This window comes from Colias eurytheme, chromosome 16, assembly GCF_061535395.1.
Source record: "Colias eurytheme isolate Ceu_HAF_F1 chromosome 16, ilColEury1 Martin Lab GWU primary, whole genome shotgun sequence".
Classification (NCBI taxonomy): Eukaryota; Metazoa; Arthropoda; class Insecta; order Lepidoptera; family Pieridae; genus Colias; species Colias eurytheme.
The window spans coordinates 1594895-1655842 of NC_142995.1; the positions used below are offsets into that span (position 1 = coordinate 1594895).

The 60948-nt window shown below is 33.2% G+C and overlaps 4 protein-coding genes across 4 annotated transcripts in view; 2 read left to right on the plus strand and 2 right to left on the minus strand.

Moving 5' to 3' along the window:
- LOC149901557 (uncharacterized) overlaps nucleotides 1–1738 on the minus strand; it is a 2439-nt gene extending 701 nt beyond the window's left edge. Inside the window, exons 1-3 of the mRNA XM_090111337.1 lie at nucleotides 1620–1738; nucleotides 1359–1512; nucleotides 28–112 (exon numbers count right to left, since the gene is read on the minus strand). Of these exons, the coding sequence (XP_089967463.1) occupies nucleotides 28–112; nucleotides 1359–1512; nucleotides 1620–1738 (358 nt within the window). The remainder of the gene's footprint in view (nucleotides 1–27; nucleotides 113–1358; nucleotides 1513–1619) is intronic.
- Nucleotides 1739–7098: 5360 nt separating this feature from the next.
- Nucleotides 7099–14848, minus strand: LOC149901558 (uncharacterized). The gene is made up of 10 exons (XM_090110834.1): nucleotides 14690–14848; nucleotides 14321–14434; nucleotides 13833–13952; nucleotides 12601–12728; nucleotides 11774–11906; nucleotides 11107–11184; nucleotides 10539–10727; nucleotides 9894–10160; nucleotides 7531–7720; nucleotides 7099–7233 (listed from the first exon to the last, which is right to left on the minus strand). The coding sequence occupies exons 1-10, from the start codon at nucleotides 14822–14824 to the stop codon at nucleotides 7145–7147; spliced, it is 1443 nt and encodes a 480-aa protein (XP_089966960.1). The 5' UTR covers nucleotides 14825–14848; the 3' UTR covers nucleotides 7099–7144.
- Nucleotides 14849–37468: 22620 nt separating this feature from the next.
- Nucleotides 37469–43556, plus strand: LOC149901559 (uncharacterized). The gene is made up of 3 exons (XM_090111081.1): nucleotides 37469–37514; nucleotides 37852–38542; nucleotides 40667–43556. Exons 1-3 carry the CDS (start codon nucleotides 37506–37508, stop codon nucleotides 43444–43446), a joined length of 3480 nt encoding a protein of 1159 aa, XP_089967207.1. The 5' UTR covers nucleotides 37469–37505; the 3' UTR covers nucleotides 43447–43556.
- An 11118-nt stretch (nucleotides 43557–54674) lies between these two features.
- LOC149901560 (uncharacterized) lies at nucleotides 54675–57522 on the plus strand. Its single transcript, XM_090111095.1, has 3 exons — nucleotides 54675–54707; nucleotides 54987–55863; nucleotides 56149–57522. Exons 1-3 carry the CDS (start codon nucleotides 54699–54701, stop codon nucleotides 57378–57380), a joined length of 2118 nt encoding a protein of 705 aa, XP_089967221.1. The 5' UTR covers nucleotides 54675–54698; the 3' UTR covers nucleotides 57381–57522.
- Nucleotides 57523–60948: the final 3426 nt, after the last annotated feature.

The following is a 60948-nucleotide window of genomic DNA, read 5'->3' on the forward strand; positions in this document are numbered from 1 at the left end:
ATGTAAATAGAGTTTAATAAAACTTACTATTATAATTAAAATTCTCTAAGCGTATAGGAATTTCAATTTCCACCTCTTCATCAATGGGTTCTTCCCTTGGTACTGGTGGTGCCTGAAAAATATTTATTTTTATCAATATATTATTTATAACTTTTATAATATACTCTTAACACTTACAAATGTTACAATAAGGAATTGTTAGCTAAGTATTTTGTATAATAATTGATATAGATTTGTAAAGAATAAAATATTATTAAAAGATATTTAATGGTCTCATCAACATTAGTTAATATCCATTAATTATATTGTGATGGGATTACATTTTCAAACACTAGCTGTGCTCCGTGGTTTTACCTGCAGTGCTCCGCTCCTGTGGGTCTTAGCGAGATGATATATAGCCTATAACCTTCCTCGATAAGTGGGCTATCTTATATCGAAAGAAATTTTCAAATCGGACCAGTATTTCCCGAGATTAGCGCGTTCAATCAAACAAACAAACTCTTCAGCTTTATAATATTAGTATAGATTTTCAAGCTGTTTATTTGTTTTATTTATTTAATACAATTCATTTTACACAAGTTGTAACAGGCTTATATGTAATCTCTTTCAAAATAAATATAAATACTATTATTGGCCATGCAAGTTACAGAGGAATTGGTGTGATAGGTAAAGTTGCTACAATATAGTACTAACATTAAAGCCATGCTCTTGTATGCCAGCTTGACCAAGAACAGCAGTCTCTCCCAGTATGGCACAGACTCGGTCTTCCAAAACTGTTAGAGACAGCTTACTGCTTGGACCACCACCAGTACCATTTGCGTGGTTGGAAATCAACATTTTCTTTTTTTTTGTTTTCGTCTTCCAATCTGCCCAGACCTTTAGGTTTACATGCCGTGAGTTAAAGTGGTGCATGAAAAGGGCAATAGCAAAATAAATGAATAAATTAAAATATACAGCTACGTTAACAAGATGCAAGTAAATAGCAAAACAATTGAGAGTTTGAAATATACAGCTAGGTGAACAAGATGCAAGTTAATAGCAAAACAATCGAGAGTTTGAAATATACAGCTAGGTGAACAAGATGCAAGTTAATAGCAAAACAATCGAGAGTTTGAAATATACAGCTAGGTTAACAAGATGCAAGTTAATAGCAAAACAATCGTGAGTTTGAAATATACAGCTAGGTTAACAAGATGCAAGTTAATAGCAAAACAATCGTGAGTTTGAAATATACAGCTAGGTTAACAAGATGCAAGTTAATAGCAAAACAATCGTGAGTTTGAAATATACAGCTAGGTTAACAAGATGCAAGTTAATAGCAAAACAATTGAGAGTTTGAAATATACAGCTAGGTTAACAAGATGCAAGTTCAAACTTCCTTTCTTCCACTTGTCTTGCGATTTATGTACCCCACCACCAACTGAATTAAGTAATACTGTGAGCCTTGCCCACATTTGGTCGGCTTTTATTCGACCCTGAAGTCCCCGCTGTGGTCGAGAGAGGTCACCATACCTATGGGTAACACACACCAATGAAGAACTTGGTATTAATGATTTCATTGTTTATTATAAGAATATTGAAGTTAGTTTGGAATCAAAACTGTATTTTTTTAATAGTACCTTTCCATAAATTCTATAAGAGACGAAAATTGCTCCGGGCTGGCGCGCAGTCTCTCCATTTCTAAACTAGAAAAATAAGTACACATATTTAATAAATTAAATTTAAACCTTGAAGACATAATATATTTTTATGCATCATTGCAAATGCAAAATGAACTTACCTCTATTTGTATTTTTATAATTTAAAGCACAACCTGTATTTTTTAGTTCACTTCAAAAAATTTTAGACTGTACTTTTTCCGTTCGGCAGTTTATTTTGAATATTTTTCAACATTACTAATGTCAAACTGAATGACAGTTCACAGTTTGACGTACCCTGACTGACGTTAGAATTCGAAGCCATAGACATTAGCGTACGATCCAATAGAATGAGCGTTCGCAAAGTTGTAATCCACTTGGCTACCTGTCGTATAGCGTATTCGTTAAGACGTCAACGTTTGTAGAAAGAGAAACGCTATGAAGCGTATGCCACTTGACTAGGCCCTTAGCTGTGTTGACTGAGTCTCGTACTTTAAAATCGATAGATGCTGGTTCAAATCATCGCTGTTCATGCACATTTTTTTTTCTTTTCCCGTATTTTAAGGGTCATATAAATAATACTGTTTACAAGAGAATACTTAAGAAGAAAAAAGATAAGACATTTTTTTTAACAGAAAATAAAGAATATATATAACTAATATATATTATATACACTACTCTGATCACTATGTTGAATGTTTGTAGTGGGTGTCGAAATCTTATTAAAGGTACTCACTTCCTTAAGATGCTCCACCACCGCGTTGCTATGAACTGTATTTATCAAAGAAATACTCGAACAATTAGAGCATAAATTTCAATGTAAGACGTATAAGTGCCTGTAGCTGTGTTGACTGAGTCTCGTACTGTAAAATCGATAGATGCTGGTTCAAATCATCGCTGTACATCCACATTTTTTTTTCTTTTCCCGTATTTTATGGTCATATAAATAATACTGTTTACAAGGGAATACTTAAGAAGAAAAAAGATATAGACATTTTTTTAACAGAAAATAAAGAATATACATATATAATATAATTATATTATATACACTACTCTGATCACTATGTCGAATGTTTGTAGTGGGTGTCGAAATCGTAATAGAGGTACTCACTTCCTTAGATGCTCCCTAAAAACTAAAATAATAATTCAAAAACACCGGAGTTTTTAAAACAACGCCCTCTAGATGTAATAATTGAAAATCGATAGTTTGCTGTTTCCTTAGTTCTAAAATTGGTCACTAGGTGGCGCTTTTAAAACTGCAAATTAAATAATAAGCTCAAATGAGAGCGCCATCTAGCAATAAGCTGAAATTACGGGGTACGATCTCTAGTATGACAATCATCAGTCCTCTTTAGATTCTATTAGTCCATGATAATACTTAGTACATTATTTTGATAAAACTCGTAGGGTTCAGCCTGCGTTTGCAATATAAGCGGAAACAATGTAATTTTTTACGACATCACATTAGAAACCTCAAAAATAACAGTACTTCTCTACTATTTAATGGATGTTATTATACATATCAACCTTCCTCTTGAATCACTCTATCTATTAAAAAAAACCGCATCAAAATCCGTTGCGTAGTTTCAAAGATTTAAGCGTACAAAGGGACATAGGGACATAGGGACAGGGAAAGCGACTTTGTTTTATACTATGTAGTGATTTCTTGTTTTATTATGATGACTGATTAACTATATTGATATAAATTTATTTGTTAGATAATGATATTATGTAGTTACAAAGAATGATTTAAAGGTCTTTCAGTCCGTAAACTTAGTATGTACGAAGAAATGGACATACCTATTATTTCTTTTATAACACACTAAAAAACTTACGAACAAAGTTAGCAAAGCCTATTCTTTCCGATAGACTTTAGCGTCTCCTATGTTTGGCTTATCTATTTAGTTTGTACACAAATGTAGTCTAAGAGCTAAATTGTATAATTTTTCTTTTGAACTAATGAGTAGTAATATGTACCTAATAGGTATAAATTAATCTAGGTAGTTAGGTTACCTCATGTTGCTTCAAAGAAGTTAAAAAAATATATAAAAACAAAATTGTGTTTGTTTCACGTCGCCATGTAGGAACCTAACGTTTTTATATGATTTTTGTGGTTATATCACTACATAATTATTATACATACAAAGAAAAATACCTACTCTATATAGTTATTTATGACACTTTATTGTCCAGTACCTAACTACCTGGAAAAAGATTTAAGGTAAAATAACGTGATGAAAAACATGAACATGGCAAGAGTACAACAAGCGGGCATATCTTCCAGGCAATCATAAAAATAAAGAACATGTAGTGTACGACGATGGTTAAACATAGATGTAGCTTATAGATTTGTTAATCAGCTCTTAGACTAACGCTTATACTGCTATTGACCCGCGCGATCTAATTGCCCTCCCCCTCTCCCCCCACAAATAATTTCCTCCCGCCAAATTGTATTGTGCCGGAATGTTATTATTTTTCTGTTTTTCGTCCCGCTGATATAATGTCAAATCTTGTTTTCCCTCGTAATTCGTCATTTGATTTGCGAGACAAAGAAATGTTTTTTGTTTATAGAGTAGTTGGAGAAATGTGAATGTTTTTTTACAATGAAAATATGAACACAATTGAAAAAAGTGTACTCGTTATAAGCATATAATTATTAAGCAACTCTTCGAGAAAAAGCAAATCACTTTTTGAAGAAATTTATATTATTACTTTAGGTAAATTGCTACCCATGCCCACAACCTCGACGATGTAATCATTTTTATAAGATTAGTGATTATGTATTTGACTGTAGATAATATAAGATTGGAAATTCGGTCTACACATGCAAGAAATACAAAAAAATCACAACGACGATGAATTAAAATATCTTTCTTAAGTTATATAAAATTAGAGGACAGGAGCTAGGGAACAATAAAACACTAGTTATTATTTAACATTTTATATTAAAAGAACTAAATTTCGCACCATAGAGAGGACATGATAATATATTACAACAGTTAAATTTACAACAATACACGTACAGTTGACAAAACAAAATATTTAATATTTTAAATTTAATACGCCTTCTTATCCATACTAATATTATAATAGCGAAAGTAACTCTGTCTGTCTGTCTGTTACTCAATCACGCCTAAACTACTGAACCAATTTGCATGAAATTTGGTATGGAGATATTTTGATACCCGAGAAAGGACATAGGCTACCTTTTATTGCGAAATATGTACCACGGGCGAAGCCGGGGCGGACCTCTAGTATTTATATAAAAATATATTTATTAATTATTTTACTTTGTAGTTTTTTACGATATTTATTTTTTACACATTTCCTAAATATTAAATACATATTACAAAATATTATTCTAGGCCGATTATACTAGCAAGCTATAGAGCGCGGGTGTATCTTTCTGGTGGTATGTTTCAGATGTGTAAGCAAATTAATATTGTAGAATTATCAAAGGTAAATAATTTTTTTAAAACTGATTCTGCCAACGACAAATTAAAATGTTATACACATCCACGGGGCATTAAAACAAAAAATAATTATTACTTATAGTTATAAGAGAACGTCACAAAATAACAAGAAGCGCAAATGAATTGATTTCTATAGCTAACAACATAAGATTCAAATTCGTATAACATAAAATATTTAAAAAATGAGTTTTGCCAACTGTACAATACAGAGTACCTAAACAAAAAGTACACATAGCTATGTATTAACAATGCTGAGTGGGAAAATAAGCCTTATGATGTATCAGGTAATATTAACTTGTCGATTTTTGCTCACAAAAAAAACGGTTTCAAATAATTTATACATTTTTAATACATGTAGGGTATTTATATAGTTTTCACGACTCACTGATAATGTCCTTGATATGCTATTTAACACTTTTTGACGTTTATTTAATATATTATATTTTAATTTTAACTAACAGACAATCTAAGTACTTTATATACGTATTTTAGAAGTTGTGAAGCCAGAATTGGGAAAAATATATTTTCCATATTTTGACAGTATTTCGTTACCCAAATAAGGACATTAAAGAGATGAGTTTAATAACAAAAATTGACAAGTTAAATAAATTATGGTATAATAAGCTAAGTATGCTAGCTTACAATTTAGGGTGTACAAAAACAATCAAAGGCCGGATAAATTAACTTTAAATTTGCCAAACAAAAATCGACTTTAACAGCTTTAGTATAAAAATAAAGTTCCTTTCATTAGATATCTTAAGTTTACTTGCAATCTACAAAAATTGCATACACTTAGTCAATATGTATCGTTCGATTGATAATATATTTTATCAAAATCGGTTTGGTAGTTTCAGAGAGCCACTATAAAAAAAACTTCGTAAGCTTTAATATTTACCTATTTATACAAAGATGGATATTTTTTTGCAATGGAAAAAAGGAGAACAACTAGAGATTGATTGACAATTTTTAAAACTTAAATAATATAATTTAAGGACCAAAACATTTTTATTTAAGATTCTAAATAAAATCAATTAGCAATGTTTTCTATAATAAAGCTGTTATCATTACATCAGAAGTACTTCAACTATAATAGTTGTATATTGTTACAGTAAATAGAAAAATATATAAAAGATAATTAATTTCAATACTGTAAAGAAATAAAATTCATATGACATTTCAATTTTTTCAAATAACATAAAACTTAAAAGAAAAAAAACATCTTTACCTTACAGTATTTCGTATGTCTTTAATAAAAAGCCAATGCTTTAAATATATTTGCTTTTACTCTACCATTAGAGAAAAGGATCTTTACAGGGAATAAAAAAATATTTTAAATACATACATAATAACTTAAAAAGAAATCTCCATTTACTGTAACAATATTGTAATAAAATAAAACACATTCTAAGTGAAACATTTAGTAATATTTCGATAAAGAATCCAATATCCTAATGTAACCTAGATACAAAAATTGCATTAAAATTCAATTATCTAAACTTTATATGAATATCACTATTAATAAAATTACTAATAAAAGCCAAAAAAGAAAAGGGCAGTAATTTTACAAGGTTTGATCTACAATAAATAAATATTTCAGGACAATTTTCACACACGGCACGAAACATACTAAGCTTTCGCTTGTGTTATGGAAACCAGATGGCTGATAAACATACATATATAATTTTAAATAAATACTTATATAGATAATTAACACCCAGACACGGTGCAAACATCTATATTCATCACACATATGGGGCCCCGGGTGGGAATCGAAGCCACGACCTCTGGCTTGGAAGGCAGGGCCACTACCAACCAAACCAACCGGTCAGTCAAATACAAAGCAATACAAAGTAAAATTATATTTTAATTTATCTATTTTATTGAATTCTTTATCAAAATCAATTACCTAAGCAGTTTCATTAAGAACAAAATATATACGTGTATTCAAATAAAAAGTTACTTCATGAGTTAAAATGTTTTAAGTGTCCAAGTATTTTATTAATAGTGATATTCCATACAAATACTCTTTTCCATTTAAAGCTCATATTTTTTCTTCAGTTCATCGATTTCTTCATCGGCGAGACCCTCTTTCGTTTTACAGTGCACCAGGAGTTTATTCACCACTGAAATATATATAAAAAACACGTGTAAGTAGTTATTTAGTAAGAAATAGATATGCATATATCATTATCGTATAATTTAATTGATGTTTTATTTTTCCTAGTATAGTTATAATTCGTCTCAAGGATTTTTGTATTATCTAAAAAGAAAATGAAATTTCGGACACAGAACCAAACAATGAATAGGGGAAATAGGAATATAGCAAGCACTAATAGCGGCCGGCGTGTGTGAACTTGCCCTTATAGTGTGAAACACCCACCATATTATAATATCAACAGACAAACAAACAAACAACGAACCTTCCTTATCGCCATCGGACAGGAACATAGCCAGCGCTGAGAACCTCTTCACACGCGCCAACGCGTGCAAGTAGCGGCCGGCGTGTGTGAACTTGCCCTTATAGTCGTGTAGTGTGTGAAGCACTTGAGATAATACGTCACTTTCTAGAGCGTTCGCGAATATCGATGGTATCGCTGATGGATCTATTATCTGCGGATATTAATTAATATAGCTATTTTAATAGTTATTTTATATAATATTATGCCAGTTGCAGTAGAGTAATACATATTATGATAAAAAAGAAAATAAAATATAGTTATGTCACTCAGAAATAAATAAGCTTTCTTCTGGTGTTAAGGCGCTTTTATTGGTGAAATAGACCATACAAGAACACACACAAATAATTTTTCAGTTCCAATCGACAGTTCGTAATCCTGTTATGTAAATTGACTGTTGAACAAATTTATATTATTTCATTATTTAATGGGGTAAGTTTGTGTTATCATAAGGGTGTTTATCCAGCAATAATGAGCGAGGATGTATAGCGAGGAATGTGTTTGTAAATCACCAATAATATCGCTTTAAACACTAACAGCCGTACAAATAAAAACTTGCTTATTCAAACCTTATGCAATGCATAGATATGATAAGAATAAATAAAGAATAAGGATGTCATAATTTCTTACAAATAAATTTGGAATAACGTCGATGTAACTATGCTCACGCTATGCAATAGGCGCGAAGCGGCAACGTCGCAATTCATTCACAAAATTATGAAAAACATTGAAATTGTCTACGGTTAAGCCTTGGTGCTGTCATTTTGCTGACGCTCGTTTGACTTCGTCGAATTTGTTGTGAAGTTTCATCATACGATGTTCTGTTTATTTATTTTTTAAATATTTATTGGAAATAATTTAAATATATCATTAAATAATTTGGAAAATCCAAAAGTGCACGCCTCATAATTTTTTTTTAATAAATATTTATTAAATATTATTTTTGTTTATTTAATAACAATTAAACCACATCGAATCAGACCCTGAAAAATGAAAGGGTTCTATTCCTGAGCATACTCAAGCGTAAGAGAAAAAAAAGACTCGATTAGTAAAGTATTTCGGTCGCTATCGTGTTAACAAGAAAAAGGATCCGCACATACAGACACACGGACGTCCAAGACAGAACTTTTTTAAACTGTTTTTTAACTAGTTTAAATAACAAAAATGACATCAAAAATATCATGAACGTTAAAAATAGTGTTTTTTCTTAATATGTGTGTGTACGTATTATCTTACAAGTGCAATGTATGATACTTATAGACATTTTAAGTTTGAAAAATCAGATGTTTTGCGCGAAGTGACAGTAGTACCCACCTCAACGCTTCGCTTATGAGGCGTGCAATATGCAAGCAAATGATAGATAACGCTATCCAATATCTGGAGAACAGAAGATAAACCCACCTTGAGATAGAGAGTTGCCAAATAACTGGTACTCAAAACATACAACTCCAGGCTTGAAAGATTTATATTTTCAATGAAAGTGTACCTATATTATTGTGATAAGTTTAGAAATAAGTTTTATGTATGTATGGTTTGGCGCATGTTGTAAATAAATAAATCATTATAATATCAAAAGGGCTTTTCATAATTTCGTATATTTTGACATTTAATACAAAATTTTCCATTTCAATAGGTAGGTACGTAATGAAATTATTAATTTGCTCAACTTTTTCTACTTCTCGTATTACTCACATTGCTATTATCTCAAATTTAGATTGAAAATTGCTTCTAAAACTTGTAAAACACAGCACAATGTACTAAAAGATATGTTATAACTCGGTTATGTCAGACTTATACTAGGGTGGTAGCCGTAATAAGGACGGAATAGCATTAGTATGAATACTTATTACGAAGTTATACTAGGTTACATTTATTTCGTGTTTATTTGTATGATTTTTCCTTATTCTTAGTTTATTCTTTGCATAAAATGTTATAACTCGTTTATTTGTACGGCTGTAAAATTATTGGCTCACACTACTGAAGTTATTATATTTTATCCTCTACCCGACGGTTGCCTGGAAGAAATGGCTTATAGCCATAAGGCCGCCCACTGTATGCCGATTGTATCTTTTATTTTGTGTCGTTTTAATCTTGTATTTCCTATACAGTGAAGAATAAATAATAAATAAATAAATAAATAAATAAACGCATCAGTGATATGATTAGTTTTTTACAAACACATTCTTGGCTACACATCCTCACACATTATTGCTGAAAAAGCACCTTAATGCAATATCATTTTCAAACTAGACTTATAAACTATATTTCCCATCTAGGTAACTGCTAACAAATACTTATTCACATATAAAATAAACAATATTACTTACACTCAAATAATCCCCCCTCGCTTCAGGTGAACCCTTCAAATACTTCCATTCATTCATAAACTGCACACTATTCACTGGAACAATCATTTTATCCACCGATATATTATGAATTATATCTCCGTCTTCTTTTGGCAATATATCTAGCTTAGAATCTGAATTATTGTTAGTATCCCCTTGAGCTAGACTGTCTAGGTCTATTTTTGATACTGCTTTTGGTTTACTACAGCCCAATGGTATTTCTTGTATGGGAATATGTTTCAGTGCTCTCTGAAATAAATAGTATGTATGGTTAATAATTGTGATTGGTATAAATTTTATGTAATTGCTGCATTGATTTAGTTGAAATTTGGTATTTTATACGTAGCATGAGTTTACAGATAATAATATATTCATTACTAGTCTAGAAATCACTTGAACAAAGCAGCAGGCGAAGGTATGTTCAAAGACTTTTTCTGTCTTCATCTTCTTTTAATTTGACCATTATCACAAAATTAACAAAAAGGTTTATAAAATACCAAATTATTTCAAATATTGGACCATGAAATAATAAACAGACTACTGTATTTACCTATTATTCTTATTATAATATAATTAATAATAAAGAAGTTAACCAACATTAAATTTTTGAACACAGATTTTCAATACCTTAGACCTTAAATGCGGTGGTTTCTTCACAGGTTTGATAACGGTAATATTCTCTCCGACGCCATCCCTCCATTTCTCGAGCGGAGTTGGTTCAATCGTTTCTAGTTCCACAACTTTCGGTTGAGCCGTTTTTGTTATCGGTTGCGATTCTATGGTTGGCGTGGTTGATGGAGATGATTTAGACTTCGCCTGAAATCATGCAAAATTGTTGAATTTATTTCAGTTTAGATACATTAATTAATATTATGAAAACATTTCGTTCTTTCATTCTTGGTTAACCATAACAATAGGGTTGGTTTAACCCATTGACCACCGAGCGGCCCGATCGGGCCGAGACACAATAGATTTTATTATTATTATTTATTATTATTGTGTCTGTGATCCGAGGACTGACGGATTAATTTATAAAATGCTATTTAATGAAATAATAGCTTTGAACTTTTACATTTTAAACGAATTTTTTAAACACCACATGTTATATTGAAGACTGATGTTGCTTTATCCAACTAAAGATAATAATAAAAAACAGAAATATGTATTCATTTAAATTTTAAAACATGTTACTCACTCCTTTGGTTCCCATTCTAGCTTTAATTGCTTCAAGCTGGCGTCTTGCTGCCGCATTGTGAGGTTCTAGTTTTAAAACCTATAAAAATAAACATTATTAGAGTTAATTATTAGCAAGTTAAGTGGAATCGAAGCTGCATCGGGAAGCTAAGCTTTTTATCAAGGCTTTGTTTACATAAATAATGTTTGATGATGACATAGTAAAGTAAAGATATTCAGAAATATAAAAGATCAACTTTATAATGTCCTACTTCCTACTAATATTATAAATGAGAAATTTTGTGAGGATGTGTGTGTGTGTGTGTGTGTGTGTTTGTTACTCTTTCACGCAAATACTACTAAACCGATTACAATGAAATTTAGCACACATATAGAGGGTAACTTGGATCAACACATAGGATAGGTTTTATCCCGGATATCCGACGGGAACGGGAACTATGCGGGTTTTTCTTTGAAAACGCGGGCGAAGCCGCGGGCGGAAAGCTAGTATATTATAAATGTCAATGTTTACAAGAATGTATGAATGTATTATATGTGTTTGTACCAGTATGGTTGTAGCTTACGTTATATGTACCTATTAGAATAACACTATAACTGATATGCTTTAGAATGACTCATTTATAATCTCAATAAACATGTAATTACACACTTCAAACAATATAACAAACCTCATTGAGATCACTAGAAGCGGCCCTCAACGAGCCAAGCCGTTCCCTCGCAGTGGCCCGTCTTTGCAATGCTTTCACATACGTGGGGTCTAGTCTTAGTGCCTCAGTGCAGTCTTTTTCGGCTTGATGGAGGCTGAAAAAGTTAAATTTGTATTAAATCTATCTATAATATAAAAATGAATCCCAAAATGTGTTGGTAAGCGCATAACTTGAGAACGGCTGAACCGATTTCGATAATTCTTTTTTTATTATATTCCTTGAAGTACAAGGATGGTTCTTATGTAGAGAAAACGTAAATATGTACCACGGGCGAAGCCGGGGCGGACCGCTAGTTTAAAATAAAATTAGAGTTCTAATAACTACAATTACTACTAAAGAAGTAGCTGGCACATCACATTGCATGTTATCTATACTAATATTATAAAGCTGAAGAGTTTTTATTTATTTATACTCTTTATTGTGCTGCCAAAATACATAAAATACAAACAAAACTTATTCTAAGAGAAAAACAGCACAGAAGGCGGCCTTATCACTTAAGAGTTTGTTTGTTTGAACGCACTAATCCCAGGAAATACTCATCCGATTTGAAAAATTCTATCGGTGTTAGATAGCCCATTTATCAAAGAAGGCTTTGGGCTAACTTGGTTATATATTAAAATGCTAAAACCAACAGAAGTGGAGCACTGAGTGTAAAACCGCGGGGCACAGCTACTTTATTTATAAATAAATAAATATAGTTAAGTGTTTATTTCAAATTTATCAATGTTAATTAATTTTAACTCTAAGGAGTAACTTTTTATTTAAAAGAATATTACAATATAACTCACCTGTCTTTTTTGAGATAACACAAGCCTCTATTTGCGTAATAAATAGCGTCATCTTTCACAAGCTCAATAGCTCTCGAGTAACAAACTATGGCTTCCGACCATTTCTCTTGTTTCACAAATGTATTACCCTGAAACAAGAATAATTCTATTTTTATTACAAAATGCTATAGAAAATCCAGAAACCTTAAAGTAATCTGTACTAATATTATAAAGCTCAAGAGTTTATTTGAACGCGCTAATCTCGGGCACTACTGGTCCCATTTGAAAAATTCTTTCGGTGTTAAATAGCCCATACATCGGAGAAGGCTATATATATCTTGGCTTGAACAGCTCAGTTAATCCTACTAATATTATAAATTCGAAAGTTTGTGAGGATGTGTGTGTTTGTCTCTCTTTCACGCGAATACTATTGAACAGATTGCAATGAAATTTAGCACACATATGGAGGGTAACTTGGCTTAACACATAGGATAGGTTTTAAATCCGAAATCTCACGAGAACGGAAACTATGCGATTTTTTCTTTGAAAACGCGGTCGAAGCCGCGGGCGGAAAGCTAGTTATTTAAATGTTTTTGTTAAGGCACAAAGAAGGTTGTTATGAAGAGAAAACACGAAGAAGGGGCAATAGGGCAGAACAATGTCTGCTGTGGTAGTAAAAATATTGATAAAAGTATCTAAATTTGCCAAAAAAATAATTAAGGTTCTAATTACTCTAGAAATATAATTTAAATTCACAAATTATAGATAAGTATTTAAATAAAGAGATAAAAAAATTAAAGGATATAAAAAAATTATTACTCATTCGCAGAATATTTACAAAAAAATTATAACAGTTTTATATCAACAGAAATATCTTTATGTAAAGTAATATAAAGTTTTTAACATTGAATCTATCATATTATTTATTATTTAACTTAAATATATCTGTAATACAATTAATACTATTATAATAGCTCTTTTTTACATAAAGACTAATTATCTTATTTGCTCAATAATCCTGTTACCTAGGTAACCACATTGATTAAACGCATAGTTACATAAAGAAATACATGAAAATAGCATACAGTGATATATACTTGATACAGTGATAAACAGTGACATTTTTTTCTTCGTCTCCACCGGGAATCAAACCCAGGACTCCTCCCGGAAATCCCACGGGAACGGGAACTATGCAGGTTTTTCTTTGACTGCGCGGGCGGAAGCCGCGGGTGGAAAGCTAGTAAGTATCTTACCCTCTCTTTCTCATACTGCGCTTCCTCTCTTAGTTTCTCCTGCTTGTCTTTCTCACTGTGCTTGCTATCGAGGGACGCTGGCCCCACATCTGCCATGTCTACTTCTTCACATGCTTTTTCCTGGAATTAAATATATAACTTCTCTTTATTTTTGTTAATATGGATATCTGATTTATAAATCTCTTGGTTATCTTTGTTTGTTAGACATTAAGGATCAGTTAATTGTCATATTCTTAAATGGGGTAAAAAAACTTGAGCTGACTTGCTTTCTATGAGAGCAATCATCAGTTTAAGTTTTGTATTAAAAACCCTCCGTAATAAATGCAAGTTGTTTTAGAGCTATTTGGATCTTTTAAATACATAATTCCATATTAAAAATAATAAGCTACTTTATTGAAGACACTCTTGATTATTATTCACATGCATAACAAAGTGAAGCACAATGAAATTACAATACAATACATACAATGAAATATTAATATTCATACCACATCAAATTTTTCCCAAGCCTTGTAGTCAGCAGCGGGAATCCTCTTTTCTTGTTTCTTTTTCGACACAACCGGCCTTTCTTTTCGGACTTTACTCCTCACAGGTGGGAGATCCTAGTCCAAAAATGTTAAAATTTATTAACATTTATCCTATTATTGCCTACTAATGTCGATAAATAGAAAAGTACTAGGATAAAGAAACACAAACCACCGTTAAACATCCACCTACATAAAGAGAATACCAGATACATTTTTACTAGTATAAAACTGTGTACTAGGCTCGAATAACTAGTTCTCAATTCCTATTTTATACAATATACGTAGGGAGTGCGAAACAAGACTAAAATACGAGCATAATTTACAATGAACCTGCTCAAACTCGCCGTTTAGTGCGGCCTCTTTACGTTTCATCTCAGTTTCCCAGTTTTGGAGGTCCGTTAGATATGACTGTAAAGATTTCACATTATCCCTGGCCTGCCTTTGTATTTCGAAAGCTTTTTCCATTTCTATTGCAACAAAAAAGGGTTTCTTTACCTGCTTGATCGATTTTTTTCGGTTGTCAACCTCAACCTCAAAACAAAATTCACGTTGTCATGGCGCTAGTAACAACTGATTGAAGTTACGTTCAGAAATAAGTAGTCGTTCTGTAGTTGACAGTTGTCATTTTATGTTATTTTGAAGAAACTTACATATTATCAGCGATATCAGCACATTAGCTATTAAAAAATATATTTAAATAATGTAACGTATATTATTATAATGTTATTGATAACTAGTTTCCTAGCATTTATTTGAATACCTACTGATACCTTATCCGGGTCCACACGACACAAACATAGAATAATTAATTATGTAAGTTGAGCATACTTGAAAGTCTGTTATTTATCCAACAAGTAAAGACTGACATAATTTAATAAATTCAAATAGGTAAAAAGAATATTAACTAGCAGAACTTATTTCATTTTTACTCACATTTTTACTCCAAAAGTGCTTTCAGAACATAAACAAATTTATCTAATATTTGCAACGAGTTTTAATTTGATACGAAACACAAAATGTTATAAATTAATAAAAACTTTCGCGTCAATATTATGTTTGTGTTGTGTTGACCCACCATTAGAATCTATCTAATACATATTATAAAGGCGAAAGTTTGTAAGGATGTATGGATGTATGGATGTATGGATGTTTGTTACTCTTTCACGTAAAAACTACTGAACCGATTACAATGAAATTTAGCACACATATAGAGGGCAACTTGGATTAACACATAGGATAGGTTTTATCCCGGAAATCCCACGGGAACGGAAACTATGCGGGTTTTCCTTTGAAAACGCGGGCGAAGCCGCGGGCGGAAATCTAGTAAGACATAATTTATTATCTGTAGGCAAAATACCCGCCAAAACCATAAAGTTAAAAGTAAGATAAAAAAAAATTCTTCTGTTTTAGAATCGTTTTCGATTTAGTAACTAGTTACTTAGGATGTTTAAAATTTGTTTGTTTAAAACAATAATTTTTGTAATTTGTTTAAAATTTGTGTAGTGCATTAATAATTATTATTGATACTGATAGTTTTCCTTCCACTCTCACCACTACTACGACTTTGACTTGTGTAAGTATGCATTGCGCATTAATTCCATTAATTCTTAAACCTTCGTACTTGGGGCTTTAGGTCGAGAAGAATAAGATAATAAAATCGAATTCATAATAGTTATCCAAGAGTTTCATATTTAAATATTATTTTGTGAATGGAATGTTAGTGTACCTAACTACAATAACTAGAAGTTTCCTTGTGGATTAATGTACCTAGTAAGTACATCATTGTAAATTTGTACCTACCTACTTACCCACCCATTTAATTTAAATAATTTAAATAAAATATAATAATATTGTTATATTGATTCGTCTAATAAATCTACATAAAGATAATAAATGTTATCTTTATATTTCTTCGATAAAAAGCTTGATCGATGCGATTATTCGTCAATAAAATGAAAATTACTTTCAACACATTATGTATTCAAATTAGCTTGACTAGATCAATATCTAGGATTGCTATTAGCTGACATGACCTAACCTGTCTTCACAAAAGAAGATCGATAAAGCTTTTATCGCCCACGGCTTTCTATTGTTAGAGCGTGCATCGATAATGTGGTCATTTTATTGGAAATGCAGTAGGTATTGTATGTTTTTGCAAAATATTTATAGTACCTAGTTACTTAATAAGTATTAGACAATTAGGTATACTTATAATAAAAATTTGGAAAATCCAAAAGTGCACGCCTCATAATTTTTTTTTAATAAATATTTATTAATTATTATTTTTGTTTATTTAATAACAATTAAACCACATCGAATCAGACCCTGAAAAATGAAAGGGTTCTATTCCTGAGCATACTCAAGCGTAAGAGAAAAAAAAAGACTCGATTAGTAAAGTATTTCGGTCGCTATCGTGTTAACAAGAAAAAGGATCCGCACATACAGACACACGGACGTCCAAGACAGAACTTTTTTAAACTGTTTTTTAACTAGTTTAAATAACAAAAATGACATCAAAAATATCATGAACGTTAAAAATAGTGTTTTTTCTTAATATGTGTGTGTATGTATTATCTTACAAGTGCAATGTATGATACATAAAGACATTTTAAGTTTGAAAAATCATATGTTTTGCGCGAAGTGACAGTAGTACCCACCTCAACGCTTCGCTTATGAGGCGTGCAATAATTCGTGTAACTACATCGATTCTTTAGAGTTTACATGTTTTCACTTTCGATCCGTAGATAGTGTAAAATCTAGATAAGAATATGTTTGGCGTTATTGTACCTATTATTTAAACTGTTTGAGATTTATGAGAGACCAATAATTACCTTACCAATTAGTAATTACATTGTTTGACCGCCTCCTCGGTACAGTGGTTTACGCGTGAGCGTAACACCGAGGGGTCCTGGGTTCGATTCTCGGTGGAGACGAGTAAAAAAAAATGTCTAGGTCTGGTAGGACACAGAAGGCTGATCACCTACTTGTCCCTAAAAAAAATCGATCAGTGAAACAGATGTATAATGCATCTGCCCCTTACCCCACTAGGGGACATGGGACTTCACTAATTACATAGTTTGTGTTTCAAATTTGTTTTTAGAAACACAAGCGAGCAGCTTCGCGAGGCAAAGGCTGAGAAAAACGCGTAGGTAAACCACGTTCACATGACCTAAGTTTCAATATTTTTCTTTTAATCATTTTCTTTAAACAAAAATACAAAAAATACTACGATCGTGAAACTACGTACCTATATAGTTATTAATAGAATTAAATGAAAACATCCGTGTTATCCTATTTCGATCATCATTAACAAAAAGTGACTACTGAATTCTATACGAAATATCTATTATTGATTCTAATTAGCCGTATAGACCGGACTCTCAGTGGAGTTTCGTTTGCAAAAATACCGGACCTAAATCTGACTTCTGATATAATATATTGTATAGATCCCAGACATCCTATAGACAGATGTTGCCAACCAGTTTTGTGGTCCCCCTCTCCCCACAACGGTAATTAAATATGGCAATTGGCATACAAAGAAAAAAATAAAAATTTCCAAAACATGCCGCGTGGGGTATCAAATGAAAGAGCTTATTGAGTAGATCACGAATATATAGCATACTATAACATTTCTTACACTTTCTCTAAGATTTTTTAGAAAATTTACGAAAATGGTCCATTTTTAAGTTAACTTTAAACCACTATAGATTGAAAACTCATGAATATATTTTTTAAATTATTATTTTAAATAATTAACAATAGTCCATTGTTTACGATTCAATAGTTCGTACAGTGAAATAGTTGCATGGGGGAGGCTAATAGCGGACCTAAATCTGACTTCTGATATATATTGTATAGATCCCAGACATCCTATAAACAGATGTTGCCAACCAGTTTTGTGGTCCCCCTGCCCGCACCCCGGTAATTAAATATGGCATACAAAGAAAAAAATAAACATTTCCAAAACATGCCGCGTGGGGTATCAAATGAAAGAGCTTATTGAGTAGATCACGAATATATAGCATACTATAACATTTCTTACACTTTCTCTAAGATTTTTTAGAAAATTTACGAAAATGGTCCATTTTTAAGTTAACTTTAAACCACTATAGATTGAAAACTCATGAATATATTTTTTTAATTATTATTTTAAATAATTAACAATAGTCCATTGTTGACGATTCAATAGTTCGTACAGTGAAATAGTTGCATGGGGGAGTGGGGGAAGCATTCAAAGATGGCGAGTATATTTTCAAGTTTAGAAGTGGCTGATGAAGTTAAGAGGCTGATTCAAGAATGTTCTGCCATATATTTTTCATTCTGTCAAACACAACGACAGTGCAGAGATCTAAGCCCTGACACCGATATTTTTGTATTAGGCCTTTATTTCTGGCATAAACTTGAAAATATACTCGCCATCTTTGAATGCTTCCCCCACTCCCCCATGCAACTATTTCACTGTACGAACTATTGAATCGTCAACAATGGACTATTGTTAATTATTTAAAATAATAATTAAAAAAATATATTCATGAGTTTTCAATCTATAGTGGTTTAAAGTTAACTTAAAAATGGACCATTTTCGTAAATTTTCTAAAAAATCTTAGAGAAAGTGTAAGAAATGTTATAGTATGCTATATATTCGTGATCTACTCAATAAGCTCTTTCATTTGATACCCCACGCGGCATGTTTTGGAAATGTTTATTTTTTTCTTTGTATGCCATATTTAATTACCGGGGTGCGGGCAGGGGGACCACAAAACTGGTTGGCAACATCTGTTTATAGGATGTCTGGGATCTATACAATATATATCAGAAGTCAGATTTAGGTCCGCTATTTATGCAAACGAACATCTCCTTGGAGCCTGCTCTAGTATTTATTTAAAATGATGTCATTATTAATTAACTGTATTGAATCGAGAATATTTTCATTGTAGTAGATCATAGATGTTCTTGAATTTTTTTGCGCTGTTTATTGATTTATTAGTTTGGTAGGTAGGTATATTGCATAACATTCTAGGTATCAACTGAATTCGTGCATCCGTTAAAATGTTTACATAACATTGACTCAAGCTTTATGTAACGAGACTTTGAATCTCTAAAAATAACTTATGTACTAATTTAGACTGTATTTGTACAATAATTTTATATAGATCCGACCACCTGTTTTTGTGAGAAAAAGTAACAAACATTCATCCGTTACGAACATAGGTACATGGTTACATAATTAGATGTCTGCCAATGTTTAATAATATACAAGTTTTTTTACAAACATCGATCCTTATGTACCTTAACTTGAACGTGAACGTTTTTGACCCTTTCGACTCGCCCCATCTTATATCGGAATAAACTTGAGTTGCATTAATTTCCCTCTATATTTACATATTTAAATTTGAACAGATGAGATATTTCAATAATAATCCTTCATATTCTAACAATACCATATAAAGTATAGTAGGTACTAAAATTTTATTAATGCACTTTACTTCAGCGCCAAAACATCCCGATTATAAATTATTCACAAACATGACTCACATTAAATCGTCGATTCAAACAAACATTCATCATGACCAATCATGATATTTGCATAATCATACGACGTGATTTCAATTTTGTAACAAAATTACCTTCCCATCGTAAATTCGCACAAGGACGATGGTCCACATTGATAATGGTATTACAATTAAAGGGATCCTGGTCTCATGATCTAAATGTCTAATGATCCTGTCCTCCTGTCTAATGATCTAAATATCAAGGCCAATAAATGTCGAGAAAAGTGTATTTGGAAATTGCAAACGAGTGAGATAGAACGCGATGCATTTTTCGACTGTCATGCGAGTCAAGTGCAGTTCTTCGGTACGATTTTATTTTTGGTTTTCAGTAGACGTATTGTAACTCATTTTACGTAAAATTCTAAAAGTTACTTAGGTACGTCATATAGTTTCAACCCCTAGAACAATGAGCTTTACTGAACTTTTGAATGCGAACAAAAAAAGCTCTATTAAAAAGCGCGGCACAATAAACACTTTTTATTAGCTTCTTTTTTGAAAGATATACTTTGTCATGCGAGTCAAGTGCAGTAATTATCAGTAGTTTGATTTTGAGTCGAGTTACAATAAAAAATATCAAGCGGACAATCATTGATCAAATCTATCGAGGTCCAAAAACAAAATGTAACCTTACGACCTTTTGATTTAAAGTTGAACATGAAATAATCAGGGAAGATATAATTACGTTGATTAAAATATATATAATTTATGATTACACCAGTATTTATTCACGATGATTAGTACTGAATAAGCGTCCAAAAGCTGTCAGGTTAAGGTCACATGCGCTCAGTTTAAGTGTTTCTATTCGATCACGAAACCGATACATCGATTTAATAACGTAATTTGGTTTAAAAGTATGTAATTTACTAAATTATGGGCGGGTGTGAATTTGTATTGCGGTAGTGAAAATTTTAGGTTTGGCTCTACTTGTACTTTGTTTTAAAGGTTATGACGTAGTTGGCGTTTTGTTATCGTAGATTTTTTTTATTACGATTTTTTTTCTATTTTCTACTATAAGGGAAACTTAAAACGCTTTGCAAAGTGTAATCTATGCGATATTTTATACATATCAAGTAATATCTTATATATTATTTAAAGAGCCAAGATTTGTGAAATGTTGATGCTCTAGCAAAAATTAAAGAATGCAGAAGAAAATATTATGTCCCCAATGTCATAGATATTAGATACGTACTTAGTATTATCTGTAATATACGTAAATTTCTACGATACATTCTACGCGCTTCGTAGAATGTATCGTAGAATAAATGAAGATACCTTCATAATGCCATTGTGCTGGAATTATTTTCTATTCAATGTATTTAGGTAATATATTAAGAATGTATTTAGATCCAAGCAACTCATTGCCGTTCCCAGCATCATATCTATCTTCGGTTTGACCCTACTAAAGATAGAAAATGCTATCTATCTTTTGTTCTGGCGTCCCAATAAGCTTACTAGCGATAAGCTAACCTGTCTCTGATCGCTGTCTATCGTCTGGAGGACTAACTGTTTACTAGAGGTATATTTTTCTCTTTGAATTTGTCTATTTGAGCGTCCCAATAACGTTTTGTCAGCTTTCTCACAGAGCGTAGCATGAGTGTCGTTATCGACGGTGCCTGCTCCGACCCTAAGCCTGTGAATGCTGGTGTCCCACAAGGTTGCGGTCTGTCTCCCACTCTGTTCCTTCTGCATATCAATGATATGCTGCTCAACAGCAGCATTCATTGCTATGCAGACGACAGCACTGGTGATGCAGTTTACACCGGCCGTAGCAATATCTCTCAGGATCGCGTCATCGAGTACCGGAACAACCTCGTGTCTGAAATTGAGACTTCTTTAGACGTAGTTTCTAATTGGGGTCGACTAAACTTAGTCGAATTCAACCCGAAGAAGACACAGGTTTGCGCGTTTACCGCTAAAAAGCTTCCCTTCGACGTAACCCCTATTTTTCAGGGCACTCCTCTCTCAGCCACAGCTAGTATTGGTATTCTCGGTCTCGAAATCTCGAGTAACGTGCAGTTTTCCTGTCATTTGGAAGGCAAAGCCAAGTTGGCTTCTCAGAAACTTGGTGTGCTCTTTAGAGCGGGACAGTATTAATTCACGTCGCACCATCGCCTCAAGCTTTATAAGGCGCAAGTCAGGCCGCACATGGAATACTGTTCCCATCTCTGGGCCGGGGCACCCCAACAATACCTCCTTCCATTTGACCGTATTCAAAGGAGAGCTGTACGACTCGTTGGCGAACCGAGTCTCACCAATCGGCTTGATACTCTGGCGTTGCGAAGAGATATCGCGTCCTTATGCGTTCTCTACCGCATTTACTATGGGGAGTGCTCTGAGGAATTGTTTGGAACATTACCTGCAGCTGAGTTCCATAACCGTACAGCCCGCCACAAACAGAAATACCACCCTCACCACCTTGACTGCTGGCGGTCGACAACTGCGCGCTTTAAACGGAGCTTCTTTCCGCGCACAACAGTCATATGGAACCAGCTTCCTTGTACGGTGTTCCCGAATGGTTACAATCTGGGGACCTTTAAGAAGAGAGCGTATTCCTATCTAAAAGGCCGGCAACACACTCACAATGTCCCCGGCGTTGTGGGTGCTCATGGGCGACGCTGACCGCTTACCATCAGGCGTCGCGTCTGCTCTGTTGCCTCCTCTCTCATAAAAAAAAAAAAAAAAAAGCTGTCAGCCAGTAATGGCCGTTCCAAATATCGTATCTATCTTACGATAGATGGAACCTTACTAGCTATCGGAGATAGCTGTCTATCTATAACCGTAGTTTGAATATTGGGAACGGCCATTAATAAATAGTTGACGTTACCCTCTTTAACCTATCCTCTACTACTTCAAGGAAATTCAATAGTAGCTGATAACTTGCATCATATCGATCATACTTCTATGTTACATCCAGGCGCGGTCCCAGTCTGAAATTTTGGGGGGGGGGGGGGTCACGAGGCTGGAAAGGTATGCTACCCCACCCCCCCCATGGATTTATATTTCGCAAGGGATTAATAACAGTTTTAAACGGAACTTTAGGTGTGCAAGTGACTCCGATACGCATTTGGCCAGTTTTTTTTAATATTTTGTACAGTATAAGATTTTTTTCTAATTTATCGAGTACGATTTTGGGGGGTCACGGGGGACATGACCATGTCCCCCGTGACCACCCCCCTGGGACCGCGCCTGGTTACATCTACATCATAAATAGTTGATAATAAAGTAAATCCATTAAAGAAAAGCTCAGCATCACGTTCAGAGTAAGAATTGTTTATGATTAGCGTGTAGCAGCTGTCGCTATAACTTTACGTCGTGCGATACGTCTTCGCGAACGCTCTTATACAATATCTAACTTATAGCTTTTGGTCGAGTGGTTAGTATTTAGATTACAAAAAGAGAGCTCTGGTTCACTTGAAAGTTAGGTATGATAAAAAAAAATGTTTTTGGAATTTTACGATAATTATTGTAGTAGTTACGAATTTCGAAAATTGATGCAAAGGACATGCCAAGGACAACAACAAAAATATAAATAGTTTTATTACCTATTTTAATATTGAAATTGGTAAGGTAACGTTTTATATAGTTTTATGGAAGAAGATAATACGAATACACAAGAGTAAGAGACTGCATAGAGTTTAAAAAAAAAATTTCAAGATTTTATCCCCAAAATATTATATTAAACATTGTAAGCGTCTCCTTAGCAAGTTTGCAACCAGCTTATTACAACATAGAGTCCAAAAAATATCAAATTATTTTCCAAAACTGTATCACCAATCCAGTACCTAATTAAATCAAGCAAACGTCAATTGCAAAGCAAAACGTGCGATTTACAATCGTCCGCCGTGAGAATATGGCCAATCACGCTCCACGGAAGCTTTGTGAACCCTGACCTAAAACTGCGTTAAATAACTATTTTAATTTTAATTAAATTCGTGAAAATGTAAATGTATAATCGAATTGTAATAATGGTAGCATCTTCAACTTACTACCTAGTAGTTACCTACTTATCTACTTAGTAGGATATTATGGATTAAAAGATAAAACATAATATCTACCACGGATAACATACCTAATACTATACTAGTAATATCTATCTATAGGTACACTAAATTTCTAAATGGTTCAAGTAGGTTTTTTTTTATGTGAAGAGCAGGCAAACGAGCAGATGAGTCATCTGATGGTAAATGATCATCGTCGCCCACTTGCACCCACAATACCAGGGGTATGGCGAGTGTGTTGCCGCTTGTACGCTCTTTTCTTGAAGGTCCCCAAATCGTAACTCATTGGAAACACTGCAGGCGGGAGCTGATTCCAAATTTCGGTAGCACGAGGCAAAAAGTTTCTTTTTTTTCGTAGTTTGCAGTACAAAATAATTTGTCATCTGAATGACTTCTGGTTGTAGGACAATGATGTAGGAAATTCAAATTCAAATTCATTTACTTTCCAGCAAACATGGCATAGAAAGATGTAACAGTTCATTTTTTCAGCAGGTTTAGCCGTCATTAACAGCATTCAAATTTTGGATTTATGTGCCAATAGATTTAACAGAAATACAAACTTTTGTTGTGAGCAATGAGCATGCTGCATTTATCTATTGAATATGAGTAGAATTAGAGAGACGTTATTTTTACTTTACTCTATCAAAATAATAAATTATTGTAAATATTTATCTGACTGTACATCTGCGTTATATAAAAGTCTATAACTCATCTTAATCAATAAATATTATCATTTATAAACACATTAATTTAAAATAATACCGTTCGATGACCACAAACCAGTTTTGTAGTTTATCTTATTTAATTAAGCGTACATCGAAGTTAGGCATGTGCTCTCAACAAATCATTTTTAATCTATAATCTGATCTCAAGAATAAAAAAAGTGAATGGAATGTTGGCGCCAATATTATATTTCTGGAATCCAACTATGCAATAAACGTATGTTTTTAATATGTGAGCAAATTATGAAGTGTTAAAAGTAATTTTATTTTATAAAGTACATAATATTTAGTGAGAAACAATATATACTTAAAAATGTCACGTTTTTACAATACCAAATACAATAATCACGATTAAAATGCCTTGATTAAAATACCCTGTGGTATGTAAAAGTTAAAAATAAACTCAAAAGATGGGTCAATTAAAATTACAACATAATTTTAATTAAGATTTCAACACATGTGTTTATGTTGAGTTCAGAAAGCTTTCATTGAGGTATATTATATCAATGATTTGTTCTATAATTAGATTTTTATTATGTACTAGCGGTCCGCCCCGGCTTCGCCCGTGATACATGTTTACGTTTTCTCTGCATAAGAACCATCCTCGTACTTCAAGGAATATAATTAAAAAAGAATTATCGAAATCGGTTCAGCCGTTCTCGAGTTATGCGCTTACCAACACATTTTGCGATTCATTTTTATATATAAGAATAAAAGTACAAACATTTAAAACCAAAATGTTAGAGATTCGATTGTTTAGCTAGGATTATAGGTTGCTTAGCGCTCCTCGTGAACGATATTTTTGTTTTCTATACCTATGTTTTTTTACAACTTCATTGCTTTCCTATATTCTTCATTTTAATTGAACCTGTTCAAATACTTCCTAAAGCTGTAATTAATTCTGAAACGTCATGATAAAAGATGAATAAGATTATTGAAACTGTCGAAAAGTCATTTTCCAAATATTTTCCTCACCTCTATCCTCAGTAATGCTAAGATTGACAGTAATGGGCTGTCATATCTAAAGCTTTATTCAAATCAAATTCAAATCAATCGCTACTTAGTGAAGCGTGAGTCGCCCGTCAGGTAAGGTTACGTGAGTCACAAAATTACGTAGCTTTAGGGTGACAAATCAACATCGAGCTATGCTGCGCTGTACTGCGTTGTGCTGTGCTGTGTTTCTTAAGCTACGTTTTTTTAACAATTAAACGATGCTGCGCTGTACTGCGCTGTGATGTGCTGTGTTTCTTAAGCTACGTTTTTTAACCTTCCTATACTCGCGCGTTGGTCTGTGAGACCGACGAAACACATTTTCGTAATTATTTTTATGAAGGTAAATCCTGTGAAGTCGAGTTCCTTGCTAGTTTCCGGATTTGGGGCTAACTTCATTTTAGTGCACGTCGCGTGGTCGGCAGAAGTTCACGTGTGTGTGCGATTTTTTTTTTGCATTTGGCGCCAATCGGTCCATGAGACCGACGCGAGTATAGGTGCAACTTTTTGTGTAAGTATTAATATTATATATTTTGTACATTTATATATTTTTACAGACTTTGAATTCTTTATGAAGTATGTATAGTAAAATATATGTATGAATGTTGCTCTAAATTATATTTTGGCCAATTTTTTAGGCCATACTTCATGTCAAAATGAACGATGATCAAATCAGATTGTTGCTGGAAGAATCAAGTTCTGGTTCTGCTATGAAGACGAAAATGACAGTGAGGTGGAAGACAACGTGGAGGTACAAGAAGAGACATACGAAACCGAGCAAGACGATGACAATGAAGAGATATCTGAGGAAAAACACAGTGAAGTTCCAGTGATTTTTACTTGGGAAAAGATGGACAGACAAGGCTCAAAACTAAGCCAAACATAGATAAATATTATGTGCTTTGATATGATTATTATTATTATTTAGAAGTTTATTTTGTTTTGAAAAAGAAGTTCTGTTTTTAATTTAGTTTTCCCTAGTACTTAAGAAAAACATCTCAAATTCGAGGACTGATTTGTGATAGACTATAAGTCAATAAAATAATTAATAAACTAAGTATGATCAATACTATTTTGTTTCAGTACATCCTAAACAATCTAGCTCAGTATAAAGTAATCAGCAGCTCGTGTAGTCGTTTATCTCGTCAATTATGACCCTATTTTCAAAAAAACGTAAACATTACGACATAGTTGAATCCGATGAAGATGAAAGTGAAGAAGAAGCGGATATGGATATTTTATGTGTTATTTTGTCGTTAAAAGAGTCCAGTCACGGTAGCTTGTTACCTCACACCATACGTGAAAAAAAAAAGGAAAATTTTAATGAATTTAATGCGGCGATGGAGGGGCACTCAGCGTGCTCCAAACCTAGCATAGCTCGACACAGCGCATATGGCAGAGCTCCATAAAAACATAGCACAGTTCGGCACAGCGCGGCTCAGCACGGCGGGTAGCGCGCCTCGCTCGAGACTGCTGCGTTTTTAAACAGAGCGTAGCCTCACACAGCGCAGCACAGCATGGTTTGTTTGTATCCTCATTAAAATATTAGACGAGCGAGTTGACCAAACACAGCACAGCGCAGTACAGCGCAGCATAGCTCGATGTTGATTTGTCACCCTTAGACTTAATTCTTAGTACTTTAATATTATGTATTTTATTTAAAAGTAAATGTTCTGAATATTTGTATTTGTATATTTGTATTTTGAGGGTAGGTTAGAAAATATGTAGAGGATAGCATAAAATAGATTTCACTGCATTTCTATTAAAAAAATTGAATTCAATTACATTAGTTAAGTATGTAGATTATTTTTTTATTGTCACGATCCGAATTCACCATAGATAGTTAAATACGGTCAAATTCCTAAAACGAGATAAGGAAATTAAGATATTATACGCCAAAACGAAGTTAAAAGAATTGAATGCATATTATATTCATCTATAGGTACATATAATAAATCTGTAGAAGGGTCAATTCTGTACATTGAAAATATTGAAAAAATAAATAGCAGGGGGTGTTACTGGATCGATACCAAACCCAAATATGTGATTATAAAAAATTTTTTGTCTGTCTGTCTGTCTGTCTGTATGTGAAGACATCACGTGAAAACTAACGGTTCGATTTCGATGAAACTTGGCATAATAATTATACCTTATTATCCTGGGCGTAAAATAGGATACTTTTTATCCTGAAAAAATGCGAAGAAAAAAATTATCTTAATTTTTCAGTTTTATCCATAGACTTTGTTCTGTAGAACAAGGAACACACGTTGGGTATTATTATAGGCCTAGCCGTATTTGGGTCCAATAGATATTTATAAGATGTTATTGTCAGAGTTACTCAAAATGGAGAAATAAACCATCCACGCGAAGACCGACATCCGCGCGGACGGAGTCGCGGGCGGAAGCTAGTCCGTAATATTAATTGCTTTATCGATTATCCGTTGTTGATAGGCATGTTTGCGTCGCCCAGACAACGCGAAAAGCTTCCTGTTATATATCCACAACAAGAAGGTATCTTATAATTATTAAATATCAGGCTAATCATCATCATTTTCAAAATCTCTCAAGATTCAAGACTCAAGAGATATAATATTTTCTCGACACCATTGTTATCAGTATAGTAAACTCACTCCCTAGAACTCGCGGAGTTAGGACATAATTCAAATAAAAAAAAATATGGCGTGGATATGACATAGATGCATGTATTAATATCACCCAATTTATCAGCTAGTTAATCAAATTGTAGTAAAGTTCGTTGAACTTCAGTTTGTCCAATTTGTCAAACCATAGATCCGTTAGTACGGTATTCGTCAGATGATTATCAGGACAAGCGTGCATATTTTAATTGACAAACTTAACGTTCAAACAATATGATGTAATTTGTATAATAATATTAATGGATCTATGGACTTATGAATTACTGAGCATGATGTATGATTTCTTAGAGATTTAGTCACGGTAATGTTATAATGTAGTTTAGTGGGAGTGGGTGTTGAACTAGAATTGTTTTGAATTGGGAAAATTATTGCCACACTCTTGCAGAAGATCGCGTTAGTACAGTGATTACGAGTTATAACTATGTTTTGTAGGTTCTGGGTTAGCTCTTCGATGAAATCAATAAAAGTTCTGGATATGGAAGCGCTCGAAAGCTCGTGAATAGAATCGATCAGAGAAACTGATTCGAAATACATTTATAGGTAGAAATGTACCTAGACACCAGAAAAAATAATTAACACACTATTTTTAGTAACAGCGAACGAACCCAAACCATATCTCAATAGGCTACACTAAGTGAGTGACAGTCACTTTGCAATTCATCGCAATTTTTATTCACAAATATTTCACAAGTGCTTATGAATGGTCATTCTTAACTATCGATAAAATATAGAGATCACAGCGCTATGTAACATGATAGCAACTGACGTCAACCGCACGACAGTCAATTTCTTCAGCCAAATGTCAGTCAGAGGACATACTATAATAGTTACATCTGTGGTTACATGTCCCTTTCATTATGTGGACCGCCCACGATTACGCTTTGGAGAAGGCAAAAGGTGAACATCGATGTATTATATATTTTATTATTTGGATACGTTTATTTTGTAGTTGAAAATGTAGCAATGTAAAAGTCAAGAAAATAATATGATATCTGCATAATAAACAGTTCTAGATAAGAAGAAATCAATTAAGTTTAATTTTTATTTTGATACATTAGTGTCAATTTTTTATGACCCAATTATATTTTTTCTAGGATATATACATGATATTCACGTTGCACGCATTAATTTTTGTATATTTTTTTAACAAAAACATTCATAGAACTATTTAAATCGTTGTTTACCTATAGCACATGATTAAAGGGTTCAACATCGAACCATATTTATAAATTATATGTTATTATAAACTTCCAAATACACCTATTAAATGCATATAATATGCAAAATAATAATATTTGAGATTATTCGTGACTTAAAAATAATATGCGTAGATCCTTATGTACCGCGCGTATTATTAACTATAATAAAAATGTTATGTTCTAATAGTTAGAATGATAATAATATGTTTTTGTTTACATCCTTACAGTATATATCCAAGCACTAATGAATATTAGGTTCCTTGGAGACCTTTTATTCTAAAGTCTTACATCTGGGTTGCTCTAGAGGTACCTACACGTATCGCGATGAAACAGATATTTGACAAATCTGTGGTGTAATAAATTACCAAGATATTTAACATTGCCATACGTGGAGGTAACACCCCAAGATATAATGTAGTAGAAACGACGATACATGGTTAAGTTAAGAAATACAGTTTGTAGAAAGTCGTATTTTTTATATTACTTTTATTACAAAATGCAAGTCTAATTAAAATTGATTTTTTTAAAAGCAAAAAAACAGACCCAAAAAAAGATTTTAACAGTTATCTTCTGTTCTCCTTTTTTTATAAATTGGACCTAAGACCTTTAAAGCTCGCTAAATACCTTAAGAATGCGGATATTTTAAATACGAAACTTACTATGTTGAAGTTTTTAATATATTACTTACTCATAACTTTGTATGTTTATGACAAAGTAGGTCCACTGATTTGACCCACTCACTCTATTAAAGAGCCTATTTATGACAAATTTTGAACCCGACTTTGTTCGTGGCAAGATAAGCTTGTATGTACAGATGAATTTAAATATAGCAATTGTTGTAAGTAGGTGGTCTTAGGGTGCATCCACACATGCTGCCGGCTTATGCCGCCGGGTTTCAGACCGCCTTGCCGCTGAATGCAGGCCGCCGGCTTTACCGGCGGCTGCAACCCCGTACTTCTACTACTCCGTATCGAAGCCGCAAGCAAACTGCCGCTGGCAACCAAAAGCCGCGCGTGCCGCATGTAAAAGGGCTGATAGACGTAGGAACTTTAAAACCGCGGTTTTAAAGTTCGCGTACTTACTCGGCTCGACGTCGGTGACACACGCAAGAGCTTGGTCAGTAGCTTCTCTTGTGTCACCGATATCGAATGTCTCTATGTCATCAACAGAGGGAATTTTATGTTATTCAGGAATTAAATATAGACATTTTTAATTTAATAACCAGCACTTATTTTTAAGTAAATAGCATTCTAACAAAATAAAATATGTTCAAAAATTGAAGGATATATTTTCGTTTTTACTATTATATTTTGAGGGTACTTTACAAAAAAAGAGCGTGTGCGCCGAGCCTACGCGTCAGGAGTGAAACTTCCTTGGCGGGATTCAAAAATACCTTCGCCAATATTCAATTATATTATATTCATTCATATTAATTATATTAAATTATTTTCATAAAACTAAAAGAAGAAGACGAAATTAATTGAACTTTTGCACTTAGTAACACCTATTATAGCTAGACAGGCTAGGCTCGCGGCTCGCGGCGGTGACAGACGTGCGAGCGAAGGCGGGCTACGAGTAAAATTTCAAACATGTTGGATCGTCAACGAACTTACTCGACGGTTTTTAAGTACGCGTACTTGGGGTGACACACGAGCGAAAAAGGTCGTCGAGCCACAAGTTCGCGTACTTACTCGTACGTCTGTCACCCCTATAATAGGGGTGACAGACGTACGAGTAAGTACCCCTATAATAGGGGTGACAGACGTACGAGTAAGTACGCGAACTTGTGGCTCGACGACCTTTTTCGCTCGTGTGTCACCCCAAGTACGCGTACTTAAAAACCGTCGAGTAAGTTCGTTGACGATCCAACATGTTTGAAATTTTACTCGTAGCCCGCCTTCGCTCGCACGTCTGTCACCGCCGCGAGCCGCGAGCCTAGCCTGTCTAGCTATAATAGGTGTTACTAAGTGCAAAAGTTCAATTAATTTCGTCTTCTTCTTTTAGTTTTATGAAAATAATTTAATATAATTAATATGAATGAATATAATATAATTGAATATTGGCGAAGGTATTTTTGAATCCCGCCAAGGAAGTTTCACTCCTGACGCGTAGGCTCGGCGCACACGCTCTTTTTTTGTAAAGTACCCTCAAAATATAATAGTAAAAACGAAAATATATCCTTCAATTTTTGAACATATTTTATTTTGTTAGAATGCTATTTACTTAAAAATAAGTGCTGGTTATTAAATTAAAAATGTCTATATTTAATTCCTGAATAACATAAAATTCCCTCTGTTGATGACATAGAGACATTCGATATCGGTGACACGCGAGAAGCTACTGACCAAGCTCTTGCGTGTGTCACCGACGTCGAGCCGAGTAAGTACGCGAACTTTAAAACCGCGGTTTTAAAGTTCCTACGTCTATCAGCCCTTTAAGAGATGCAAATGCCGCCGGGCATGTGTAGATGCGCCATTATTGATGTTATTATTATTTCTTGATCTTGTAATGTCTTTATTTTATGATGCCCACACAAATGTCTGCTTTAAAATATTCTTATTGCAAGCAACCCTTTTAACAATATGACAGTGTAATGCAGAGAAAATTATAAGCGTTTACCCAGGTAATATAATCACTATCACTATCACTACATATTATGTATAAAACAAAGTCGCTTTCCCTGTCCCTATGTCCCTATGTCCCTTTGTACGCTTAAATCTTTGAAACTACGCAACGGATTTTGATGCGGTTTTTTTTTTAATAGATAGAGTGATTCAAGAGGAAGGTTTATATGTATAATAACATCCATTAAATAGTGGAGAAGTATTGTTATTTTTGAGGTTTCTTATGTGATGTCGTAAAAAAGTACATTTTTTCCGCTTACATTGCAAACGCAGGCTGAACCCTACGAGTTTTATCAAAATAATGTACCAAGTATTTATACACATTGAAAAGGTCTATAGAAAAGTCCGCGATAGTATATGTCTATCTCTTATGGATAACCCACAATAACTTTTTTTTGTCATTTACTTTTTACGGCAAATAATGGCTAATTTTCGATACGATTTTAACCAATACAGCATTAATCCTTAACCAATTAAATACCTTGAATACATTGTTCATTTAATATAGATCTATATGGCCCTTTACACCGTATGATTTAAGTGAATATTTTCGAAGATATTACAGATTTAAAAATTGCGGGACGTAGCGTTTGCGGCGGTACCGGCCGGCCGCGCCGCCCGGCTATCTATTTTATAGTTTATACCCGTTCGAAGCCGGAGCGGGCCGCTATGTTTTTATATATGTACAACGTTCATAGTGTTTCTGTAGTGTATTTAGTATCAGCATTGCACCCGTGCGAAGCCGAGGCGGGTCGCTAGTTTATTATAATTTGGAAACGGTACCAGTGCCGTTATAAAGAAAGTTAAATAATTACACGTATTATGACGATTAAAGCGCGGTTTAAACTCTAGGAATTATAGATTAATGATGAATCTAGGATCACAGAATAGATGATAAATACGTTCACCACTGTACCAAGGAGGCATTCTAAAAATACTTTCTAGCCATTGATTGCTATCTTCTAATAATACAGTCTAAATAGCATTGTTATCAAAACTTTCTTCCTAATTTATATAACAAAGTGCAAAACGACTTTAATTTAGAAAAACATAACTAGTTCCAACGAATCCATGGTGTATTATTTTCAATAGTGAAAGAATATATTCTATGAAATACTTTTACACGGAAAGCGACCTCAGCTTTTACCCTGCACTTTAGTTGTGCCAATGCTTTACATTGAGTTTATACCTTTAGGGTTGCAGCCCATTACAACGAAGTATTAAAATATTTTTTCTATAAAAATAATTTTCCAAAAATAAACTGGATTGGTTGATGCCAATCTAAAGATTAGTGTTGATTACATTTAACAGATCGGAAAAAGACATACATAGGAATATAGGCATATTAAATTTTATCCTTGATTATTCAAAAACACACATACTTCAATCATGAGGTAATTCTAACAATAAAGTAATTAGGATTATGACGATTGTACGGAATTGCAATCATCTTTATGACTAGAAACGATAATATCGAATTTAACGCTTGTCAGATTTAATCAAGCCACGTGATTAAGGGTTTATTTATTTATCTGTATGTAAAAATTAACTACCAGTAGAGGTAATATTATATTATTGAAGTGAAACTTCATTATCGGGGTTGGAAAAAAATTTAGTGTAACATTTTTTCGTTACGCGTGACATTTTTCCGTTACGCTCCATCTTGTTTTTATCCCTACCACGCGTGATTGATGTATTTCTGTAAAGTTGCATATAGGTAATTATTTTTTGAAAAATAATGTCATAAAGAAGTTTCACTTCTTACGTCTGTACACTATTACACGAACACATTTTTTTTAATGGTGAATTAATAGGCACAATACGCCCCTCTCTATCATCATAAAATTAGTTTATGTTCACATTTTACATTGATAGAACAGCAACAAAATCCTTAAAAATCTGGAACACACTTAGGTATAATATCTACATAATCCATACTAATATTATAAATGCGAAAGTAACTCTGTCTGTCTGTCTGTTACTCATTCACGCCTTAACTACTGAAGCAATTTGCATGAAATTTGGTATAGAGATATTTTGATACCCGAGAAAGGACATAGGTTACTTTTTACCCCGGGAAAAAGGAAAGGTTTTATCCCGGAAATCCCACGGGAACGGGAACTATGCGGGTTTTTCTTTGATTGCGCGGGCGAAGCCGCGGGCGGAAAGCTAGTTTTGTATAAATAATATTATTTGACAGATTCAGAAGGGATTCCCATATAAAGTGAATCAAAGTCACAATAATTAACAATAATAGGTGCTACTGGAGTAAAATTGTATCAATTTAAAATATCCTTTTATTTTAAAAAATGTCCATTTTACTATTGTTTCAATTCCCACTCGATTTAAAGTCCGATAAATTATAATAACCAACACGCGAACAAGTAATGTAAAAAGCATGTAAGTAATTAAATGTAAAGACAGCTTGTATGAGCTAATTGCAGATACTTGCACCACAGTTTGCACTCTGTCGTCTTTTTGTATCCGGGATCCATCAAGGTAATAGGTACGGGAACCCCAGGAAATTATTAAGAATGATGAATATTCATTCTTGTATTGGCGATATTAATCTATAATAGCTTGTTAAGTGGTGCCGCATCTCGGGTAATAGGTCTCCATTATAAAGAAATGTGAATATGGTAGAGACCAATTTGCAATTTAGTATTTACTATAGAGTTTAATAAAATGAAAACTGGATTAAAGTTTAATTTAAATTTGCAGTTTATTTAATACATAGTATAAAACAAAGTCGCTTTCTCTGTCCCTATGTCCCTTTGTATGCTTAAATCTTTAAAACTACGCAACGGATTTTGAAGCGATTTTTTTAATAGATAGAGTGATTCAAGAGGAAGGTTTTAGTATATAATTTATTAGGTTTTAGACAAAGCGGGCGAAGCCGCGGGCGGTAAGCTAGTTTGATATAAGGTATAAATGTTTACTTTGTACCTAGTGTTTTATTGATATTGATGATAATGTATAATGAATATAGGGTTCGGAACAATATAGAGCTACCAGAGCATAGGATAAGAAAAAATATACGGGAAAAATATAATACAACCATTTTTTTAATAAAAACATAACCATTTTATATTGATACAAAAAAAAATGTCAGTAAAATGGTGCACCCTCGCGGATATCATAATTTACGGGCCATAAATAATAATTGCTTCAATATATTTTTCAAAAGCAAAGATATGAAAGTGGAATTCCCAAAGTATGTGGGAAGTATTAATTTTTCAGATTTTTATGCTATATTAAAATATATTACGGTCACTTTCGTAGCAAAAATATTAATGAGAATAAAAAATACGGAACTGTCCATTAGCGTTGATTTGTTGTTTACATATTTACGCTTATTATATTTAATGATTAAGTACTAGGTTTCCGCCCGTGGCTTCGCCCGCGCAGTCAAAGAAAAACCCGTATAGTTCCCGTTCCCGTGGGATTTCCGGGATTGCGTCATTTTCCCATGACATTCATATTGTCGGAGGCCAAGACTCACTTTGGGTCCCTGCGCCACTCCAGTAAGTAAGTAAGTAAGTAAGCGTCATTTTCCCGGGATAAAAAGTAGCCTATGTCCTTTCTCGGGTATCAAAATATCTCCATACCAAATTTCATGAAAATGGGTTCAGTAGTTTAGGCGTGATTGAGTAACAGACAGAGTTACTTTCGCATTTATAATATTAGTATGGATTTTACACCATAATTTATTACGTACACTTATTATTGACCCAGGCAGGAGCCTGGGACAACTATAGTAGGAACTATAGTTGTCCCTGGTCATCCCGGGCGGAGCGATAGTTGTTTGTAAGATAAATAATGTCATAGGTACAATTATCACAAAAAAAATACTATTATACGTGATAGAGTTTACGCGAGTCAAAAAATCATTCATTGCACCATTGTTTGCAATTTATATCCGACATCTAGTTAATGGTTGAGATGAAAAAATTAATTTAAAGTATGAATCTGTTGTTGCTTCCATTGTGCATTGAAATATTTTTATCAACATGAATATTTATTTAGAAAGAAGGAAAGAACATTTATTTTATGTAGAGAGTGTTAAAAAAATTGCAGGCATAATTTTATTAATTTATAATTATGGATTAAAAGCAGATTAAACTAACAATGAACGAGCGTAAATTTTGATATAAAAATTCTGGCAAAATGTGATATTCCTCATATTATTTAAGAGAAATAGAGAAATTTAAAGATAATTGTTTTTTACAACATGACAGATCGTCTTGTTAGCCACTTTAATTATAACTTTAATTGAGCTTTCAACAAAAGAGTATTCGAGTATTACAATTTAAGTCATGTAGTTTTTAAAACAAGAAGGCCTCGGCTAGCACCTTTACTTGTTAAGATAATTAAAATATCGATTTGACACGGTTGAGAACCTTCTTTATTATGATATATTTCTTTGTAACTAACTTTGTAATTGACCTGGTGAACTTTGTACCACCTAATGAATTTTGTTGTTATTATTATTTTTATACTAGCTTCCGCCAGCGGCTTCGCCCGCGTGGTGTTTTGATAAAAGGTAGCATATGTTCTTTCTCAGGGTCTAAAGATTGTCTGTGCCAAATTTCATCAAAATGGGTTGAGAGATTTAAGCGGGAAAGCGTAACTGACAGACAGACAGAGTTACTTTTGCATTTATAATATTAGTAGGGATTGATGATATTTTAAAACTTCTTTTTACTGTAATTAGTAGCGGAGTGACATCTATAGATCCAAGTGCATTAAAGTCAGTTCAGCGCTTTATGATATAGGGTGCAATGCAGATGTTTTTCAGATACCAATAGTTTTTCATATTTATAGGAAAACCATATACTATAATTAAATATAGAAATAATAGTTATTTTTTTCAATAAAATAATAAAAATGACTGTACCTATCTAATTACATTATGCTACAGATGATTAATTATTATGCCTGTAAGAACATGATAAACATTTTTAAGCCTAATTATTGTTGAAGTATATTAAAACTTAATAATGTTAACAAATTCCTTGACACAAAATCGAGAAGCTCCCATTAGTGTAACATTTCACGACACCCATCATAACCGATCTTCATTATTGAAATAAACTGATTCTTTTACAATTAAATCGTGTTTAAATCGCATTTTTGTTGATACTTGAACTTGGGATCTATGCGTGCATCATGCTACATTATCGGAATATTTATAAATTCAACGTCAATCAATTTTATACCTTATCAACATAGCAACAAGGACAGCATAAATCTATTTTGGTAAATCCAAGCCGCAAAGCTGCTTTGGTGAAAAGTTGTAAGCACGTTTTTTAGATGTGTTTTGTTTCGGTATAAAAAGCAAAAGTCGGGTTTTAAGGCATCAGTGTGTGATACCCCATCATTGTAGAACTATCCAATCGGGAAGATGAAAGCGGTAATGTCCTGTGATATTTATACGTGTTTTTGCAGTGATTTAGATGACCTATAAAGCTAAAAGTCTAGATTTAAACTAACGGTTAAAAAAGTGATTTAAATTTTATTAAAATGCACGATATCAGGATATTTTTATAATGAGTTTACGTTAGAAGTAATAAAAAGTCTTATTGTAGTAGACATAAGTGATAAAATTAGGCTTTTTTTGTTGGAAAAAGAAATCATTATTCTTTTAATTCTTTTCTTTATATTTTCAGTATTTTAAGAACATTAGAATAAGATTGATATGTCAATAATTATGTTGATCATTGACCTCATTGACAATTTTTTTATTGCAGATTGCCCTGGCCGCTTTCATAGCGGTTTGCACCGCTGCAAAATTAGATCGTTCATATCTTCCACCAGCGAACGCGGACACTGCTGGTGGCACATCAGATATACTCCAAACACCAGTTTCTAGAACAAATAACCAAGTTTCCGATGATCTTCCTATTGGCAGCTATTTGAACGATCACCAAGGCGTCATAGTCGATGCCGCTGTTGGTACCAGAGCTTCTAATCCTGGCAAATCTGGTTTAGGAGCACCCAGAATTACCTACGGGTCGAAAGACTCCAGAGTAGGAGACGCTGCCTTCAGAGATAAACACCTACAAGGTGGTCCCAGCTTCCTTCCACAAGGTTTCGTTGACTTCTCCAAACCAGAAAGAGCTCAAGCGAGCAGTGACAGTCTAGCAAGGACAGTGAAAGAAGAAAGCGATTTGGGAGTTGACATGTTTAACTATGGATACGAAACGAGTAACGGTATAAGTGCTAGTGAAACTGGGGTGGCTACAAATGGGGTTGAAGCTACTGGTCGGTACTCGTTCACGGGTGACGATGGTCAAGTGTACACTGTGATGTATTCAGCGGATAAGGGTGGATACCAAGCTGTAGGAGCGCATTTGCCTACACCTCCTCCGGTACCAGACGCGATTTTGAAGGCGTTGGAGCAAAATGCTAAGGATGAAGCTGCTGGAATTATTGATGATGGTGAGCATGATTTTAAGTTTTATTTCCAGTGAGTTAAGGTACATTTTAGGTTCTGTTTTATTCTATTCTTCCGAAAATCAGTTATGAGCTTTATCATTTCATCATGTCTTCAATGTATTGTGTCCTATCATTTAAGTCAAATAATTGCTCTTTCTTATTTTCTTATAGTATATCATTACAATCCTACAATTGATTACTTACTCTCATCTTAAGACAGGTTTCTTACTGTCGCATTTTTCTAAATCATATTTTATGCAATATAAACTTATATTGCGTACCAAAAATACTTGCCCTATGTAGTATTATTACACCATTTGATAATTAATTTACCTTCATTCCTGTTAAAATACTCTCAAAATAAATAGAGTTAATTCTTATTTTAAATTAGTGTGTAGCTACGTAGGTATAGTGTAAAAAATAAAAAATCGTATATATCTAAACTTATTCCTTTTTCTTTGAAAAAATTTCGTACGATAATCTGATTGATTCATACAAATATTATTATTTAAAAATTCAATCCTTTAAGTTTTGTTCTAGATTTTAATATTGCTTCATAGGTTTATGATTTATGAACGGTGTACAGTTTCAGACAAAGCACTTCCAATTAATCGTAAATGTAATAAGATACGAGTAAAACAATATTGCACTAAAAAAAAAATACACAGCGAAAGGTCCTCGGTTAAAAATAACAATGACAAAGTGCACCAAAAAATAAAGCAAAGTGATATGCGTATACGATACAAAAATAAACCTGTTATTCAATTTCAACCATAACTGTTGAGGCTATTTGTTAAATTCACTATTTTACCGATTCTCTATATCTCTTAATGACGCTTAAGGTTTTTGACCTCTAAGATATGATCGATTTTATTAAGGCTGAGTGCACACTTAATTATTGAAGGCCGAACGGTACTCAGCGTTAGCCTCCGCGCATTCGATACTATACTGTGCTATTAGTGTACCTTCATTGGTTTCCGATTTGGGTGTATCTAATACGCATGCATTAACGGATTCCTTGATCTTCTTTACCTTGATGTGTACGCAGCATTAGCTTCCGATATTTATTGTATTGATGCAATCGGAATTGTTTTGATGATAAAATCGGTTTTCGGTTAGATTAATTGTTATGTTATAAAGGTAACTGTATTGAATTCTATTGATGTAACATCGTTATTTTTTATTAGATCGTCTAAAAGATTTAGACTTTGGATATTTTGTATCTATACTTTCTAAAAATTTTTGTCTGGTAAAAGTCTAGATTAGATTGTTTTAAATTATTATATTATTTTCATGAATGCTTTTTTTATTTTATTTAATTTATAAATCGATCTTAATGAGTGATATTTTATTTCACATTTAAAATATACAAAGAAAATAATAGTCATGATCAGGAATTTATTCCACAAAATATTATCTATTTTAACTTAGTCATCAATAAATCAAGTGCACTATTTATCAAAAAAACATGCGCTAAAACGCATATTTAAAATTTAATAAATAACTTAACTTTTATTAAAAAACCATTGCAATAAGGTTTTCTCAAGACGTCATTTGTAAGTAATATGTCGGTAAAAATATTGAGTGAAAGGCTTTACGTTAACCTTGTTATTTACTTTAATGCCATCAATGAAACTAATTAAAGGATAAAATATTTGTATTATCGCAAATCGATACCTCATTGGACAATCCCAGATTTTTTCAATATTCTTCCTATTATTGCCGTTCATATTATACGAAATAAAATCAACTTATCAAAGGCAAAATAAATGAGAAACGGAAATATAAATATATAATAATATTAAATTCTTAACGATAGTTAAGAATTTAATTAATTTTAGATAGAAGAATTGATTTGAAAGTAGTTTTCAAGTTACCTAGTTAAACCATATTTCAATGTTAGAAATTTAATATTAGCATCAATTTAGCATACATAATTCAATTCAAAACTTTATAATGCTATTTAAGCCCAAACAAATACATTTAATACTTCACAAATTCATACAAAACCGCGACAGGACAAATTAGTTCAATCCCATTGTGAGCTTCGATGAATGTAAACCGACTGATAAATAGTAGTTGGAGGCGTTGACAAATTATCGACCAACTTTCGTTTTCTATTTACAGGCTCGTACGACGCTAAGAAGTACAATACAGGCGGGGATTACACTGCGATCGGTGATAATGATAGTCAATCAAATAAATTTGCGAACCGACCTGGATCCAGTGCTCAAATAAGCGGCGGATTCATTAATCAGAACAATGAAGCTTTAAGACCAAACAATAATGGACAATTTGGGTTTATCAGCGGTAATCAGGATACACGACAACCGATTGGCAATGTTCAAATTTCGCAAAACATACCACAAGGGTTTACTGGATCGCATCAACAGAATCAACAACTGTCGCCTAGCAATGCAGGAGATTTTAACAATGTGAAACCAACTCAAAGCTTCAGTCAGAGCTCATTCAATGTCGTAAATCAACAACCAAGTGCATTCCAGCAGAACATACATTCTCAAGGTTCTTTGCAACAGAACACACCTCCACAAGGTTCTTTCCAGCAGATCACACCTCAAGGTTCTTTCCCGCAGATCGCACCACAAGCTACTTTCCAGCAGAACACACCTCAAGGTTCTTTCCCGCAGAGCGCACCTCAAGATATTTTCCAGCAGAACAGACCTCAAGGTTCTATCCCGCAGAACGCACCTCAAGCTACTTTCCAACAGAACATACCTTCTCATAGCTCTTTCCAGCAAAATATACCTTCGCATAGCTCTATCCAGCAGAACACACATCAAGGTTCTTTCCAGCAGAACATACCTCAAACCTCTTTCTCAAATGAATATTTACCACCACAACAACAATTTGTTCAACAAACTCTCGGTGACACGAAACCTTCATACAATACTCAGAACAGCCAGGATTCAAATAAACTAACAACAAGTATTCCACTATCACAACAGGATTTGCAAAATCAAGATCAAGGTGTAATTATTTCATCGTCAAGGCCAAGTTCATACGATACGTCAATTGGTGATAGTATTTCAACCAGTTCAAATGCACAGAAAGAAACAGTTGAACAAAAACCTCAATCGAGTTTCAATAAAGTTCAAATTAATCAAGAGGCATTCAACAGTTTCGGAAGTTCTCAAAGTTCAGATAGTTCGTTGCCTACAACCGTATCTCAAATATCATCTTCACCTAATGATGCTTCCTTCCAACAACAATTTAGCAGTTCATTCAATCAGCAAACAATTGTCCCCACAAACCCGCCTTCTAAAGAATTGACAACACCATTTGAAATGAATCCGACCACTAATACCGATGATGAGCGTGTTACTACTATTACAATTTCACCAACAGACAATTCTTTTCAAATTCAATCAATTAGTCAAGTGTCTTCTTTACAAGGAGCGCTGAATCAAATTCCACAGCAAGAAAATGCACCTGAAAATCAACCTTCAAAAACATACGAAGGAGAAATATACAACTATAATAAACCAGCTTCGCAACCAAAACCTACTGACGCGGCATTAACATCAAACATAGTGACTTTGAATAACAACAAGGGTCCAAATGGCGCATTTGTACAAATATCTGAACCGTTCCAGAAACCTATTATTGGAAATCAGAATATCCAAATATCTTCTATTCAAGCCCGTCCTACGGATGCTTCATTACCAACGACAACAACTAACAATCAATATGAACAGACAGAGACAGAAACTGCATTCAATTCTGATGGGCAAAACACTGTAGAATCTGAGAATCCAGAAAGTGTTAAACCTACAACAAATTTTTTCGCACAATCACTTCCCACTGACGCTACATTTGAACCAAGCACGCAAGGACAAAGCTTTAACCAATACACACAATCTCAAAATTCTTTCAACGCTCAAGTGCCTTCTTTCCAAAAGCCTTTTGCACAAGGAAACCAGCAGCCCGTGCAAAATTCATTCCAACAGACACGACCAACATCTCCAGCGTTCCTGCAAACTCAAGCTATAACTCAAAATCAATACACGCAACCTCAAGGACCTGATGGTTCATATTATTACGAAATACCAGCCAAACCATTTAATCAACCTCAATTCTCTTTCCAATCGAATCAATTCAACAAAATACCGCAACGTCCTGAATTTTCCGGCCAACCTATTAATGCCTTTGCAAAACCAACAGTGCCATCTATGTTAGTGACGGGACAGAGCACAAATACATTCCAAAGTCCTGTTAACGGATTAACTCAAGCCACTATTTCATCATTTGGACAGAGCGCCCAAACTTCATCCATGAACAATCAGCCTTCACCAACATCTTTCCCTTTTAACCAAAATATTCAATCAGCTGGTGAACAAGGAAACCCCCACCAGGGCTCAATTGCGGAAGCTTTTGCTTACACCCAACAGGTTGCGTCGCAACAAAACAATATTCCTCAGGGTTTTGGACAAACGCCTAATTCCGAAGCAGCTACGCCAGTAAACACAGACAGTGAAATATACCAATACAACAAGCCAGAACAATCTCTTCCCTCCACTTCTTCATCTGAAAGTAATGAAGAAGGATCTGGAGACCAAGCTGGAAATGCATTCGTTGCCGTACCAACGCAAAGCGCAAATCAACAGCCAGCATCATCTTTACCACAAAACGGTGCTATCTCAAAACCCGAAGGAAATGTTATTGCAGGAACTTCAGGACAGAAGCCTTTCTCTCTACCGCTTGGCTCCTCAATTTTAGGTAGCGCATGTTGCGGAGGCCACGCTCAATTTAATCAGAATTCCCATAAATTCAACTCACTTCAAACTATCAATAGACAACAACAGCCAAGTCAAATTTTCACAGGTCCGGAGAAATTTGACATAAACAGAAAACCGCCCAGTTTCGACTCCACAGGTTATCATTACTGAGTGCCATTACTTGAATAGTTTAATTTAATATTGTATAGATATTTCGTGATATTATGTAATAAACTTTGGGATGACGATAAATAATAAATTATTCTGTAAATAAATATAAATGGTTGTTTCATTTTTCCTTTGAAAGCCGCTCATCTTATGCAGTTCAGCCCATGTTTCTATGTATGTACCTATAATAAAGATTATTCTTTCATTCATATATCAGCTGTTAATGTAATTATCTTACACTAATTTCGCTCTCACATAAAAATGTAAACATAATCTAAGTTATCAGACAAGCTATCATCAAAATATTTATTTATCTTACTAACATTTGAAAAGCTATAATAGAAAATGTAGTAATGCATACAATACACACTTCACCTTGATAAATACTTCGTCCATAGTTATATTGAATATTTTGCGGGTATAACAATAAAGAAATGATTCACACATCAATCATGATCGTTTACCGTACGTCAATTAAATTGCTGGAATGTGCGTTTTCGTAATTAATAACTTACATATATTATGTATTAAGTCTATACTTAATACATAATATATGTAAGTAATTGACGTACGGTAAATACTATTATTTATAGGTACCTAATAATTTTAATTTGACGACTTCTAAGTGTCATTTTAGTTTATTGTTTCTAAGAAGGGGTAGAGGGTTAATTATATTAGAAAACTAAAACACGTAAGCATTCATAATTTGTGTTTGTGGTAAAACAACTAAAATCCAAATTTTGAAGTCTTTAAGTGACTTAAAAATGAAAATGAAGATGAAGTTATAGATGAATATAGGAATCTGCTATATTTTATGTAATGTACCTTGTTTCATGTTTTTTATTCGTCTTGTATTCGTATTTGGCAGTGATGACTGATCCACAGAAGACTCCGAATCATCCATTCGTAGAATGTGTTATTTATGTTCAGAACTTCCTACTTAAAAATATATATAATATGTATTTCCCTTTTTTAGACATGACAACATTAAATATCTAAATACTAAAATAGATAGGATAGATCTTCTACATATAGCTAATATTTTAATATAGGTAAGTATACTATTACATACTTTCCTACTTTTTTAAATTAAGGTTTATAATAATATTATGTATTACTAGATTTCCGCCCGCGGCTTCGCCCGCGTTTGCAAAGGAAAACCCGCATAGTTCCGGTTCCCGTGGGATTTCCGGGATAAAAACTATCCTATGTGTTAATCCAAGTTACCCTCTATATGTGTGCTAAATTTCATTGTAATCGGTTCAGTAGTTTTTACGTGAAAGAGTAACAAACATCCATACATCCATACATCCATACATCCATAAGGTTGGGTCGCCTAAGATCGGATGTGACATAAGATCGGATGCATGGAATAACTCGCAAACTAGGCAATATTCTCTACTGCTACCAACACTACTAGATCCGCCATTTTGTTCTGCCCCTCTCTTCACTCTGCGGCCGGCCAGCGACCAGACGGGACGTGTACACAGGTGATTCAGCAGAAAAGGTGTATTTTGTGGCGAAAATCGTCGATCCGATCTTACCTACAAAATTTTGATGGCTCATTGTGGAGAGTACTTTCATTGAAATAATGTAATTAATTATTTTGGGGCAGAATTAGCGAATCCTCTTTCCATCTGTATACTTTGATTACGCCTAGGACGTTCACAACCCAAGATCCGATCTTCCCTCCCAATGCCGAAGATCGGACCGAAGTTTAGCTCTTGACTGCGCCTTATGCAATAATGCGCAATAATTATTAACTTTTAATATATTTAACTATCCAATGACGCTATGACTATCAGACCTTAGGTACATTTTCATTATTTAGTCCTAGAACACGGAGGATAAAAGTTTGAGAAACTTAATTAGGATGAGGAGGGAAGACCGGACTAAAAAAACGCAATAAAAAAAAAAACTTCTTTGTCAAATTTTTTGAGGAATTTCCTGACTCAATCATTGATGCTCAATGTATGGACGTAAGTCCGGATGTTTTCCTAATGTTAACATTATTATTAAACGCATAGAAGTGAAGATACTACATAGTCCGATCTTCGGCCGAACTGTTATTTTCTTCACTATGGTAAGTCGAAAAAAGTCTGCTTTTTAGGCTCTAATTTTGCTTAGATAGATAGCATCTACGCAAACCAAAAAATTAGGGGTTAAACAATATTTTCTTGTCATCAATTTACAGTTGACCGCAACAGAAAAACGACATCGAATCATGAGAAATAAAATAAAAAATACAGTACGTATAAAATTTTCGGCATATGCGTCCGATCTTAGGCGACCCAACCTTACATCCTTACCAACTTTCGCCTTTATCTTCTTCTTATATATAAAAATGAATCGCAAAATGTGTTGGTAAGCGCATAACTCGAGAACGGCTGAACCGATTTCGATAATTCTTTTTTTATTATATTCCTTGAAGTACGAGGATGGTTTTTATGTAGAGAAAACGTAAATATGTACCACGGGCGAAGCCGGGGCGGACCGCTAGTAATATATATATTAGATATTAGATTTACATTCCTATCATATAAATCATAAATTATGGTACCTACTACTATTTTATTAGGATTTCCTCTATGCCAATTAAAGTAATAGCTCGTAATAATAGAGAGCTTAGAGCATTATGGTTTAATGCTCTAAGATAGATAGTGATCATTGATTAAATATTAATGATTTTAACATAATCGTATTATAATTAATATAAGTTTGAACATTTATATCTCTTTATAAAACCTTAATTCAGAAAGTTAAATATGAGCAGTGTTTTACACAATGTTTTTTATTAGAGAGTTTGTCTGTTTTAAAACTTTCACAGCTAACATAAAATACAAACCGATGGGTTTGTATGAAATTTGTAAAGAAAATAGTGGAAGACCTAAGATTAAACATAGGCTGATTTTTTCAAAACCATAAACTTGGGTTAGAAAAGCTCAATTTATCCCCATTTAAAAACAGGTTGAACTTTTTTCACGAGTGAAACCGCTGTGCAAAGTTAGTAAATTCATATTATGTACGATGTCATTGTATAAGTACTTATAATAAAACGTGGAAATATTAGCGTTACATTTTTCCGAAGGTTATTTTTAAGTATGTTTTGATCTAATTAAGGTAATACAAAAACAATGTGTAAACCGTTCACATCTCATTGGCCATTTATTATTTTTTGAATGAGCACTTATGTTTTCAAGTTTATTGTTATATTTTAAAAATCACATACTATATGATTGTAGTTTTAATTGACGATGGTAGCTGGATAATAGCAATACAGAAGCTTTTATAAGAATATGTGTTCACGTAATGCATTTATTCGTTAGCTTATAATGCCAGTCTTTTACTAATACATTCTTTAATTTTATTTATTTATAATTAATTTTATAAAAAATTCTTGCTTTTAACCATCTTGTAATAGGTTGACAATTATAAGTAATTTCAAATAAAGGGGTTAATAATTCGGTTTTAACTTTTAAGTCTATAAATAAATAAGAGCAATAATTATCTAAAACGAAATAATATTGTATTAGGATGATAGTTACGAAGCTTATAAATAAAATAAATAATTCAAAATTGCCTGTGCTTTAAGACGTTTTTAGGTATTCATTTTAAGCCTATTATTCATAATATTATATTTTATATGAATACCTTTTAAAATGTCCTATTTTGTATCAACAGGATATAAGTAAAACTGTGGCAACGAGAAGTACTTACTATAAATATAAAAAAAATAATTGAATTGTATATTTTAAAGTAATCAAAGTATTATAATAAATTATTTACTAAATGCACCTCAAATCCCTTGTAAGAACAAGACCAGTGGTATTTCCGGGTAATAATACAGTTATTTGAGTGTAAAAGCATTACCTATCTACTTTACTTTTTGTTTTTTTATCTTTATTATAAGAAAACTAACTACTCGATTCGGCTCCATCTGTGCTATCTTTTTAAAAGATTTGCTAATTTTTACTCGCTTTATATTAGCTTCACCTGTATGTTTGTATGTTTGTAACCGACTTCTTTGGGCGCGATTTTGACCCACTTTAAACGGCCAGATTTCGTTCAAACTTTGTAGATTTATTGAGGACCGATGACAATACACTAATTTGATAAAATTTTCTATTTTTTAGTTCGGTTTTCTATAAAAAGCGTGTTTTTTAGTTTTTTTAAACTATTATTATTAAACAGATGTTATCCTAATCCAAGCGGAGGTAGGTGAATCACTACATAGTATGAAACAAAGTCGCTTTCTCTGTCCCTATGTCCCTATGTATGCTTAAATCTTTAAAACTACGCAACGGATTTTGATGCTATTTTTTTAATAGATAGAGTGATTCAATAGAAGGTTTTAGTATATAATTTATTATGTTTTAGACAAAGCGGGCGAAGGCACGGGCGGAAAGCTAGTCCAACAATAAAAAAATGATGATATGACTTAATGAAATGTATCCTACATAAAATATATAATAAAACTTATTATGTAAGCTTAATTCAAAGAATTGAATATAGAAATGGAATACGTAATTTGGACAATCAATATAAATAGGGGTAAATAATAAGTACTTTTTTGTTTTTTTTGTAACATACTAATACGATTATTTAACAAAAACACAAAACATATAAACAATATGTTGATACACTTGAAGGTCAAGGGCCATTTTATAATATTTTACTTGAGTAATTTATTACGAATTCAATTATAGTTTTTATAGTTATTACACACGTTGCGTGATCCCATACGCCCTGCTATGGTACGGTTTCATAAGGTCATGGGTTTGATGGTTTTCGTTTTTGTACACACTATTGACATAATGTACGACTATAGTTATTTTTAACCAAAAAAATAAATCGCCTTTAAATTATAAGAACTAGATACGCTTTAAAAGGGATAAAGGAGGCACCAGATTTCAAAGAGAATTATCAAATGATAGCCTTAAGATGAAATATTATGTGATAAGTATTCAAAACTGAGTAATTTACAATTTTTTATATATTGGTAAAACCTTAATTCTTTCGTTTAATTGATGTGTAGTTTAACTATGATGTAAAGGGATCAGCTTCTTAATAAAACTGGGGTTCTAGTTATCTAGACTTTAATACATTCTCTAAAATCTAAATCATCCCCACAACAAAATGACCTTTATACTAACAAACAATAAATGTCAAATTTCAATCAATGATTGCGATCCTGATTATTAATCTCGGGGGTCACGAAGAAATTTCATTATAATTTGATAATTCACGATCTCGTGGGCGACTCGACCTGATGTGTAAGGTACGTCAATCTAGCCGTAACGTTTTGGCCTGGGGTCAATGTCAGTGACATTTGCTTAAATTAAACCGAATATTGGTCAAATTCGTTCAAGAGTTTTGATATTTCATCATTATTTTGAGCTAAATATTATTTTTCACACCAGGGAAAGGTTTCTTCTATGTTTGATTAATATTGTTTTTAGTGCAGGGACTGAAGGCTCCATCATTAAAGCAGCTCGACGAAACACAGTGGGGTTTTAGTCGGTTGGAGTCCGATATAACCCACGGCTGCCTCTTCCCTGCGGGGCGTGGATATCTATGCGAGATTTGTATACAAAATAAAAAGGTCTATAGTTTAAGTTATGTGCGTGTTGGTAAGTGTTACGTCATCGGGCTTTTAGTTCTTCAAAGTGCTGGTGTTCTCTTGATGTTTTATTTTATTCCTAATAAATAATTAAATGTTCTGTTGAATATATCTACTAGATAATATGTATAACTAGATATCCGCCCGCGGCTTCGCCCGCGTTTTTAAAGGAAAACCCGAACTGTTCCCGTTCCCGTGGGATTTCCGGGATAAAACCTATCCTATGTGTTACCTTCTATACGTGTGCTAAATTTCATTGTAATCGTTCCAGTAGTATTTGCGTGAAAGAGTAACAAACACACACACATCCTCACAAACTTTCGCATTTATAATATTAGTAAGTATTAGTATCTATAATAAAAATAAAGCGTGTTAAAATTGTTTTTGTTTTTATTTGAATTTAAATTCAAAAACGAACAACGTAAAAATATTTTTAGGCATAATAATAAGTATTCAGATTCTGAATTGCATTTTAAATAGAGCTTTTAAAATTTAAAGTAACTGTTTATTTTTCATTCGACTTAGTTTAAGTACATTCTCTAAATTTAATTTTTATTGAGTAGAAGGAAGAGAAAAAAAATCGTCTTACTTAAAAATTAACAAACAGCCATTGGAAGATGCTCTATGTAATTTTGGGCTATCAATTCACACAATTAATTATTAACGACTGGAAAACTATGCGTATGACTGACTGATTACGTAAAATTGTAATGTTACAATATTTTTCCGAAAGACTGATAATTTAAAAAATGGTTAATAATACAAATGTGAGGAACCCTAAAAATTAATTATAATATGCACTCGGAATACATTAAATATCTTAAGCTGAGGTAATTAGTACAAATATGCTCTTAACGCCTCAGTAATGAGCTTAAGAGTGTAAAATTTTAATCGCTCTTAAAAATATATTATTAAATTGCCTTCTCTACACTTTAAATGCTATATTTAGCGCTTTATATGATCACCTTAAGGCTTATACATGCGCTAATAACCTTGACCATACTTGACGGATCTCAAACCTCTCCCGCTGCACCTTCTTTTTTCCTCGCATTTTGTATTTAAAAAGATACCAATCAGTGAAACAAAAAATCCTCGTCAGGGACTGTTGTGTAACTGATAATTTATTTAACATAAAATTTTCAGAGCTCTAAGTCAGCAGGTTACGAAGTTTATAGAGTATTTGCGGAAAAATCGATGACCACGGCACATTTTTTTTCTAGAAATCTATTAACTTTAGAAAAAAGTCCTCGCGAGCAATTAAAGATCAAAGACCATCCTATTTTATATATTTTTTTCGGTATTGTGCTTTATGTTGTACCAGACTTTATAGAGGTTGAACATAGTCGAAATTGCCGGGTAACGCCTTAACTATAATATTGTTATTGAATAATAAATTATATTATAATGTTAAATTGTTTCGAGACAATTCTTGTTAAAAGCTTTTATTATGACAAAATTGATGGATAAAATATCTGTCACTTTACTGCATGACCGGATCTGAAGGAATATATAATTTTGATATGAAATATTTTGTATTGTTATGGTGGCATTTTATTTGGTGGGTTTTTATTTGCTATGAAAAAAGGCTCTTTTTAACCTATTCTAATATTATTAAATCTTATTTCACTGTTAGATTTATCGACAACGGCTATAGGCTACATCATCACGCTAAGACCAATAAAAATAAACTAAATGCGGGTAAACCCGCGGGAAACAGCTAGTGTAAGGATAATATAATATGTTGTAGAAATTATTCTTAGACAGCTTTAATAATAATTACTGCAAGGCTTTAATTATTCTTCTATGTCACTGGATACTTTAAAAATTTTACTTTATAAAATCAATTGACACAATAAGACGAACATTACGATCTCTTCAAACAATAAGATAATGAAGCAGCAGTTTATGTTTGTCGGGAGCGATTTCGAATTTATTTCATTTTTCTCACAATCTAAAAAGTGAAGTCCCATGTCCCCTAGTGGGTTAAGGGGCAGAATGCAGATGCATTATACATCTGTTTCATTGATCGATTTTCTTTAGGGACAAGTAGATGATCATCCTTCTGTGTCCTACCAGACCGAGCCATTTTTTTCTTCTTCGTCTCCACCGGGATTCGAACCCAGGACTCTCGGATCTACACTCATGCGTCAACCACTGTGCCAAGGAGGCGGTCTCACGATCTAACCGGGGCTTAATGAGCCAGCGTAGCATGCGTGGAGATAATTGGTTTTTAGATTAATCACATCTTTAGACAAATTGTATACCAAAATCGGTGATTACTGCTAACTGTATGTGGGTTTATTATAGCACTAGCCTTACGCTAATGGCTTTGTACGCGTAGACAAAATTTCCTGTGGGAATAAGATGTTTCAGCGTGGTAACAAGTAATGTATACTTACCCGACTTACCTTTTATGTTTTAACTATTTTGACTGTCAAGTCACCACAGATAAAAAAATGCTATACTAGAACTAACACATAACACGAGATTTCTATAAACCTATAAATAATATGTATGTATGTATGTTAAGGTTATTCATTTCCAAAAAAAGTGCAATTTAACTTTTTTTTTACTGATACAAAATAATTTAACCATATCTATATTATAATGTTACATACAAATACAAGTTTGTTAGGCTTGTAAAAATTTCGTTAAAATTAAAAACGATGTAAAATATGCACATTTTGAATATTAATAAGTCTATTCTGAAAACCCATGTTCAATATTTTTTAAAGCAATCCATATATTTCAATACAGGATAATATTTATTTAACTATATAGGTAGTTGACAGATTGACCTAGCGCATCTGCTTACACAGTACACACGTATGCAACATCTAAATGAGTTCAACACCAAATAAGGCCTCAATCGAATTAAACTTGTAAAAGTAATGTCTTCCATAAACAGCTATCTGTAATAGTTAAAGTTTAAATAAAAAAAAAATGTTTTGATATACATTTTATTATTCAAATAGAAATTCAAATTTCGCTGCATGAAGACATTGTAAATTATAATGGGTTGAATTTAATTTAAACTATTCTATTAAAGATCGTGTACCTGACTTACCTGACATACTTGACTTATAGGTGCTTATAGCTACTATGAAAATATCCACCCGTTAAAATAAAAACAATATTCTTAAAATATACCTTGTACGTGATTAAATATAATATTATGTCCAATGCATTTAGTACTAAAATATGTAGATGCAATATTCACCATTTTATAATATTCTTATTCTTGGATTACCTAAGCTCAGAAAAAAACTCAAAAGTATTTTGAATTTTTGATCTTATTGTTTGGAAGATATTTAAGATATTAATAACTTAACAATATTCAGTTTAACCTTGAATTCACTTATTATGACGGCAGATGCATACATATAGGTTTTTTTATTATTGTAGATAGGGAAGCGCTTGACCACAATCTTGCCTGATGTAAAGCTAAGATGTGGTCTAAGATGGTACGCGTTTCCCTAATATGTTCATATAGGTGTCATTTCTTTGTCGATTCTTCACGAAAGAAGTTACTTCTAAACTTTTAATTATCACTATAGTTTAAATTAATTATAAACATTCATAAACACATGAAAAAAAGAGTTTATTTCGACTTCAATAATTCTATGTTCAGGCAGTACTCTACCACTGTTTGGTAGGTATAGTAGCAAGTTAGATATTACTATTGCTTTCATTCTACAAATTAAATCAATTATTTCTTATCAAATCGTTATTATTTTTTAACGCTTTGAAATGTATTGAACCCTGAACCTAATTGTCGCAATGCGCACACCACTGAGCCTTTAGGGTATTAGTGAATGTATATTATTATACCTTATAAGCAGTTATTACTAGTGTGAACTTGATATGAATTTAAACTATATTTTCGCCCGCGGCTTTAGTCAATATCATGAAATGTTTCGTTCTCACACTAGCAGCTCTTAGTGAATTTAATATAAAGTAGTTTTAAAACTACAAAACACGCCTAATCTCTTGGAATTATTATTGTTTTGTCACAGCTTCTTGATACGTCTACAAAGTTTGAATTAAAGTCCGTTTAAAGTAGGTCAAAATCGAGTCTAAAGGAGTCGGTTACATACAAACATATTATAAACTAGCGTTCCGCCCCGGCTTCGCCCGTGGTACATATTTCGCAATAAAAGGTAGCCTATGTTCTTTCTCAGGGTCTAAAGATTATCTGTGCCAAATTTCATCAAAATCGGTCCAAAACCATACCTATAAACTTTTCCTCTTTATAATATTAGTATAGACATTAGACATACATATGAAGCTTATAAAAGCGTGTTAGAAAGGTGTTGAATTCTATGCAATTAATTTTTTCGCAACAAAACATATTATTATCTGCAAGATTTTTTCTAAGTATAGTTAAATATTAGTAAAAAAATGCGCTTTTATTTGTTAAAGCTTTTAAGCTTATAAGTATAGAAAAACTATGCTATTTTTAGCTTATAAGTATAGAAAAACTATGAATGGTACAACATTATACGCAATCCTTTTGTGTTCCTTCTATTATTGTTAAGTTAATAACATGAGATTATTGCACGCACAGTGCGACCAACCTACTTAATATTAGTGCATTCTTCACTTTCATAACTATAAGTAATAGGTACATAACAATGTATTCTCCACAGTAATACACATTACATACATACGATTTTCATAATAATAGAATATAACACTATAAAGCTTCTGAATAACATTTCATAATATTTACCAAGCTTTTGCTATAATCACTACATAGTATAAAACAAAGTCGATATTTTATCTGTCCCTATGTCCCTATGTATGCTTAAATCTTTAAAACTATGCGGTTTTGATGCGGTTTTTTTTAATAGATAGAGTGATTCATGAGGAAGGTTTTAGTATATAATTTATTATGTTTTAGACAAATCGGGCGAAGCCGCGGGCGGAAAGCTAGTATTATAATATTTTAAAGATTCATACACAGCCTTCTTGTCATGTAGAGTGATTTTTTTTCGGTAGATAAAACTGCGATTTATCGTGAGTCAACAAATTCGATGGTTTTTACTTTATAATATGTCTAGAAAAAGATATATTATTTGACTATTAGAATAACAGCATACGCATATTATTCAGTATTATTAACAGGATTTAATGTGAGATAAATGTAACCAAATGAAAGCGCTTATATAAAATCGGTTTAATTTACTTTCAAATGTATCATTTTCCTCGTAAAAACAAACACAAGATAACAGTTTTCACAATAATTTATGAAGCATAATATATACTCTTTAAATACCATATCGTTTTAGAATGTACTGATTAACCCATACCTGAAAAAAGTGTATGATGAGAAGTGACATGAAATTTCAAAATTAGACCGCACATATACTGGACATTGCATTATCCATTATTTCACATTGAAATAAAAATTAAATGTAACTAAACACACAGATTGACGATTACAATAATTAGTGTATCGACAAAATCGATACTTGTGCAATCACTCACACAGCGAAATGAAGATTCACCAACAGTCAAAGGTTAGGTCCGTGAGCGCTTTAGTAACTAAGGTGAACGAATTTCACGATATAAATATAGGATGCCTCCAAAGAAACCGTACATTCATAGTCTGTCCTTACTTGTAACAGCAGACATGAAGCTGGTAAACATTTAACTACATTTTAATGCCGTAACTAAATATTATGGTGCTAAAACAAATACCACTATCGATTTGTTAAATTTAACTTTATATGGATACGAAATTTATGCAATGTTTTGTATATTTTTATGGATTGCGCCGATGTTCTTGGGAACTACTGAACCTATTTACGATATAACTTCAATTATTGCGTTTAAAAGTGTTTACAATCATTGCTACGGAATAAGTGCTACGCTACTATTTATTTAAATGTGAAATATTAAAATATTTCTTTTTTTTCAGTTTATCTTCCTTTCAATCGTAGCTTACTGTTATGGAGATAAATTGGACAGGACGTACCTTCCACCTCCAAATGCTGGCACAGCTGGAGGTAGCCCTGGTGCCCTAACTGCTCCTGGTCCGTCATCTCAAGGCTCTTTCGGTCAACAGGCCTTTGGACAGCAGCCATTCGGACAAATTCAAGCTTCTGGACCTTCCGGACAACAGATTTCCGCTAACATTGGTTCCAAAGCTCCATCTGGTCCTAGCCAACCTAGTGCAGTGTACGGACCTGCTTCTGGAAGAGGACCAACAAGCAATGGATTAGCTCAATCTGATATTGACTCAGAAGGATTTGTTCCTAACAGACCTTCCTACAATCAAGCTGCTATTGGCGGTAATGCTGGACCTCAACAAAACGCTGTATCTGGACCTTCCAATGCCTATATTGCGCCATCGAATACATTTGGTCAGTCACCCTCTAACAATGCATACAATCAACAACAAGCATCAACAGGCTTTCCTAAACAGGGAGCAGGATTTTCTCAAGGACAAGGCTCTGCGAACTTTGCCCCCGAACGCGCTCAAGCAGCCGCTGATAGAAACGCTGAAATCTTGAAGTACACCAATGAAAATGATGGTGAAAGATTCGAATACAGCTTTGAAACCTCCAACGGAATATCGGCTGAAGAATCAGGTGTAGCTACTGATGGTGTGAAAGCTCAAGGCGGTTTCTCTTACACTGGTGATGATGGCAAAGCTTACACAGTGACATACACAGCTGATGAAAATGGTTATCAACCACAGGGAGAACATTTACCAACACCGCACCCGATTCCCGAAGAAATATTAAAATCTATTGAGATTAATGCTCAGGCTGCCGCAGCTGGCACACAAGAAGGTAAATTATTTTATTATTATATTAAAAAAAAATATTATTTTAGAATGTTAATTAACTCTTATCTTAAACAGTAATATTTATTACCAAGAAAATAATGTCTATCAAATACTTAAATAACAATCATAAAAATAAATATCAGTTGCCAAGTGCTTACCGTAATATTTTTAATACTTTACTAAATATAAATAATCATTGATATTTTTCTTATTACATTAAACAGTTGCTTTATGTGATGTAATGCAAGAAATATAAACTAGGCAGAGAATAACAATGTTTCATTTTCAGGTGCTTACCGACCCGAAGAGTATGAAAATGAAGATAATTCTCAAGGTTACTCTTCCGGCCCGGTCAACAGACCTCAGTTACAAAGCCAGGGTCAAGGTCCCAGTCAGCAATACGGCACCCCTTCATCGAACGGAAGACCTACAAGCGGCTCATTTGGTTTCCAGCCACAGAACAATCAGCAATCTGGATCACAAGGCCAAGGTTTCGGACAAAATGTTCCATCTGGACAGTATAACAAACCAAGCTTAAGCGACGCTTTAAATCAAGCATTAAATCCACAATCAAACGCTGGAATACAAAACCAAGGACAAAGCAATGCTGCTCAAAATGGTGCTTCTTACAATAATGGACCACGTGGTCAAAACGGACAGGGCGCATCTGGTTATGAATACAATCGTCCCCAGAACAACCAATATAGCTCAAGCTCTAATGGTCAAGGTCCCACCGGCTCATCTCGTCCTCAATTTAATAATCAGCCTTCTACATCAGGTAGCAGCTTCCCCGGAACAAATGGTCGTCCAACTGGTTCCATTTCCAACGGATTTTCCAGCCCTTCAGGACAGAATTCGCAATACCAATCAGGATCTTCCGCTCCTAATCGAGGATCGCCATCTTTTGGATCTACTGGCCCTTCAAGCGTAATTTCCGGACCAAGCAACCAATATCAGTCTGGTTCCAATCAAGGGCAAAACCAACAAGGTTTAAACCAAGGTTATAACTATCAAGCTCCTACTGGGTCTTCAGGACAGGCTCGTCCCGGTTCAAGTCAGACACAAAACCGGCCAGTGTCTAGTAACCAAGGTCAATACCAGCCAGGTTCGGGCAACGGCTCTTATCGCCCTACAAACCAGCAATATCAAAAAGCACCTGTCAATCAATACCAACCCGCTTCCAACCAGCAAAACCAAGGATCTAACGCACAATATCAACAGAACAGACCAAACGGATTCAACGGACAGGGCTCGCAAAACCAGCCTGGCAGCCAAGGCAGCAACCAATTCTCTGGAGCTAACCAGCAATACAGACCTGGACAAAACCAAGCTACCAGCTCTGGCAAGGAAGCAATTCAAGCTCCATACCAATACGACCGACCAGCGCAAGGTCTGAACTCTAACCAAGGACAATCTCAATCAGGCTTCAACAGGCCATCAGGTGGAGCTAAAACCCCTGAACAATTCGGAGGACCTCGTCAACCACCCAGCTTCAACGAACAGGACGGATATAAGTATTAGTAAACAAATGACATTAGAATAAATTTCGTTAAAGGGCATTATTGTAAAAAGTAAAAAAAATGTTAATATATTTTGTACATTGTGTATAGAATTGTGTTACAGATCACTATGTGATCGAGTGAATAAATGAATTTTAAATGAACACTTTATGTTTTTACCTTTAATTAACCTTACCTATAAAATAACCTATTTCAATTGTCTATTTAGCTCATAATAGATACGTAGATAGTATCGAAGTTAGATAATATTTATAATTATCTACTATATTATTATGATTTGGGACAATTTTTTAAGAAAACGTATATGAATATATCATATATTTCGAAACAACCTGACCGTAGAGTTCAAGAACGGCTCTATTGTTGTTCATGAGAATTTCTTTCATATTTCTCATATTTGGAGCACAATTAATGTTGAATAAAAAAAATTTTTAAGTGCTCGTTAAGTGGCTGTCTAAACCGATTAAAACAGTCATACTAACCTTGTAAATGCTATTTAGATAAGTGCGATACAATTTTAGGTATACTTCCGTTTTTATTTTAATCATCATTTTAGTATCATCGTATTACAAATTGTTATACTCAGTCCATTGAGTGTTTGAGCAACTAAAGTAATAAAATTTATAAATACTCATAATCACTATTTTAAATTTTTTTGCAATCAAAATTTGCATATCAAACTCGAAGTAAAATCTAAAATAGACAAATAATTAAGTTCAATAAGGGGGCTATTCACTCAAATAACTGAAATCGCTTTCATTTAAACTACGTACATAGAGATAATCAACATACTTTAAGGGTTACTAATAAAATAAATTGATTATAGGAATGTTACTAACCTATAAAATTTTATGAATAGGCCTAGCATGTACGTATAAATAAATGGCTAGCAGAAATACAGTGAAATGGACGCAAAACGTTCGTTCTAACGAACATAATTGAACATAAAATTTTATTATTTGTCTATGAAGTTCATTCGTGTAAATCGGCATGCCAAAATATATCGCATAAGTAACTGAATAATAAAATAATTTTACCCGTCCGATTAGGGCCCTTCTGGCCTCCTCCACTCAAGCGACAGCTCAAGCCGAGGTTCGTGGTCCCCGTCAAGGGGGGACGCCCTTGTGCATGTCGCTACCAGGGTGAACCTTAAGTTCACCCCCGCGTCAGCGTTAAAATGTAGAAGCCCTTCTGGCTAACATTGAGAGACACCACACAAAAAAAAAAATTTACCCCTAGCTATAATATTTTTCAAAGGAAATTAGTTACTCATATTATAACTAAATTATAAGTACAAGCTTTCTGACTACGGCTTCGCCTGCATTGTCTAAAACTTAACAAATTGTACAATTAAACCATAATTAAACCTTCCTCGCAAACCACTCTATCTATTACAAAAAACCGTATCAAAATCAGTTGCGTAGTTTTAAATATCTATTCATACATATCTAATGATAGACAGCAACAGCGACTTTGTTGACTGTTGACTATGTATGATTTTGAATACTTTTAAATTGGCTATAACTTTACCGATCATGTACCATCGCATTACATTACGCTTACAAAACGGCAATTTAAATTGTTTCAAAACTTCACGCGTGGAAGTAATGAGCTCGTTATGTGTTAAGTAGCCGTGTTCGTGATTTTTCGTAAAATGATTGTAACATTGACTTTAAGCTTTATCCAGCTTGCGTGCGAAGGTTGTGTGATTTTTGCGTACCAGATCTTTTTATATAATATATAATACATATAACATTTCTATAACGTTTCTACGTTTTTTTTTTATAAAATATTGCATTAAATATAAAGTTTGAGAGTTCTATATTCGTTTCCATTCTAGCTTTATATCAGAAGCTAGCTGTGCCCCGCGGTTTCACCCGCATTTCTCCGCTCTTGTTGGTCTTAGCGTGACGATATATAGCTTATAACCTTCCTCGATAAATGGGCTATCTAACACCGAAAGAATTTTTCAAATCGGACCAGTAGTTTCCGAGATTAGCGCGTTCAAATAAACAAACTCTTCAGCTTTATAATTTTAATATATTAATATAGTATAGATTTGATTCTAAATTAATAGTACAAAGCTATTATTAGCTGTAATAACTATCATTATTCAATTGTGTTATTTTTCAGACCCCTAAGACCTAAGTGATAAGAGCAAGCCGCTTGCCGCAGCTTACCCGAGTTAATCAATAATGATATAGCTTTTGAATGTGAAAATTATTTTTATGATAATCTTTTCTAATGAGATCTGAGACGAAATTCGTTTTGAGCTAAATAAAACAAAGAAAAACCAAATCCTTTCTTTTAAAAATTTCAGTTCATATTATACAACGTACTTCCTATAAAATAAACATCAGTTGTAAATATTCAGCGAGCATTATTTTATACACATACTAGCTTTCCGCCCGCGGCTTCGACCGCTTTGTCTAAAACATAATAAATTACATACTAGAACCTTCCTCTTGAATCACTCTATCTATTAAAAAAAACCGCATCAAATTCCCTTGCGTAGTTTTAAAGATTTAAGCATACATACTTTAAGATTTATAGAGGGACATAGGGACAGAGAAAGCGACTTTGTTTTATACTATGTAGTGATGATGATAGGCTTAATAATTCTAAAAAGTACATAAAAGATGAGTTACACGTTTTTGCACATTAAGGATATATTTGACGCAACGTACGTTCTGAAATTGCTTCAATTATTTTTATTAAAGTAATTGAAAAAGAAATAAATAACTTTATAATTTACCCTGACCTAAGGGGGCATTTGAGACATCGTTCCAAATTAAGTTGTTTGACGTTCAATTTAATGTTATATGAAACATGTTGATCTTTTTGATTGTATTTGATTACTATATTAGCTTTAAATGACGTTTAAATGTTCATTTGCGTTTGTGGGTATTTATTAAATTGAAGCTTTTAATTGATAATTAGTTCCGTTATCATAATTCACGTGAAAAGTTTAAAGAAAAGCTTTTCAGTATAGTATCGGAAGACTATTTTACTGTATTTTTTTTTACCATTTTTTTTTCAATTTGTATACTATTATACAATTAGGGTGCATGTTATGATATTTTCTTTTAAAAAAGATATGTTATCCTTAAATTAAAAAAGTGCCTAGTGGTATATTATAATAATTATAATATTTCAATCCTTAACGACTTAATAATAAAGACTAAATAACTGAATGTATCACTATGCTATCTCTTACAATTATTATATGATATACGGCATAAAGATGAACGAAACAAATTAGTTTAATTTAAACGTTAATAAGGGCCTATTGACCCGCATGTACATTATTACATTAGCTTGCCTTAAACTAATGTATTCAAATCAATATTACAGTATCTATACTTACTATAATAATCTTATAAAGCTGTAGAGTTTGTTTGTTTGAACGCGCTTATCTCAGGAATTACTGGTCCGATTTGAAAAATAATTTCGATGTCATATCTGACATGAGGCTATATAATATAATCACTAGATTTCCGCCCGCGGCTTCGCCCGCGTTTTCAAAGGAAAACCCGCATAGTTCCCGTTCCCGTGGGATTTCCGGGATA

Coding starts and splice junctions, on each gene's coding strand:
- LOC149901558 (XM_090110834.1), bottom strand. CDS start 14,824: ATGGAAAAAGCTTTCGAAATACAAAGGCAGGCCAGGGATAATGTGAAA. Junction 11,185..11,773: donor CTTCTAGTGATCTCAATGAG/GTTTGTTATATT, acceptor TTATTTTTATAG/GTTTTAAAACTAGAACCTCA. Junction 7,234..7,530: donor GTCCGATGGCGATAAGGAAG/GTTCGTTGTTTG, acceptor TATATATTTCAG/TGGTGAATAAACTCCTGGTG.
- LOC149901559 (XM_090111081.1), top strand. Junction 38,543..40,666: donor TGCTGGAATTATTGATGATG/GTGAGCATGATT, acceptor TTCTATTTACAG/GCTCGTACGACGCTAAGAAG.
- LOC149901560 (XM_090111095.1), top strand. Junction 55,864..56,148: donor CGCAGCTGGCACACAAGAAG/GTAAATTATTTT, acceptor TTTCATTTTCAG/GTGCTTACCGACCCGAAGAG.